A 71,056-nucleotide genomic window follows, 5' to 3' on the forward strand; every position below is an offset into this window, starting at 1 on the left:
GTGTGGAGAGAGGATGGGAGAAAAAATAGCAGTATAAAAATATCCTTATGACAGCACTGAGCCCAAGTGAGCAATATTACCCTTATTTTACGTTAAAGGATTCCTGATCCTTTTAATCTATAAGCAAAAAAGGTTTGAAACCTTTGCCACAAAACCACAATAAAAAAGGTGTGATCTGGGGCTTTGCTATCAGCTGTAGCTTTCAAACAGTCTCTGGAAACTTGATCTTGAATCTTACTTCATGACCCTTTCAAAGAAGTCTGAAGTTGAATTCTAGCTTTTTGTCAAAATCAGAAAAAGGTAATAACCCTGGCCTAAAGATCTGAATATGCACTGGTAGGTTTGGAGTTTGGAATGGTATGAATTTCCCAGGGTGTAAGTGTGACTGTTAACCTGCATTACCTGTATTGCAACAGTGCCTGGATCCTCCCAAACAAGAATAATGACATGTCCTATCCCAGATCTGTTTCTATGGACGGCAGATATTACGTAGAACAAGGAATCATTATTGTTATTTAATTCTTGCAATCACCAGAGCAGCTGAGCTACTCCCACAGCTGCATTAAATATCACGACTAAAATATGCAACCCTTTTGTTATTTCATCTTCTATGAGAAAAGTGGACTGTCATATTTCAACAGACAATTTTAAGCACATATTTCTGAGTAAGTATGTTGGGAAATACAGCTCACAAAATTTGTCCTGTTATTCCAGTTTTGCCTATATTCAGTAATACTACCTAAAGTAGCTCCAGACAAGATAGCTTGGGTCCTGGAGCTGTGAGGTAGCATGGAGCAAAATACAGACTAATCTGCCCTAAGAGTGGAGTAAATTAGTCTACACAGAGCTCTGCCTTAAAAGGTTACTTTAATGTTTGGATGGAATTGGGTTAGAGATGGCTTGAGTAGAGCTGATTCTAAGCACAAGCCAAGTAGGCAGATTTTCAAGGGCATTCACCACCAGGACATGAAAGCTGCTGAGATAAGAAACTTTCTGCCTGATTTTGCTGTGCCAGAACCCTGTGAAGGGAAGGAGAGAGAGGTGCAGGAGAAAGAGTAGTTCTTGCTGGAGCTGCAGGAGCAGCACTGGCCTCCTATCGCAGCTCCTTCACAGCCTGTGGCATAGCCAGGCTGCAACCACTCTTCCTCAGGATGGGGGAACTTCAGGTGTGCCCACCTTGGTGAGCTGGCATGAGCTGATGAGAGCAAGGACCTCCTTTCCCAGCAGCCATGAGTGCAGTGGTGCCTCATATGGCCTTGCAGAGAAAATGGGGAGATGACTGATGGCAACGGCTATGAGAGGTTGTGCCAGACGCTCTGGCCAGACCCTGCTCTCCAGAATAGGTTTGTTGCAGAGGAGCGTCATATGGTGGAGTGAAATCTGGTCTCCTAGGTATCCTGGATTCACCTTCTGGGGATAACAACTGAAGTATTGAACTTGATCCAAGTGTTGTAGCCAATAGTGCTAAGAAGCTCTGCAGCACTTTGAGCAGACAGGAGTCTCCTTAGCACTAAAGACTTTTTGTCCAGCCATATAATTTTGCTGTCAGCCTGACAAGAGGTGATAAAAGTACCAATAAGGGCAGGTCACTCACTGCCAGGATGGAAGAGACTCCAAGCCAGCTTGAGAGGAGAACGAGCTTTCCTCATGGACCAGAGCAAGGGCACTCCTGCACTAAGAATCTCCAGGCACATTCTTCAGAAGCAGGTGCTAGCCCAGATCTATGCAGATTCTCATTCTGCTCCCAAGACTCACTGACATTGCCCTTGCAGCCTGTTTCAGGTGCTCACTCCTCATCCATCAACAATTTCAGCCTCAGCTGGGCTGCATCTGTGGCAGGGATACGGCAAAAATAGGTGTCACTTCTCTGAAATGAGGTGGCATCAAAGCGCCCAGGTTGCCAGCTCTCTCCAGCGAGCCCAGGCAGGAAATTCCTGTAAGGGAATCCCAGCACATCAGAGGGGAGAAGGAGAAACTTTTATTTTCCCGGGGGAGCAGGTAGCCCGCAGAGCGCGCAGGGGCTGCGGCATGGGCACCATCCACACGGCCAGCCCCTGGCTCCCGGCTGCAGGCAGCTCCCGCCGGCAGGACGGCTCCGGCCAGGAGAGGGAGCCGTGGCCCCGCACACCCCGCCTCGCACCCGCCTCCTCCGGCCGGACCCCGCTAACTGCGAAGGGACAGCGCGGCCGCTTCCCTCTCTCACAGCGCCCTCCGGCTCCGATCCCGCTTCCCCGGAGCGACCCGCCGGGGGCGGGGGGACCCTCCCCGTGCGCGTACGGAGCGCGGCCGCGGGGAAAGGGGCGGGCAGGGCGGAGCGGAGCCGCGGGGCGCCGATCGGGGACGACGAAGAGGTAGAAGAAGAAGAAGAGGAGGAGGAAGAAGAAGAGGAGAGCGCGGCGCAGGGCACAGCTGTGCACTCCCCGCGTCCCCAGGTGAGCCGCGGAGCGTGGGGATGGGCGGGGACATCCCGTTCCTGTAGGCGTGGGCAGGGACAGGGGATCGGGCCCGGACACGCCCCGCCCTGGCCGTGAACTTCCCCGCACGCGAAGGGAAAGTTTGTGTCGGAGCAGGAGGTTTCCAGCCCCGGCGCGGGGTGAGGCGGGCGGTGGCGGCGGCGGCCGCAGCAGCCCCCACTCCTCGGCTGGCACGGGGGAGAAAATAAGAAAGAAAGAAGAGGAAGCTCTCAGGAGAGCCCGAGGAGCAGTGCTCGGGGGCCTGGGCAAGGACGGGTCGGCACGGTGAGAGCGAGGTGCGGGGATGGGGGAAGCGGGGCGGAGGAGGCGGCGGGCGCGGCGGTGCCGGTGCCACCGCGGGGCCGGGGACCCCCGCGCACCCTCGGGGGACCCTCCGCGATCCCTCGGGAAGGAGCTTGTGTGTGTGCGGGAGGCGAGCCGAGCTGCGGGACCGCGGATTGTGTATCCGGCGCTCCTGCTGACCATACCCCCGGTCTCCGAAATACGGAGTGGTTTCCTTAAATTCGCTCCTTTGAGCCAGGGAAATCTAGATATTCCTGGCTGGAGCTCTTACACGCACTGATGAATTCAACTTTCATTTTTTATCATATGTATTGCAAATGTGGGAGCCTCTGATACCTGCTCTCCTCTACTGTCAAACACATATCTGAAAAGGAAGCGGGGAGAGGAAGGGATCAGGCTTAAGCCACAGCAGGGAAATAAAGTGGAAGAGACATGTCCAAGAAAACCGACTGGAAGCGATTAAATACTGCCAGCAAGATGGCCTTTGCTGTGTGTTTGTTGGGAACAGATGCCCCCTTATTAGAAGCATTTTTGGGAGGTTACCTGGAGGGAAACTGGATGGTGGGAATTATTTCCTGAAAAAGAAGGTGGGGAAAAAGGAGCCTGTCAGGGCTTCACTGTTTCAGGTGTCCCCTTTCTGTGCCAGTGTTGCTTTCCCCCTGGCACAGTGCTTGTTCCTCAGCCTGGGCTGATTTCTTGGGGTTTCTACTGTGCTTGGCACAACAGAATCCCGATCTCGGGGCCTTAGAATGTTACAGTAAAATGGATTATAAATGCACTCTCACATGCACACTCTCTCTTTCCATCTTAACCTCTTCTTTGTGAATAGCTGATTATAATGCTTGGATAAAATTCTGGTTTGCTTTACTGATTTTTTTTTCTTATAAAATGATGGCTTTTGTTCCATGCATTCAGTTTTGTTGTCCTAGCAGAGGCTTTTTACTTCTGGATTTGAGAGATTGCAGCAAGCTCCTTATATTTTTCAAAAAGATACCTCCTTTGTGATTAAAAAGTATTATTTTCCTGACACTCTGTTTTTAACAGTGCCTCTTTTGGGTAAGAAGAACTTACACTTCCATACCTAGAAGGATTGTGGGGTATTATTTATTAACTGTACCGTGGAGGGTCCATATCTCATAACTTAGAGGGTCATTTATAACAGGTTGCTTTTGGCAGCTCTGGAAGATGTGTTCCTGTGTTCCTTGCAGGAAAGGCATCCCTTGTTTGCATGGAGAGCATCACTCCAGCCCCAGGGCTCTCTGGTGGGCAGGCTTGGTGCTGGAAAGGGTCCTGCTTTCTGCCTCCATTACCTGCCTCTGGTGAGCAGGAGAGGGCAAGCAGAGAGGATTAAGCTCTAATACCTAGATATTCTCCTTCCCTGGAAATAGGTGTGGTGTTGTTGGTGTCCCTGGGAACACTTTCTCTGTAAGAGCAGTTAAGGATGCAGGATAATGAGGGACATGGAGAGTAAGACCCTGAGGACTTGGGGTGGTGGAAGCATGCAGGGCACTGAAATGACAGGAAACATTAAGCTGGTAAGTCGGGAGCTGCTGCATGGGGGCTGTGGGGTGAGAGGTTATGTTTCTTGTGCAGTGCCTCTGTGCAAGGCAGAGGGCAGGTCTGCACTCTCACAGCCCTGTGACTTGCTTTCCATGTCTCTGGTTGTAGCTTGAGTTCAAAGTGTCTACGTATTATATAGGAATAGCAGTGCTTGCTTATGTCTGTCCATGCCTCCCCAGAGTCCAGAAGGTCCTCTGGTCCCTCCAGAGTCTGGAAGGAAAGCTTGTGTCTGAACACATCTAGGCTCTCTCCTTCCAGACTCTGTGGCTCTGTGCAGGTATTCTGCATCTAAAACATTAGTGAGTGTGCAGTGGGGATAAGTACTGTGTTGGTCTTGGCTCCAGCAGACTCATACCCTTGGTCAGGTAGTGCTACCCCAAAGTATCTGGCAGGAACATATAGGTAAGAGAGACTTCAGAGGGTAGGGAGAGTGATGTGGCAGCAGTTTGGATGGTGCCTGGTTACACAAAGGTATGGAAAGTGCCTCATTGCTGGCCTCAGTGCTGTGACTTTAAGCTCTGAAATATGCATATAGGAAGAACAAGGCAGAGAGAATTTGTCCCAGCTTTATTCCTTCAAGACCTGTATGAACCAGATGCCAGCTCTAAGGAGGAACCGTGATGCTTTTTCAGAATAAGAGGCCAGAACTTGTGTTTTTATTCCTTCTTCTCACTTATTGTTATGTTTTGGATTTCTATGTTGGTTATTCTGGCAGGCACATGATTCATATTCCTTTCCCCATCTGTCCTGGGTCCCCTACTCTTGTCAAGTGACCTCTCATTTCAGCAAGACTGACTTGCAAAAACTTGTGATGGAGGTAACCCTTGTGGCTAGTGGTGTGGGAGAGATGCCCCAGCTTGATTCTGAGAGGACAGGTTGCATTAACCAGGTGGACAGTCAGGAAGAAGATATCAGCATGTGAGTGCACTCGTGTCTTTTTTTTTTCATCATACAGTAATGGGGAATGCTTCAGGAATAAAAATAGATATATGGAAAAGCCTGTATAAGCTGAAATCTGTGAACAGCGCCACGTTATCTGGGAACTGAAACACGTTCTACAGTGGATCTCACAATTCAGACATTGCCTGCTCTCCTCCTTCCTCCCCAGCCTTTCTCTTGACACAGCTCATGGATTTCACTGCCCCCAGAAGCAGGGCCAAGAGCTGTCTCCTCTGATGCAGCCTGGGCTGGTAGCATCTCTGTACCTGGTGCGTGAGAGCTGGTGCTCCTCCGGCTGTGCAAAGTGGGACAGATGCAAAGGCAGAAGGAAGGCAAAGCTGGCTGTCAGGTTTGCCACGCTGATCCCTTCTCCACACCAATTCTGCACCCTGTGTGTAGCTTGGGGGCCCACGTGCAGGTGGGGTTTTCTCCCTCCGTGGTTTGTAACTGCTTTGTTCTGCTTTGCCGTCACCAAAACGTGTGGCTGAGCTTCAGTCAGTGCTAAACTGGAATAAAACAGCTTCTCCTTTTGGGAGGTATTTTAGGATTTCTCCCCCCACCCCAAAGTTTTTGCAAAGCAGAAGGCTAATCTTCCATTCCTCAGCCACAGTGTTGGTATGTGTAGGGCTTTGGCACGCGACTGAGCCAGATGTATGTTTGGCGAGAGTGTAGGAAGGGAACTGATTTGGGGAAATTACTTCAAATGGTGCCTACACTACTGGGAATTGCGATCTTGGCCAGTGTGTTTGCTATGTTCAGCCTCAGAGGTCCCAATAAGACACATGCACAGAACATGATACTCATAAATTCAGAGTCTTATTTGACAGAAAATAAAATACAGGAACATGAACATACAAGTGTATGTATTTTGTTATAGGGTTCCCTAAAAATAGTTGCTTGTAAAACAGAATTTCTACTGCAAGTGAAGAATTGTATCTTTAGTCAGTCCTTTGTTAATTTAACAACTCTCAGTTTCATCAAACGGGGATATATCCCCAGGAATTCCTCTGACACAGGTGTCCCCTGAGTCTGGATGATTATCCAATTACAATTTAAAGAAAACTACATCAAGGATAATTGGCTCAAGATAGAAGTATCTGAGAGCGTTAGGGAAAGAGAAGAAAAGAGTGTGAGAGCTTCCCTTTCTCATATGAGTAAATGAGAATTATTCCAGTCCTTACCTTTTGCAGTGAGTGGAGTCAAGGTTAGGTTCTTGGTGTTTGGATCCTTCTTGCTGTCTTTCCCTCTTTCCTTCTACGCCCTCACTTGTTATGTGTTGACTCTATATTTATATGAAAAGGTTACATTGATTCTTATGGAGTTGTTTTACATTTACATGTGTTAACAAAAAGGGACTGTTAACTTAAATGCTCTGTTTGCAGCAGAGAAGAGATTGCCATGAATCCTGGGCTGAACAGGGGAAGTGGTAGGTGGTTCCTTCTGGGAACACCAGGGAGGTGCTAGGGAGCCATTACCTTGGAAATTCCACTCAGAGTAGGGCCATCCAGCTCTTCCCAGCTCTCTCTTGGTGTCCCCAGAAAGAGACCTATTATCATTCCTGGAAGGAAAACTGAGTGGTCTAGCACTCCCATCCCATGTCTGTCAGGGGTATTGGGATCCTTGAGCTGGCATGGCAGAGTTTCCAATTGGTTCAGAAGCATTTGAGACTGCCCTTAAGCCTGCTCACTCTTTTTTTTTTTTTTTTTTTTTTGTTGCTAGCAGCTTGCTTAAGCATGGCTGGGCAAGCTTTGCTCTTTAACCCTTACAGCTTTGGATCTGGCCTTCATCTTGAGCCAGCATGGCCACGGGTCAGTGTGTTGTCTGGGTGCAAGTGGGGAGCTCTCTGGTGCAGCCTGGCAGTACCATGGTAAGAGGCTGGTTGTGGGCTCCACATGCAGCTCCAGCTTTGTTGTGCAACTGAAAGGCAAAGATACGGCATGAATCATGCACTTACACAAATTCTTAAGAGGCCTCTTCAGCTTTACTAATCCAAAGTGTTATGAGAATTAGAAGAGGACTTAAAAAAAAAAAAGGTAAAAAGAAAAAAAAAAAGTAAGTTTTAATACCTCTCCCTTTATCTGGAAAAGCTGCTGGGTTTGATTATTTGGTTGTGTGTTTGTTTGTTTTCCTCACTGTTTTGCTTAATCCCTTCTGTGACTGAAATAAAAGTGACATGGAGTGTCTTGCCTCCCTTAGGCCTGATGCTGTCCGTTTCTAGGGATGTGAGATTTTTTAGATATTCAGAGGATGATTCTTAGATATTTGATCAACTTGTGTGTAAAAGCTTGCAAAACAGTGACCTAAATGTTTATACTGAGTAGTGACAGAATGCTGTGGAGCTGTTTAACTATATATTTATAACAATTATCCTACTTGGCGAGAAAGATATGTTTTCTTCTCAGAGGAAATTTTTGCCTTTTTTTTTCCTTTTTCTGCCCATGATTTGTGGTTATAGTTGCCTTTCTCTGTCATTTTACCTTTTGTGTTAGATGTAAATAAAGAGCTAATTACAGTTAATCTCAGTGCAAAGGAATGAAATTTTAAAGAGTGAAAAATAACTCCCATCTGTTGGATTTGCAGTAACATTTTGGGGTTTGCTGTCTACTTGGAAGGATGCCAACAGTTATCTTACTCAATTTAAAGTTTTCTTTGCACTATTTAAACTGGATTTTTAATAATTTAAAAAACAAACAGAAGTGGAAAAAGCTTTTCAAATTATGTTTGGCCACATTCTTAATGTGGTGGTTGCTAAAATGTGAACAGCTCTAACTGAAATGAGTTGAAATCCCACTACCAAATTCTATAGGAACATGATTAAGACCTTGTGGAAAAGCATCTATTTTTCATAGTACTGTACTGCATTTCTGTGTTTTCCCTCTGCTGAGGCTCCATGTGCCCGACTAACCAACCTCAAAATGACTTGTTCCAAGGGAACTATTGCTTAAGTAGTTACTATTTAAGACAGGCTCAGAACCTCAGTTTTATATGATGGGTAGGTGAGACATTTAGCCCCATCAGCTCCACTGACTGTTGAGCTCAGGGAATTAATCTATACTTTGCACTCATATGTTATCTTTCATCTCAGCATCTCTAAGCACTTTAGAGACATTAAGATGCACAGCTGTGGTGTGAGGTGGCAAGAGACTGTTATAAATGTGGCTGGGGAAACAGAGGCACAGATTGCAGAAGCCTCTACTAATGCACTCAGTTCAGGGAACAGCCATTTATTTATAAGTTCTCTAATGCTTGATTATCAGGGAGGCACTATAATTTTTCCTGCACTGCTTTTGGTGACTGATGCCTACATGTAGGTTTCATGTACATTAACAGAAATTTGTATTTCTACCCTTAACTAGCAGACTGCTTTAAAATCTTCAACCTTGGAGACTTACAGAAGTATAGTAAATGGCAGAGTAAATAGTCCAAATTTCTAGTTATTTTTTCTGAGTTTAGTTTGCAATAAGTACGACGATCTCACCTCCCTCCCACCGTAGTACCATCCAGGGCCCCACCTACATAAGTTTGTTAGCAATCTGTTGAGTCAAAACTCAGATCATTAGAAAATACTGATTTTGACAGTAAGAGCCATGCAAATTCACTCTAATACAAATAATTGGATTTGTTCTGTTTGGAAATAGCTGCCTCCCCCCTCTTCCTTCAAGACACAGACAGTTTCCAGCCCTTGTTTCTAAGAAGGGGTCTTGGTAATGGGACAGGAATGTATGTGTTGCTGCCCAGCTGGCAGGCTGTGGAGATCTTGAGGCCACCCAACCTCTTTGAATGAACAGAGATGTGCTGCTGGATCCCAAAATGTGTTGCTGTAATAAATTGTGCTGGTTTCATTTGAGCCAGACAGGATTGATGTGTTGGGGTGACTGAACGACGTGACAAATCTAAGACTCCACTGGAGTAACATCCCCACAGACTGGGTTTCCCCATATCCAGTCTCCTGAAAAAATAACTGCAGTCTCAGTGCAATTTACCTTTCTCCACCTTCCTTGTTCTCTCTCATGTTGCTATGTGGAATTTAGGGAGGCTGTTTAATTCTGTCTTCCTGGGAGGTTGCACAAACATAGACACCCTGACTCAAGGTCATGGAGAGATGGAAATGTTTTTCTCCAGGCTTACTTTGTTTTTCTTTTCTCCCATTGCACAGGGGAGCTGCATCTTGCATTGCAGCGGTGCTGAATAGCCCTAGGTTGTGACTACCCAGGAAGGTAATGTTTCCCCCTTTATAAGCATTTTTTCCCCCCTTGTCCGACAGGTGCAATGACTGTAGTTGCTGACACAAAGTGTCAAAGAGCAGGAGGGAAACTCAACCGAGCTTTCTAAAGACACTCAGTGATTACTTCCTCTCAATGCAGAGAAGTGAGCCAGCCCAGGGCCAGGGACAGCACAGATTTCAGGATATTGAGACATCCACTTCCTGGCGTTGAAAGTGCTCAGAAATTAAAATTGTGGAGGCTTTTCAGGTTTTTGGCCCTCTGCAGCAGGGTTTTAGTGCACAGCAGTATTTCCTTGTGTCGCTGCTCCTTGTAGCCTTTGGAAATGTCAGCAGTGAATGTATTGCCTTTTGTTTGTCATTCAGCTAGGGAAATGAATTCGTTGCCCTCATGAGATCAATCATATTCTCCCCAAATAATTAATATTGATGACAATCACAGCATACTGCTGCCTGCAGCTCCATCTCAGCCTTCGCACTGTGTACATGCTGTGGGTCAGAGAGCAGACTTTCTCAAAGAAGGCTCCAGGACTTAAAAATCAGGGTGGTGTTGTTTGAAGGTTGAATTTTGAGCTGCACTGCTGGAGTCAGTGCAGGCAGAGCCTGAACAAGTTCCTTGTGATGGTGCAACTGAGTATTTGCAGAAGGAAATGTTAGAGACATGGGGAGCAAATCCAGTACACATCACAGGGGAAGGATTATCTCATTCTGTCTCTCTTTACCTCCTCTTTTTTTTGTGTGTACCCGGCTTTTTCTAGTCCCCTTTGCAGAGTGCAGCTGTACTATGCTTACCAGGAAGGGGCAGTATGCAAAAGAAAGCTGCTCGAATAGTCACCAGGAGGACCAAGTGGGTAGGCTGGGAATGTGGAGGGCTGGAAGGACCTCTGGAGATCTGTTTGTAAGTGGGATGCTGTCCTGGGAGAGGCCAGTAGCTCCTGGGCTTTCTGTTTTAGTATTGCTTTAAATTGTGCCATGGATTGATGTGTAAAGTACACTTAGAACAGCCTGTCTGAGCTGCAGACAGGGATAGAAGCATCTTGATGTCTTATTCTTGTTTGCTTTTACGTATAAGGCTAAATGGGATTAAATTAACATGATTAATATAAGTATCAGTGTGGAAATGCTGTGTGGCCCAAACTTGAAAAATTCATCTGACTTGCTTTTACCCTTGAATATGTTGCTTATCCCAGCATACCAAGAGTCACTTAAGGAGATCCTTCTCTTATGCTGTGGGGAAAGCTGGGTCTTCCCCACTGGCAACAGCATGGGCAAACCTGCTGCGGTGCTGGAGACATTGCAGGCTGCCTGAGGAATTTGTGGCACTTCTGGAAAGGGAAGTGAAAGAGTGATGATGTGCTCTGGAGCATGGTGGTGCTTGGAGGATTTTTGCCTGCTGTGTCCCTCTCTGGAGGAACAAGAAGGGGAAGATGATGGCTGAATATAGAGCAGCCACCGTGGGAATCTGGTCTGCAAGCACTGAGGGCTATAAGGGGAGGAGATGAAATGAAGGAGCAGGTATATAGCTGGCAGCAAGGGCTTGAATTTAGGAAAATAAACTCTTGGAGTGTTTTTTGAGACTGAGACCCTCTTGCAGGTAGCGCTGGGCAGGGCTGGGTGTAGCCCTGGTGTGATGGTGGGGATATGGAGTGAGCAGAGCACTGGCTGTGCCAGGCTGGACTTATGAGGAGATACCTCTCCTGGGAAAGCTGCTCTGGGGTTCAAGAGTCACAGGCTGGTGGTGTGAAAGGCAGTAAACCCAGCTGATAAACCTGCTCGAATCTGCACTGTGTTCTCTGGATTTAAAGACTTGGTCAGAGCTAACTTGGGGTTGCTGCTGTGCAATCTGTTGCACAATGTGGATGTGCTGCTGTGTCCACCACAGCAGTGGAAGAACCTCTTAGGGAGGATATTGAAGCTGCTTACATTGAAAAACCATTAAAAAGGTCAGGAGGCAGAATGTGTAAATTAAATGTTCGTCAGATGTCTCCAGGTGCTCTGTGAGAACTAATTGGAATTTTTCCAGCAAGGGAGGAATCTCACTCTGGATTCCTTAAGTCTTCTCAAGTCTTTGAGCTATGTTGATTACAACTTTCTTTTTTTCTGTGTGAAGATTAGTTTATCAGTTTATTTTGTGGTAGTGCAATATGTGGGTATTTCTCAGAACTCTCTTTTCACTATAACATTGCTGTCCAAAATAGAAGCATTGTGTCTGGCTTTATGGAAGATCTGGGCTCTCTTTGAAGCTCTGTTGGAAACTTTTCATTCCCTGGCTATTCAGACTTAAAAAATAGACTATCTTGGCTGGATACCTTTTGCTTGAGCACAGAAGTGCTCTTGTAGCTTGGTGTTTGAACTGCTTGGTGGCCAGCATGTATGCATTTGTAGTCTGTGCTGTTTGATTTTATAGCTGTGGCTCTACCTGCCCCTCTTCAGCCCACTCCACATATCTCTAGGTGGTAGCCCCAGCTGTTTATTTGTCTTGTCCAGGTGTGCGTATTTTGTAGAGATGACAGATTACTGTGCTAGTTTATTTTTGATGTATGAAATGCAGTGTGCTCTGCCTCCTAAATAGCTGCCAGAGTATAATCAGTGGCACCCTGGCTTCCAGCAGAGCAGTGTGTAAGATCTGTAGCATTTCTGCTTTGCCAAGTCCTGAGAGGACCCCAGGAGAACTGCAAAGAGAAGCAGGGTGTACTGAGTTTCTTTAGACATATTTTCAAACCACCCCTGCCTTTCCACGTTTTTCCTTTTGAGAGGGAGAAAAATAGTTTCTTCATCTGAATTCTGATTATTAGTATTAAATCTGTTGAGCCAAAAGGACACCAGGAGATGGTATCTAAATGTCAATAGCAAATCACAAATTCCTTGCCTGGCAATTGCTTCCATGTCCCAAACATTGGCACTGGCAGAGGCAAATCTTGCACTACCAAGGAAGCTCCCAGAAATGACTCACTGTGAATGAAAATCTCTGCAATTTTTCCCGAGCCTCTGAGCCTGAGGTGAGGCTGCTGCCTGCTCTGTCCTCAGGAGCTCTTGGTGCTTTTGGAGCATTGCTCACGCGATTTGTGCTGCTCTGTTGAGGGAGAAATAGCTTGGGACCACCTCCTGTGGTGACTGGGGTGGCACACTGCTGGGTTCATTCCTCCCCATGTTGGGGATTTAGTGAAAATTAGTTATTAAAAAGACATCAGACTGCAGCCCTTGGCCTGGATGGGCAGGCAGGAGGCCAGGTAGGGGCTGTGGTGGGTGACAAGCAAATGGAACCACCTCAGATGCCTGATGTCATGTCCTTGGCTGGCAATGAGCTGGCTGAGCCACTGACTGAGAAGACTGTTTCCAGATTTTTTTGTTGTGTGTTTGGTTTTATTTTTAATTTTTTTCCCCCCTTCTCTTCAGGGTACTTGGTAGACCTTGGTGTAAAGGTGTGTGTGTGGGCACTGTATCTCCCCAGTGCTGGGAGCCAGTGCTTCCAGGTCCTGTGTTCAAGTGGCCAGCTCTGGCCAAGCAAGACAGAAGATGCTCTGTGCTAGTGACAGGGGACACCTCTCACCAGGGCAACTTTGCATCTGACTCCCAGTAATTTATTTTTTTTTTCCCCTCTACAAAAGTAGGTGTGTGATATCTGCTGTAATTCTAGTTGGTGAAAAACTTTCAGGCTGCTCAAATTGAAATGTTTCCTTTGGTTCTGATGACATAAATTACTTTTATAATAGAAACATTTCAGAACAAATTCCTTTCAGCCCGCTCTGCTGTCAGGCATGTGATAGCCTGGTGAGTGCAGCTACCCTGGCAGAAGTGGGACTTCAGTGTTGATCTTGCAGGTCCCTGCACATGCCTTGGATGTGTCACCATTAGATGTGCTGATTGGGTCACACTTATGGCTCCTGCGATATCCCTGATTGCCGGGCAGGCTTCAGCCCTGGTTGATTCCTGCTGAAATGTGCTGGCTGTTAGGGAGCTCCTGCCAAGATAAACTGGACTCCCTGCCCTTAGGGGAGATGCAAATGTTTTTCTGAGTACAGCACTGGGGGCCCTTTGGTCAGTGTGCCTGTGTTTGAAGTGATGAGTGTGGCGTAGCATGCACTAGAGCAGGGAAAGTGCTCCGAGCTGCTTATGGCTTTCATCACCAAATTGCTGCTTGATTCCTCCCCGTTCTGTTCCTGGAAGATGTCTGGGAATGAAAATTGTAATGAACGTGTTTATTCCTCCTGAGGAGTAATGGCTGGACTTCTGAACCCCGTCACCTGTCTTTCTACCCCCATTCCCAGAGACTGCGGTGTAACATTCCGTTCCTCTGGGGGGCTGCCCATGGGACTGGCCAGCTCTCTGCAGGAGCAGCTCCGCTTTGGGCAGAGTGGAACTGCTGACACCACAGCAAAGGGTGGTGCCATGTAGTGCCCAAATGGCCTCCAGAGGAGGGGCAGGGCCAGGGAGACACTGCGCAAATCCCGGGTAAGTGGCACCGAGATGGTTTATGCTACAGTAATTCCCCCTTTTGTCTGACTTACTCCTGCACGTACTGAAAAGCAAAAGTGTTTCCTGGAGGGCAGAAGGGCCTTTTCCCATTTTCCATTAGTGTTTTTGCTGTTACTTTTCTGCAGTTGCTTTTGCAGGCTGCCCTTTGTCTGCCTTTTGGATTCTTTGAATTTACTTGAAGTGTACATTTATTTTTCCCCATAAGAAAACACAGCAGACTCCTCGAGCAGCCTTCTCCAATGCTGCTGCATGGGGATGCAGGGACCCAGGGCTTGTGAGCACACTGTGATGTGGGAGCAGAGGAGCTGTGCCTCTCTCTTGAGCACCAGCCTGGCTCTGCAGCCCATCACTCAGCCTTCATCCTCAAGTCCATGTGGCTTAGAAACAAAGCATTTCCTAAGCCATCCCACTCTGGATTTTGCTAGCCTTCCTCTGTCTACATCCCATTTTTTGGGGCCAGTCCTATGCTCTCAAATGCTTCTGACTTTGGACAGAATTATAGAAAGAAAATAGTATGTAAAAGCTACTCTGGCTGAAGTTATTTTTTTCCTCTTTCTGAAAGTGCTTTATTATAAATGCCCTTTCAGCCAGAGCACTTAGTGGCAAGGTTTTGAAGGGTGCTTTTGTTCTGCAGGCCATAGTGTGACTTCTCAGTGAAAAGCAGAAAACCTACCAGCCCTCCCTAGATGCCTGTGGTTAGGAGGGACAAAGGTACTTTTCTTGGAAAATGCAGCATTGTTCTGTAGAATTGGTACAGTGTCTTTGAGAATAGGTGTGCAGTAGTTACTTAGAGTGCAGCTCTCTTTGTTAATTATTTGACATCTATCTTGGGTTTTATAATTGTTTAGAAAGTGCATAGGCTTTATGGGGTCTGTGCTGCTAAAGGCATAAGTGAATGATTCTTTGCTGAGGTCTGTTTGGAGAGGGTGTTTTATTAAAAGGTGTTTGATATGGAAATATTCATGTTTTTTTCTGACATAAATGCCACTTGTGACCAGTACTAAACGAAAAAAAACCCCACAAACCTTTCCACCCTCTTTGCTGTTAAGGAGACACTTCTGTGACTGTGTTTCTCCTCACCCCACTTTTCTTTGCTCCTCAGTAGAAAGAAGGTGAAAGTTTGAAGAAGAAAGTGCTCAGGGAACAATTTCTGATTTGAAACAAAGTGAACATATCAAGTAAGTTCCTTAAAAAAAATTCTAACAGTGGCTGTGATGGATCATTTTCCCCAACCACTCTATGAATTATTATTATTGAAATGTTAATTTATGGAGATATTAAGAACACCTCAGAGTATATTGCTCTCATGAGAAGTTCCTGAAGTGCTGAGGATGTATCAGAGCTCTCCAGCTGTCTTCTGGCTGCTCTGATTACCTGCTTCCTAGCTGTAATGTGATTTCTGAGCTGGTAAGCTCTTCTGCTCACTGATTTTATTCCTGGCTCCCTTTAGTGTTTGCTTTTATTTTTATTTGCTTTGGGTGGATGCAGTTGGGTGAACCCCTCTGCTGCCACCTGGGTTTGCACTCCCTGGCCTCTGGCTCCTTCGCTTGCAACCAGAGATGCTGGTGTTTCAGCACAGTGCTACGGAATTGCATAAGAAGTTCATCAGACACCACTGGAATTGCACCATTTACAGGCAAAATGGCAACATGCTTTCTGATGTCACGAAACAAAAAAGGTTGAGAAAACTCTTCCCTTCCTGGCAAGACTGGGGTGGGTTGTAGTCCTGTGGTGTCAGGTTCTTAAGGGCATTGCAAAACCCACCCCCTCTCTCTGCAACTGGATGCAATGCCCTTCTGTGTGACAACAGGACTGCTGTGGGGAGACCTTTCTGTTTGGGGTAGATCACAGATTTGGGGCTATTTAAAGCAAAGCATCCCAGTGCTAGCAGCACTAGTACACAGAACCTGTGTTAGTACAAACCATCAGATCCTGTGACTTTGTTTTTTTGGGGGTTTTAGGGGTTTTTTGAGTAATCGTGTGCCACAGGAATGGAGCTGGACTGCAGAAGCCATCCTGCCCTGCTGTCCCCTTTATCTTCTTCACTGAGTATGTGAGTTTTCCATTTCTTTACCAAACAGAGAGTATCCTCTTCCTTTATCTCAGCTGGCAAATGCTGGCCCAGCCAGGGCATCCAGGAGGCTGCGACAGCTCCTCTTGACCAGCCCTTGACTCTGTATGTGTATCTTCCATGGACCCTTGCATTTTGTACACTGTGAGAGCAGCCAGGGCTGTGGTCAAGTGCATCCCTTTCCTGTAATGGAGAAATTGCTGCAATCTGACAGGCTCTGTGTCTGTCTGCCTTCACTGATAAGATCTCTGGAGAGCCTGGAACAAACCAGAAGTAAATCACTCTGTGTAAGGCTTCTGATTTTATAGCTCGGTAGAGCAAGAAGGAAGGATTTTCTTACTAGCAGGAGGAGTATGGAAATCTTGGACACCTTGCTCGTGGGAACAGAGACTTGGTGGCTCTTTGAGACAGTTGAAAGGAGCATGTTCCTGTGAACATAGCTAATGGATGTAAATATTAGCTCGCTGCAGAGTTCATGTATCACTGAGTGAAATGTAGTAGTTTATTTTGGCCTCGGGCCACATAAATGGCCTTGCTCTATACAAGATAAACTCATCCAAAGTCAGTAGTTGTTCCTGCATGCTTCAGGGCTGAATTCAGTCCGATTTGTGCAAAATGCAGGAGAGAATTGTTGGAAAATAAGGGTGAGTTAGGACACGCCGTGCATTTAGGTAATGACAAATGGAGAGGGAATCACGAGGGATTTTTATTATAGGAATGATTCCCCGTTGCTGTTTACACCCCCCTCTCTTCGAGCATCTAAATTACCAAAATATCCTCAGTTCCTACCAGAAGTGCAGCATGTTGGTTCTCTCTGTCCGATCTGATGGTGTAAAGATGTTTTATTTTTCTTCAACATCTCTGGGGGATGGGAGTACTGAATGCTGTTTCTTCTCTATGAATATTCTTAAGTAACATTGGGAACTGGTTGTAGGTGGCATTGGAGAAGGGTTTGATTAGCAGCTGGTATTTCAGTTTGGAGGAAGGCAGTAGGGGATGACCAGCCCTCAACTAAACCTCAGGGAAGAAGATTCACTTTCTTCTCTGCTTCTTGCCCGTTTTTTAAAGCCTGATGGCTTCAGAGGCAATCTGCAGCCCTTCACATGGACTGTGCAGGGAAGAGCAGGCTCGCTCCGGATTTCCTTTGTCTCTTTGAGATGAGCCCAGCAGAAGGAAAGCATTGCACAAAGGCTTTTCAGATGTAAGCATTGAAAAGGAAGGATTCAATATCCGCTGCTGGGTTTTGAGAAGTACAGTTCACGTGTCCCATTCCTGTTAATCTCTGCAATCTGTGCAATCATAGGTGCTCTCTGCTTATGCTCAAAGCCCTTCTGTGTACTGCATATATTCTGGACAGGTTTATGAGGGACGTGTTTAAGGGAACTCTGTGGCTTCTCTCCCCACACTTTTAACCCACTGTGATAGAACAGGTTTCCCTGTCATCTCGTAAGCACGCTCCTGACAGTATCACCATGCTCGTTACTGCATCTGCCTGGTGGAGCTGAGATGCTTTGATGAAGTTCAGCCTTTTAACCATCTCTTCTCCCTTTGTGATCTGACAGCACCTAGGAGTATCAAATGCGACCTTCACCCCGTTAATGAGAGCATCTAGTAGATGTCAGTTTTCATGACTACCAGCTTATAAATTGCATCCTGAAAAACCTAGAAACAGAGGGAGATTTAATTCCAGTGAGCGAGCAGCTCTGAGAGCTGAATGCCAGATACCAGAGCGGTCAGCCAGTGAAACTCTGGCAATGTACATTTATCTCAAATTACAGGAAATTGTGCTCTGTAGCAGGAATGGAAAAGTCTGGGATTGTTTTTTGCTTATCAGAGCTGCTTAGAAAGTATAAGCCTTTGTTCAAATCATTTCTGAAAAGCCTACAAACCTGATGCTTGTTTACTCCTGTGATGTGGCTGTTCAAAGAAGAGTTTGACTGGAAAGGGCTGGTGAAGCCTTGTGTTGCCTCCACTGCCTGTAGGAGCGGAGTGAAGCAGTCAGGACCCTGGCAACCAGCCTCTTTGCAGGTCACCAACAGCAGACCTTGCCAGTTTGGACTGCACTGGTGTGGTTGTCCTGTTGAACCGTCAAACACATATTCAGTGCAATTGTGCTTCAGCTGCTGCTCACCATCACAAGTGCTTTCTGCACTTGTTCTTAGAAATGAGCCAAATGAGGTCTTGGCAAAGGACCTCGGTGTTTGGGGAGTCAAAGGTCAGGATTTCTAGCCTGCAAGCACCTATTTTACTCCTTGTGCTTCCAGATACAGACTATTCCAGTGACTTGAATCAATGATCTGGGCTGTCCTCTTCAGAGCCATCACCTCCCAGGCTTGGCAAGCTGCCACAGGCAGAGCAATGCTGCCACGCAGATACTGTTCTCAAGGCATCTTCATGAAATAAAAAAACCTACCAGAATTAAAGGATCATTGGGTGGATGGAGGGATAAACACACACACTCAGAGTTAAAAAATTGCCTGCAGTGATGAAACAGTGTCAAATAACCAGAAACTCTGTGTGCTTTGTCTCGCAGGATGAAGATGGTCAGTGTCCTGCTGGTTACACTCTGGCTGTCCATGGTCACCCTCAGCAGAGGCTCGGGTAAGGACATGGCATGCAGTGGGTCTGCCTACTTACTGTGGGAAGAGATGGCCTGAGGCCAGAGAACAAAACTGTCTGCAGCGAGTTTTAAGAATTTACAGCATTTCTGGATTAAAGGGTTGTGTGTAAAATGCTTCAGCAAAGTATTGAACACAACGCTAGTTCTGTAGAGTGTTGTACAATGCTCATGTGTGGAGGCTACAAGTGTGGTGTAAATGGGTGCATTAGCAAATAGCAGAAAGCACCACCTCGACCTAAAAGTGCTTTGTAAATTCAAGCTGCCCACTTGGTCAGTATCTTTATTCCCCTTCTGTGAGGGATGAAACCAGGGCTTGGCACGTGGTGTTGACTTGTCACTGAGTTGAAAGGACTGACTTGAACCTGAACTCTGCTATTCCTGGTTGGATCTGGAGGGGGTTGAGATTCTGCTCTCCAATTCTGACTCATGCCTCAGCAATGCAAGGGGAGAGGGGAACTTGTGGAGTAAGAGGAGCTCTGATACCCGTCTCACTGAGTCACTTTCCTGACAGGAAATATGTTGTCATGCTCGCAGCTCCTCTGGCACACGTTCAGCCCAGCTCTTCTGAAGAGGCAGATTGTGCATGTCTCGGCTCCGGACTTCCTATTTGGGGGCGGAAGGAGACAGCATGATTTACAGGAGGGGAGTGGAAAGGGGGAGGGAGGAAAGAACAGGCACTGGTTTTGTGGGGGGAAATGCTCAGAAATTAGGGCTGACAAGCCCCCCCCATGAACCTTTGTCCCTCTGCAGCAAGGGACAAACAAGAAGTTATAATATCCTGAGCAGATGAACAGCTCTTGTGTCATTCCCTCTTGGACTATACTGAATTATCATGGCCGAATTCACATCATGCACTTCAGCAAGGTTCATTTCAGTGCAGTGTTCATCACAGAGGTTGGGAGGCTTTTCTCTTCCTTGGGCTGCCCAAGGGCTGCAGGCATTCACAGTAGGCTGTGGTCTTTGGTAGGGGATGTCCCATCCTGGCTGAGAGGGACTGGGTGGAAGTGGTGAGCAATGAGGAAACAGCAAGGGAGAAAGAATATGCGGCCTGGGTCTCCTCTGCTAAACCCCAAGTAGCAGGAGCACCAGGATAAGGAGGGATCCAGTGACATGGATCTTTGCTGCTCGCTGGGAAAATCCCTGCTTTGCATGTGATTCTGGACATGCTGTTCTACTCTCCACCAACGCAGTATCTTCCTCCTGCTGAGGCAGCATTATGACACCCCACGTGCAGTCATCTTGGGCTTTTTCAGAAATGGGAGGTATGTGCAACTGAACCAGGATCGCCCAGGAAATGTTAGAGCTACCCTAAAAGCTGATACAGTCATCTGGGAGCCGTGAAAATGAGCACCCTGGCATTTGGGAAACACAGGCTCATGCCAATGGATCTGGCAGAACCAGAACCCTCCATGCAGAGGTTTTCTGTACAGGATGCTCAGAGCCCTTGTAGAGCGCTGCAAGAACATAAGTGTCAAAGGGTGATGCATGAGGCACGTGATCAGTTAAAATATTTCTCTCCTGCAAATCCAATGCAGTATATGCATTTAATTATCTGGAGGTCTGTGGTGTCAGACACACTCTTCAGTTCAGAGCTTGCTTTTTATGCCATGGACATCATAAACCAGTTTGGGCTGTCAAAATGTCTTCTGTTATTCACGATGGGCCTGGATGGCTGTTTGTAGATGGATGGAGGGGCAGCTGTTTGCGCAGCCCTCTGTTACACTGTGGGGTTTTCCTGAGGCTGGCACCAAAAGGCGACTGGAGCTCATTTCACCCTTGCAAAGTTGTAAATACAGAGCAGTATGGGAAACCAGACTTGCTCTGGTAATGTTGCAGCATTTGGGCTTGCTTTTTCTTTCAGGAACAGGAAGCATGGGTGAGGGGACCAGAGCTGAGGTTATCTGGAGTGAATGCAGAAGGGCTGTGCCCAGTCTACAGCTGCCCTGGTGGTCACCTAACACCAAGCAAGGCCATGGAGATGGCTAGCTCTCAATGAGGAACCTGGCTCCTGGGATATTTAACATGTGTAACTTGGTAGGGATTTGTCATTTCAGATTAATATCTTTCTGTGCTTTGACTATTAAATCATGTAATCCTGTACTGTCAGGACCAGCTCTCTCTCCAGCCAAGGCTGGACTGAGGAAGGCTGGAGGCAGGGACCGGAGTCCTTCTGTGGTTTGTTGCCACTTTTCTGCCTCTACCATCCTTCCTGGTGGAGCAGTGTGGTCAACAACACTGACCAGAGACTGCCCAAGCCAGGGGTACCGGTTCTGCTGAGTCCCAGGCTCTGTGAGCTTGCAGGGGAGATGAGGAGCCAACACTTGCTAAATTTCAACTTTAAAATACCAGCACTGCTCTGGCTGTGATGCAAGCAGCCTTTCCATCCAGTTCAGCCAGTACAGCTGACAGTCTCCCTGGCAATGTGTCAGAAAGCTTCAGCACTGTGCTTTACCCTGCTTCTTACTGGAGAGATAAATCCATAAACTTTATTTCCCCCCCAGATTTCGCCTACAGCACTGTGGCTCTAAACATCTGTTCTTTGGGCTCTGCTGTTTCTGCTGCGTATGGAGGCTGGTGCTGCAACAAAATCACTTGCCGGAAGGGAGGTGCAAACTGTACGAGGAAAGAAATGTGATCTCAGTAGCATAGAGTAAAAGATGTGGAGTCTGAGACTGAATTGGTGCCTGAGTCTTCTATTCACTCATTCTGTATGCGAGGGTAGATCTTTTCTGGTCTTGAGAGTGTACATGATCTGCAGTGCATGGGTTTGAATTCCTTACTTGTGACCTTTGGCATAGTGTTTGCAATGGTGTTTGGGGTCTTTTGCTTTAATTGCCTAGCTAAACCATCCCTAAGTTGGAAATGAGGCTCTTCACTTGTGTTGTAGGATGCTTAGTGAACCCAATGTTCTGATATCCAGAGAAGGATTGCAAAAACCAATGGACCCAGTTCTGGTCTTAAAATTATTTCTTTGGCACTACTGAAGTCATATAAATATACACTGGCTTAAAAGAGATGAAAAAGCAGTTGGACAAAGAACAGTGTGAATACAGAATAATGTTATGTTCTTATTTCTGAACAAAGCTAACTGATGTTAGATACCGGCTTATGTAGAAGATATAGCTGTAGTTGTTCCATTTTCCTCTCTCTGCTAACCAGGCTGCTCTCTTACTCTCCAAGAATTCTCAGCTTTTGCAGGGAGAGGGTTGGGGAGGGGATGGTGGTTAGGAGTATTGTCTTAGGGAATTGCAAAAGCAGAAGAATATTGCTGCCATGAGAGGAGGAGCAGCCTCGTGCTGATTATCTGAAGGACAGTAAAAAGTGTTAGCAGGTATCTGCTGTGCATAAATAGTGCTTTGGTGGGAGGAATCATCGTGTTTGCATAGGAATGCCTCTGATAGCTCCCTTGGGGAACTATCAGACTCTCAGACAGGCTGTGTGGTAGGATGAGCCCAGAACTGGGGCTAGCTTCTACCCAGAATGACACCCCAGCATGGCAGGCAGTGGCTGTAAGGCAGCCAGGAGCTTCTGTCCTGGGAGCTTTATTTCAGGCTCTGCTGTTATTTGCTGGATTGTGAGCGTGTCTTTTACACTCCCTGATATCAGGGGCTTTCAGGCACTGGTTTTGTCCACTCTGAAGCTGGCTCCAAGGTGCCAGATGTCACCAGTGCTTCTCGATTCAGGTGGTGACTGGAGCAGAGAACTTGCAGCTTCAGAGAGAAAGAAACAGAGGTCAGGCTCCAGAGGTCAGAGCTGCCGCCTGAGCCGTCTCTCCCAAGGGCTGATCTGCGCTCTGTGTCTGTCACACTGAGCAGAGAGGCAGAGCAGTTGCTGATGGCCGGGGGAAATTTGCAGATTAATAAATTACTGTCTGTAAAACACTTTGAAGATGGAAAGCCCTGTGCAGCTCCTCAGGATTATTACTATATAACTCTTATTCTACTGATGGGGTTCCAGTGGCCTTATTTTCCGTATGATTTGTGACAGCCCCAGAAGCTGAGAAGCTTATTTTGGTGTGTAAAGTCAGAAGAAAAATAGATTAAACTGCATTATTGTTTTCTAAAGAGACTAAATCCCTCCCCCATCATCTTCTCTTGGGATTTCCTGACTTCCTCCTACTCTTCCAATCTCAGCCTCTTGCTGTCCTAATTTAGGACATGATTTTATAACCATCCATACCCATCTGTGAGTTACTGTCATTGTAGAAGTTTATGGCACTTGGGGGCATGAAGTTATTCGACACCGAGGGTGTTGAAAGGTGCCCAGTCCTGAAGTGGATGAAGATAAAGCCTGCAGAGCAGAGCTGACCTGGGTGCAGACGTGTAAGTGCAGCTGCCAGCCTCCCTCTGCACCAGCCACAGTTGTGCCCGCTGAGGAGATAAGACCTCAGTCTGCTTCTTGTCAGCTGAGGAAATAGGTTGTGAGGGGTGAGTTTTGTGCAGGCGTCAACATGATGTGACCTATCTGCATTGAAGTGCAGAAATGTGTGGAGGAAGGCAGCCCTTTTTGAGTGTGTTGCTGATTTGGTATTGAATAATCACTTTTGCTCCTTTGTGTGTATCAAATAGAGCATCAGGAGACATTGGGGTCCTGTCTCCTACCCACCTTATCCATCATGTCCCTCTCCCACAGCTGCACATTTGTGTTTTATTGCACACAAGTGACTCTGCTGGGCTTGTAGACCCTTGCAGTGCATTTTACTGCCTGCTGTGTTTTTTCAGTTTCCATCCTTGCCAGAGGACAGTTGCTGCAGCACCTTTGTAATGCAGACATCCCTGTGGATGGACAGTACAGAATCGTTGACTCTGTTTTAAAGCAGGCAGCAGAGCACCTGGCTAAACACAGTAACTAGCCTACATGGGTTGGCAGAGCCAGGAATTTAGCCTGGACTTTGTCAAGCCCCAGCTTGGTGTCTCTGGCACACAAAAGAGCCCCTGCCAGCTTGAGCACAGCTCAGTGGTGATGCTAATCGGGTAAACCCCCTTTTTATGCTGCCTCTCCTACAGATGAGTTTGCAATGGGGTGTTCTGTTTCCTGTATTTCTCCTCCTCCCATGCTGCTCTTCTTTGCTTCACACAAAAATTTTCTCAATGAAGTGGAATGGAAAGTAGCTATTTGCTCCTCTTGTCCTTCAGGGAAGCAGTTCATACCCCTACCTTTATCGTTGTGACCTCAAATTTAAAGAAAGCCTTCAGGAAAATGTATCAAGCTTGCTAGAGGAATCTGAATATAATTTTTTTTTTTTTTTGGCCCAGTTGCTGGAGGTAACCAAAATACTCTGTGCCACATACAGTAAACAGCTTTATGCACAGATAGAGAGTGAAGGCATAAAGCTCACTGTGGAGGAGTTTTAAAAGACACAAATAACTACCCCATGTTACAGGCTGTGCTTGATGAGATAAGGCGATTCAGAGTCAGAAGCTCTGGGCTCCATACAGTTTTTTGAATGTCATGCCTTGGCTGCTTTCTCTGAAGTCAACAGAAGTTTATGCAGTCAGCTTGTTTTTCATTAATTTGGCAGAGAGACAGGCTGTCACACCTGTTTAAACTAGACTTTCAGGGTCTAAAGTTAATCAACCACAATGTACAGGTGCTTTTTGAAACGATGAGCCGTTCTGCATCAGAAAGTACTTTTTCTTCTCCCTTTCTCAGCTGTCCTGCCTATTTAAATGATTAAAGCACTTGGGCAGGTAGAGACTCCATCCTTGTGTGCAGCATCTGGAGGAGCTACTTTCATGGGGTCGTCACAGCTCAGTGGCAAAACAGGATGGATATGGTGAGACCTGGGAGAAGTGCAAGACCATGTCGCCAGTGCCGTCACAGCAGAACCACATGGATGGGGCTGGGCTGTGATAGGAGGTATCTGCCAGGACCACTTCCACTTACTTGTTCTGCTAGAGAGGCAATGGGAGAAAGGCAGTGAGGTTATGACAAGTCTTTTTTGATGTGTTTCCACTGGATGTCAGATTATGAATTTCTGCAGAGTTCACACAGCTGCTAGGCTGAGCATCCAAGGCAGCTATGGCCTCAAGGCAGTTGAGCTGTGACCAGCTTTTAGTCAATCTCTGACCACTGTCACTGCTGCAGAAATAGTGTGAGCAAATGGTGAGAGCTAGCTGATCTTGGCTATGTCTAACCTAGTTTTGTGTCATTCCCACCAATTTCAGTGTGCTCTGTGCCTCTTCTCCCAGTTAAGGGCAGATCTCATTTGTTTTGTTCCATGCTTCTCTTCCTCCACCGTGTTGGATGGTCAGATAGGATACAGGCAGCATGGGGAGCACTGCTCTACTCAGCTGCTGAGCAGAGAACACAGCCAGGGAGCATGGTGTGGTTTTGTGCAGGGTGGGTGTGTGAAAGGAAAACTGTGGTAGAAGAGAGGGTGCTCCTGGCACTGGCATAAATGGAAGGCGCACCCACGTGTGATGGTGGCCACAGCTGGCACCTCCTGTGCCCACAGTGCAGCTCCTCCGTTCAGCCTGGCTTCCTCTGCTTCCTTCTCACTGACTGAGCTTGAAAGATGATGGGGAGGAAAATTTTTTTTTTAAGGTAGTAGTGATTAATTCTTGCTTAATCGCTTTGCGTGATCAGCTGTTTCTGCCTTATTGATGCTGATTCGTGCATTGAGCTAACCACTGGCCTTGCTCTACTCCCCAGGTGGAGGCTGACTCATACCAGCTTTGCTTTAAGATAATGCAGCAGGGGCAGACAAAGAAAGTAGGAAGCTGTTGAGATAGGGCCCAGCAGTGTGGGCTTGTAGCCCAAAAAGCCAGTTGTGCCCTGGGTCACATCAGAAGCAGTGTGGCCAGCAGGTCAAGGGAGGTGATTCTTCCTCTCTACTTGGCTCTTGAGGGACCCCACCTGCAGTGCTGTGTCCAGCTCTGGGGTCCCCAACACAAGAATGTTGGAGCAGGTCCAAAGGAGGGCACAAAGATGATCCGAGAGCTGGACCACCTCTCCTGTGAAGACCAGCTGAGAGAGTTGGGGCTGTTCAGCCTGGAGAAGAAAAGGCTCTGAGGAGACCATAGAGTCCCTTCCAGTACATAAAGGAACTACAAGAAAGCTGGAGAGGGACTTTTCATGAGGCCATGTAGCGATAGGACAAGGAGTAATGGCTTTAAGCTGAAGGAGGGTAGGTTTAGATTAGATATTAGGAAGAAATTCTTCGCTGTAAGGGTGGTGAGGCACTGGAACAGGATGCCCTTAAAAGCTGTGGATACCCCATCCGTGGAAATATTCAAAACCAGGTAGGATGGGGCTTTGACCAGCCTGGTCTAGTGGATGGTGTTCCTGGCAGCGAGGTTGGAAGTGGATGATTTTTAAGGTCCTTTTGAACCCAAACCATGCTGTGATAGTGCAGCCCCATCTGATGCTGCAGCTGAAGTGGTGTGGAGGACAGGGGTCATTCAGTTGGCAGCATTGATGGCTTCGTGTCCTGCACAGTCCCAGTCTGCGTACAAGGCAGGCCCCCTCCCAAAATTAGAGATGATTATGAAGGGCACATCAGTTTGGCAAATGACAGGGTAATTTGTGCCAGCATGATAGATGACCTCTCATAAGGATGGCTCTTTACTATTTCTTCATAGAAATTTTAACTAAGAGAAGCCTTTGCTTGTAGCCCTATGGGAGGGAAGGGATGGAGGTGGTGTGGAGCTGGTAGAGTTTTGATGATTGAGATTTTTCTTTTAAATAGAAGTACTTAAAACGTCTGCACAAAAGTGCCAAACTGTGGACAAAATTTAACAGCATTTCTTGATGTGGCTTTACTCTCTTTTTTTTTTTTGGTTTGGTTTTTTTTTTTAATCCAGTTTGTCTTTTCTTGAAAAATCTAAACAGCTGAACCAATTTCATCTCTGTTTTGAGAGTGTGAATTCTTGTAATAGGTGCATCTCAGGTGTTTGTATTCACACAGGAGCTCTGTTCCGAAGCTTGGAGAAGAGGAGGCTCAGGGATGACCTTATCACTCTCTACAACTCCCTGACAGGAGACTGTAGCCAGGCGAGCATTGGCCTCTTCTCCCAGGCAACCAGTGACCAGAAGAGAGGACAGTTTCTGTAAGAGAAGCAGTTTCTATCCCTTGTATCAGGAGTAGACACCCCTATGAACACAGCTTACAGCGTACAGTCCAAGCAAGGAAGACGCTTGGAGTTAGCTTTGCCAGTTCACCTTGTTCCCAGTGTGCATTAAGGAGGAGTGCAACAGCCTGCTCGTATCTTTATGTCAGGGCACATGATTTCAAGATAGGCATCCTTACCCTCAGCCTTCCGCCTGCACTTTGTCTTTTAATGCTGGAGAGGCAGGAGTGTTCCTTCTACCATTTAGCCTCCCTCCACCCTGTATAATCCTCATCCCTTTTCCAAAGCAGGGCTGTGCAAGCAGAAACATTTCTTGCCTTTTTCCTGCATTGTCTGTCACAGGTAGGTATTATGGGTCATAGGCTGCCCTGCTGTGTGATTGCAGAGCATTCAGCAGTAAGAGGGGTCAGTTGAGGCATCTGCAGTGCACCTCATTGGTAATGAGAACAAGGTGGTTTCTTTCAAAAGTGTTTTACAGAGGTGTTTCTAGGAAGATGCATCTGTGGGATGGTGTATTTTTAGAGAATTTTACTGTGTCCCTCAGGTATGTGTGTAGTGCTCCATTTGCTGCAGCATGGAAGGGACCATGGAGTTACCTATAGTTCCATCTCCGTGCTGGTTTCTGTTTGTTAGCAAACCTCTGAAGTCACAGCATGAATGCTGATCCCACTTGATTTAATCAGGAGCTGCTCTTAACTCCAGCAGCTGTGTTGTGCAGGAAATGTTTCGAGAGAGAAGAAATTGGCTTCCTAGGCTTAGCCAGTGAAAACAAGTGTGAGTTGCTGCAAATGGGCACAGCACCGTAGAAGTTAGTGCTGTTTCTCACAATGAGAACTGGATCCTTGGATCTTCTTTCTGCAGTGCTCCCTCAAATATCCTTACTGGAGTCAGGATATATCAATGTGTGTGTATATGTATTTTTTTTCATAGTGGTAGCCGCTTTATGCCAGTGAAGGGTCACTGTGAAGTCATACCATTTTTTTCAGGCTATCTCCAGTTCAGTCTGACATCCAAGTAGCTGCATGCTGATGTTAGCAGCAAATAGGCTCTGAATATCCAATAGAGCTTAAAATAGTGGAAGGGACACAAAATGTTGCAGGGAGCTGTTGAATACAATAAAATTATAGCAATAATAATGTGAGTATCCCCTCTATGCATGTGTGTGGAGTGCAGCCAGCTGTCTGGGTTTGGTCTCTGCTGGGGTCTGCTGTAGAAGTGCCCCCACAGCAGAGGTTGCTGTTTGGCACGGGGAGAAGAGCACCCTCACAGCTGGGGAGCAAGAGGCTCACAAAGGTGTGTGTGAGGGATGCCCTGCAGTCCTCACACGTTATGTCAGGCAGAGCCCAGCTATCTTGGTCATAAAACACCCCAAAAAGTAGAAATAGCAGTACTGCTGTCAGTACAGCACAGGGAGAAGGGAAGCTTTGCAAAGGACCACCACTTCTGTCCTTGGTGTTTTGTGTCTGAAGGAGCTCTTGCTGCAGCCTGGGGTGTTTCTTCCATCTCTGCTGTAAGTGATGGGTCATGGCATTGCTCCCTGAGCCCTCAGAGCCATGCTTGGTGTCTTTGCCCTGGCAGCCAGGAGGAATCCTTGCCAGCCAGGTGGCATACACAGCCTGTGATCTCACACTGCACGGCTGCTCCTGTGGTCTGGGTGTAGCTGTTCAGTACCAGCACAGTTATATTCTGGTTTTGGGGTTCAGCTCAGAGCTTGCAGCACTCCAGGTAAGGGCACGTGGGGAGCCTTAACACTGGCTCTTTGCTGTGACAGTGTTCCTGAAGCCAGGCTAATTAACCAGCTCTGAGGCAAAATCTCCAGGTATAGCTCTTATAGTAAAACAATAACAGTCACTTCTTCCTGAGCCAAGAAGAAAAGGCCTGTGCATTGCTTTTGAGAAATGTAGGAAGAAAAAAAATAAAATAGTTGTATTTATTTTCAATAACTCATTCAGGTAGAATGGGTAAGTAGTTTTACAGTGCTGATTTATGGTCTGTTGCAAAATGCAAGAGCTGCTCATGATTGCAAATTTCATTGATCCTGACTCTAAGAATTTCAGTACTGTAATGTTTTATATAGTTTTCTCCCTCCCCAGTCCTGCCATTTGAAATAATAAGGACAGTTTGCCTTTATGCAGCCCAAGAGAAGATAGCAAAGTCAGGTGCCAGGAAGAGAACCCAGGTATCCTGATTTACAGGATTTGCTCCTTCCAGAGGGAGAGCCTTTCTTTACAAACAAAAAAGCCCCCTCTCCATGAGTAGCAATCCATGCTTTATCATGCAGTTAGCAGAGTCTCTGCAGGCTCATTTGTCTCATTACCACTGTATGGACACTTGCCCATACCTAATTCAGTAGCTTGACCCCTCCAGCATAAAGCAGCATACTGGTTCCAGTTGGCCTTGATCATGGTGGTGACTGGTGACCATACACCTTCCCATGGTATAAGGCTTCCAACAATGGTTTCATCTGTCAGAATGAGCCTTGGCTCTGGCTGTGATAGCAGCCATAATGTGTGATGCTGTCTTGGTTTAACTACAAGATGTTCAGGAGGTGAGACCTCTAATGAGTGGTCGGTCCCTGGGGAAGAGGCTCCAAAGGTCAGCAGTGCTCCAGTGAGCAAAATCCCAGGTACCAAGAGAGGGTGAGTTCTGGGGCACACCTGTTTTTATCTTGTCTATCAAGTTCCTAGAATGCTTCACTTCAGGGACCCACCTTTTCAGCAGGTCCCAAGATACTGGGGACAGTCTTTCCATGATTCAGCTTGGATGGGGGGGTGGGCAGTCCCTCATGCTCTAAATTACATGATGGTATGAAAAAAAATCACTAAAAATCTTTCCCATTTAACTAAAACTACAACAGATGCTGTGTGGTTGTGAAAGACGTTTTTTAGATAATAAGCTATGGTACTCTCCAACCACTTGGGTTTGGGGTTTCTACAGGCAAATATTTGTGTTCTGGGTAGCTTCACTGCCTCTTCCTAGCCCAATTCGTTCTCTTCCTCCAGAAGTAGCACTCTGTCATATGGGTGTTCAGAATACCACAGGAGGAGCAGTGCAGCTTGCATTTACATTTATGTGCAAACTCGCCAGAAAACATTTCTATTCTTACTGGCCCAGATTCCTCCTCCCCATGACTAACCATTGCTGAGCCACAGGAGTTAGCATCGCTGCCTTTAAGTGCTGCGGGCCTATCTTCTCAAAGGTTTATCACTTTGCTTTTTTAAATTAAGTATGAATTTGGGGCCAAGCTACATCCCACTGTCTACTTAAGGAAGAATAAATGCCAGAAATCCTGATTTGGGCCTGTGAAGTCAGTTCAGAAGAATTCAGAAGAATTTGGCTCAAAGAGCATATTATATTCTGTTTTTCCTTTTGGTCTGAGTTCTTCTAATATCTGCAAGTGGGAGAGGCTTTGCAGTGTCGTCTCTGGTAAGCCTGTGATGTGCTGAGACACTGCTCCCAGGGACCGCTGCAGGCAGCACACCCCTCTCCTGTTTGACTCATTTTGGGTTCTCAGACGTCAGGCTGCCCTAGCAAATGCCTCTCAGCAGCTACAAGAGATGCACTGGGAAGCGTGCCATGCTGTGCTCTACCTCGTCAGCGTGGGGAGACAGGAGATGCACTGACAGCAGCTTCTCCATGTGTCTCAGTTGGTGCCGACAGTGCAGGTTGCTCTCAGGTTTGCTGACACCCTGGTACCGTGCTTTGCTTGCACTGACTCCCTTCCTGACTGGAGATCCTGATGGGTAGGAGGAACTGAATGGAAAGGACTACCCAGAAGGAAGTTGGGTTTGAACTGTGCTTTTGTCCTGAAACTATTTGCTAATGAGAAGAATAAATTCTTTAAAGAAATAATTAAAAAAAAGGCACTGTACAGCTTTTTCTCATGTTGACCAATTTCTGTGTCAATCCAAGTCTGCTGTGAGCCACACTGAGCCTGTTGAACTGTGATTGGGGAATTGCACCTGGACACTGCCTGGGAATTCTCAAGAGAACCTGCTGCTGCATCCTCCATACTGTCTCTTCTGCCCCTCAACCTCCCTTCTTAAACTTCACTATAAACAGTTGCTCTGTGTCACTTATTAGTGCTTGTACTCTTTATGTTACCATAGTGTGCACAGGGGTCACATGAATCCATCACAGAAAAGACAGTTCTTGCTCTTGGCACCCACAGTCCAGCTTCTTCTGTCAGGGGCAGTGACCCATAGCTCTAGGGGAGGGTTGATGTTTGTGTTGGGTTTTTTACTTTTTTTTTCCCCCCCTCTTATTTTAACACATCTATTTCCATCTTCCCTACCATTGTGTATGGATGCACACACACCTCTGGCATTGTTTTCATCTAAACTTTATCTTCCCACATAAGATTTTTGTGTTACATTTTCTTGGAGCTCTCTAGGAAGCCTGGTTTTGTGCAGGAATATCCTATTCTGTTGTCCTGATGAGAGATAAGTAGCTTGGAAGAAGTGTAGGAGTTGTACAAATGAAAGCAGAGGTTTGCAGGTTCTCCAGAAATGAACACAGTGTTCTTGCTCTGCTCTATAAATCCCAGTTTGCTTTCACTGAAAACACTATGTTTTTACCTCTGACTTTAATGGAGACAGGACCAAGGGCTATGGGGAGCATGGGCAGAACAGTTTTTGTCCTGCAGACTCGCAAGCTAAGGTACCTTGTTCTTCCTGGCTGCAGAACGCTGCGATGACTGGGGTGTGGATACCATGAAGCAGATCCAGATTTATGATGGGGAACCTGCCAAGATCAAATGCCCACTTTTTGAGACCTTCTTGAAGTACAACTATAGCACAGCCCATTCTGCTGGCTTAACCCTGATCTGGTACAGGATTGCGCAGGACCGGGATCTGGAGGAACCCATTAATTATCGTCTCCCGGACAATCACATCAGTAAGGATAAAGACACCCTTTGGTTCTGGCCTGCTCTCCTCAATGACACTGGGAATTATACCTGCATGCTCAGGTAAGTTGTGTGGTGCAGCTCCTGTCTTCAGTGCAATCGAAGGACTTCTGTGGAGGTGGGGAAATTAGGCTGTTAGCACCAGATCTTTCTGTAGGGAGACAGTCATTTGTATAAGCATTAATGGGAAAAGAATGTTACAATTATAAGACCGCTCAGTGCTGAGCCAATTTACATTGCAATAATGCTTGGAGCCTTGCAAGCGTTAATGAGTGTGCCCCTCCTTGCTTGCTGCAAGTGTCCGTGAAAATATTATTGCTGAGCCCATGGCAAAATCCACAGGCGCTCACCATTAAGAAGTGATCTGGATGTCTAGAGTAAAAATAGCTTCAGATGCAGGGGTAATGTTTTGACTGCACACTAATTTGGCAAAGATTCATGAGATTCAGACTTCTAGGAAATTAAAAGTGTCTCTGAGTATGGTACAAAATGAACATAGCATCTGCTATGCACAAGAGCTCTTTTTGATCTTACGTTGTCTCTTGTCTGTGTCTTTGACCCTATGATCTGCTTTACCAGCGGGGGAGTGGATGTTGCTTGTTAGTCATCTTTATAGGCTTTTCTGAGCTTGTGTGGCCACCTTTGATGGGGCTTTCTTTCCCATTTGTAAATGAGTCAGCTAAGGCTGTATCTACCACACCAGTGCTATGATGCTCCTTATTGCAGATGTAATTTTTATATCATTCCACTGCTATAGGAGTAAAGAAGTTTCAACTAATCTGTCTTATTCTTATCTGTCCTTAGAAATACAACCTACTGCAGCAAAGTTGCGTTTCCCTTGGAGGTTGTTCCGAAAGACCAGCACTCTTGTGTGAGCCGTTCGATAAAACCCACTGAGGAGATGTTCTACTTGGAGCATGCCAATCAGAAGATCATATGTCCAGATATTGATGGGTTTTACCCTGCCAGTGTAACACCAACTGTCAAGTGGTACTTGGTAAGAAAGACTTACGTGGGCAGTGGTGGAATGCAGTGGTGTATGTGAAAAAGCAGTGGTCGACATGAGAGTCATGGAGCTGTGTTTGAGAGTCTCCCCAGTGATGATGCTGCAAATGAAACTTTACTAATTTTAAGAGCTCTGTTTCCATTGAGTTCGAGGGTAAAAGTGCTCTTGGAAGGGAATTGAGAGCTAATGCTGAAGCTCTTTTGACTGGAGTGCACAAGTGGAGAATACTGTAGCGGGGATTTAGGAGCCTCAGTTCAGTTATGGGCAGTATGCCTTACCTGCTGTTTGAGCCTCTTACTATGTCTGTAAAGGAAATTATCATTCATATTCACTCTTTAAAAAACCCCCGCCTGTTAATTAAAATCACACCCTTTCTAAAATCCTCTGAGATCAGAAAATGAGGCCTCTGCAAAGCCCGTGGGTGACCCTGTTTGACACAACTCAGCAAACTTCTGAAGATCAAGACATCTCTACTCCACCCTCCATACTGCTCTGATGAGTAGACTTCTCTAGCCATCCTCAAGCTCTTGCCTACAGAATTACTGCTCAGTTTTATTAAATTTGACCTCACTGTTTTTCTCTAGGTCTTAGGTAGGACTAAATTCTCTGTTTAGTCTCAGGGGATGTACAGCCAGAGAGTTATGGGAGTGAATTCTTTAATAACTGCTTAGAAAGTGCTTTTGGCTTTCTAGATAGAAGGTTCTGTATAAGTGAAATTAATAATAAAAGAATTTGTCAACAAATATATCTGCTAATTTAAAAAAAAAAAAGACCCAAAAGAAAACCCTTTAGAAAAAAATACTTTTGTATCCAAGAGGAGCAGTTTCACTCCAGTAGTTTAAATACTTTACTTGTATCATTCATTGAAATTCACATCTCAGCAATCAATTAGCAGAATGAAACAAAAAGCCCCTTGGAAGTGATTTTTCAGACAGCGAGTCATCTCATGCCTAATAAAAATCATTAAAAATGGTATGTGACCCCTGTCTTAAACTGCCCTATTAGGATGTATCTGATTTGGAAATGTCCCATTCAGAAATAATGTCTTAGAAAATGTGCACATCTTTGGGTTTTATGACAATCAAGATGTTATCTGCATAACCCCTTTCTGAAAAGGGATCTCTAGCTTGGTATTTGGCAGAGTTTTCCTGCCTTGCCTGGCAGAAAGAGAGGAGTTATTAAGATTTCTGTACTGCAGATTCTCATTTGCCATTTGCCAATTTTGGGGCCTCATCCTCAGCTGAAGTCAGTCAGGGCAGCTTGATTAGTCCCAAAAGATGGATATCAATGGGGGACACGTCCCTTAGTCTTAATATCCATTTGTGAATATGTCATCATTTTCTTCCTGTCTGTTTTTACTTTTCACTCTGCTGAGGTGCTCACTTTCATTGCAAAAGTACTTCTGGATTAGAGATCTCTCTTTTATAAAACTGCCTGTGTTTAAGGTGAGATAAAACTATTAGGATCATTTGCTTCATCACTTCATTTTCAAGGTGAACATAGCAGTCTGTATTCCAGCATGCTCAAAGTTCATGGTATATAGGTCTGATCTGCATCACAATCCCAAGTACCATATTCATAGTTGAAGATCAGATCTCTGTTGTAGCATTTAAACCAATGTCTTTTACTTTGGAATCCCAAACTCAAGTGTTTTTCTGCCTGACTCCAGAACTGCAACTCAGTGGATGGCTTCTCTGAGCGATATCCCCAAGGGCCCAGGCTTGTCATCGTCCTTGTCCGCAGTGCATATAAAGGGAACTACACTTGTATTGTGACATTCAAGGACCATGGAAGAACATATAATCTCACCAGAACCATAACGATGAAGGTGGTGGGTAAGAATGACTTTAAAATATGTAAAATGCATGTGGATAACTGCAGGAGTGGTAAAAACAGCTAGAAGAGTCTGTCGCAGGATCCATTTATGGTTGTGTTCAATCTGCATTACTCAACTGACCCGGTGTATTTTTTCTTGCTGGTATCAGCTTTGTGTGACTTCCCAGAACATGTTGCACTAGAGGTCTTACCCCCCACCATATCAAATGCCCCCAAACACAGAGAGTGGCCAGGCATAGGCTGGTGAGGTTCAGCCCATGAGATGGCCAGGGGTACCCTCTGCTGGCATGTGAGTGCATAGCCCTGGCACTCCTGCTCATTGTTGTCTCCAGTGCCCTTTGCTCATCTTTCTTTGTAGGATTGTCCCTTTATAGCCAACTTGTCTTGGTCTTCTTGGAATCTCAAAACCTTGTGTGCTGAGGTTGGGACTGTTAATCACCCAGGCAGAGCTCCAGGTACCCACTGCTTGGACAGGTCTGTCCCAGGCACAAGGGCTCAGCCTACCTGCCAGGGAATTGTAGACAGAGCTTAAAAACCTAGTGATCTGTAGGATGCATTCTGAGTCTCGTGGCAACAGCTGCTTTAAGAACTGAATTAAATATTTGCAATAGGAAACTACGTTTGTATTTTGGTTCTTAAAAGCAGCAGTAAAAAGAAAGTGGTACAGGTTATGCCTTGTGGGAGAGGAGAGGGATATGGACGATTTCGGATGTGAGAGGCCCAAACTAGCTTACCTAAACTTCGGAGAAGCCTCAAAATCTGTATCTGGCCCTCAGTTTGGGGACTAGAATTAGATTTCTCTGTGCGTGGAACTCTGCAGCAGGACTGTATCACAAGTTAGTTTGGGGAATGCACAGTGGGGTGCGAGGGCATCATGAATGAAGCTGCAAGGATTCCAGGTTCTCATGAAGTTTGGGTCCCTACGGGGGGCTCTCTGTTGTTTCCTGCAGGATCTCCAAACAAGGCCTTGCCACCGCAGTTCATCTCTCCAAATGAGAAAGTTGTGTACGAACTGGAAGCAGGTAAATTCCAACACTCGCTGCCTGAAATTGCTGACACCCTGACTGTGGGTCAGGGAGACCCAACCAGGCACAGGAGCTCTCCCCTTCTACCGCATCCCCAGTGCTTTCCCTCGCAGAGCACACGAGCTGCCACAAATTGCCTGGCAGACAGTGTGGGATGCCAGTTCCCGATGCCAGAATAGGAAAGCACAGCTTTAAAAGTTGATTTTTTGCAAGCATAAATAAAGACAGATATTCAGGCATGGAGATGCAGGATTGCAGCTGCAGAAGCAGATGAAATGGGAACACTGAGCTTCTTAGGAAAATTCCTGTAGGACCTTCTCTTGGCCCTGGCCCTGGCTGTGGTTTGCTCCCACCCTCCCTCATTTACCCCCATAGTGGCTTCAGCCTTCTATCCACTTCTTGCTTCCTAATTAGTGACAGCTCTCCTTCTGCTGGCCTCTGAGTGTTGGGTAATGGAGTACCACGCCCCTTCCCCAAACCCTTCCCCCACTCCATCGGTTTCAACTCATAGCTCTTTGGAGCAATTCCCTATATTGAATGGATTGTGTGCCATTATGCTGCTTAATAAATGTCGTGCCAATGATGATGATTAGCCTCAGAATCTTCACTTTAAAGTACAGCTTTTAAGGCTCAGAAGGTCAGACTTCTTCAGTAATGGCTTTGTAAGAAAAAATCACTAATGTGCTGATCACAAAGATATTCACACTCCCAAGTCTGATCTTGAGCAGAAGTCAAATTCCTGAAGAAGTGTTTCCACATCAAAATGCTTTTGTGGAGCTCAATCCTTCGCTTTTTGGCATCTTCCCCCTGTGCAGTGGGGATGATTAACACTGCCTGGCTTTCCAAGGAAGTGGTTGACATGGAGCTTCTCCCTTTGGGTGGGTCACTTTGTGAAGTCAAAGAATTTGTAACACATTTGAGAAGGCAGGATATTTTTTTCTGTTTATGCGTCTGTCACAAATCATCATGTCCGAGACATTAAAGTGTTACTAGATGTCAGAAAGTGGATGCCTCATTCCCTCCTGAAGGGAGGCAGAGCTCAGGCTGGTAGGATCCCTGGATAGCACAAAATAAGGGTGGCGCTGTTCCTGTTTTGCAATACCTCACAGTTGGTCCTTTCTTTTCAGGAGATGACCTTATCCTGCCCTGTGAGGTTTTCTTCACCTTCCTGAAGGACTCCCGGACTGAGGTGTGGTGGACCATAGATGGAAAAAACACAGATGACATCACAGACCCCAAGATAAAAGTCACACAAAGGTAACGGAAAATGTGAATCTTCATTTGAATCTAATCCTCTATTGGGTCCTGCAGAGGGGTGCAGCTATAGGCATGTGACAGTCCCAGGGGAGCGTGGAGTCTCCTGCTTCCCTGTTAATCAGAAACCCCCGTGTCTACACCATGCTGTGATGAGCACCAGGAGCTCTAAGGAGAAGGCCTCCAGACCCAGACAGTTTCATATATTACAGAAGGATTTGAGGGAGCTTTGTTATCCAGTTCACATCATCATGGGTGATGATCTTATGTTGTCTCTTGTCTGTGTCTTTGACCCTGTGGTCTGCTTTACCAGCGGGGGAGTGGATGTTGCTTGTTAGTCATCTTTATAGGCTTTTCTGAGCTTCTGTGGCCACCTTTGATGGGGCTTTCTTTCCCATTTATAAATGAGTCAGCTAAGACTGTATCTACCACATCAGCGCTATGATGCTCCTTATTGCAGATGTAATTTTTATATCATTCCACTGCTATAGGAGTAAAGAAGTTTCAACTAATCAGTCTTATTCTTATCTGTCTTTAGATAAGAAGATTTTGTTCAGGACCTGGTAGTGCTGCCAGTAGCTGGTGCCATTGTGGGACTTCTGAAACAGGGGCAGACAATTATATTTAGAGGAATGTTCCAAAATAGCATAAATGATAAAAATGTTTCAAGAAAACAGAGGCTGAAAACAAAAATGTAGTATTATATGTAGTTTTGATTAGGAGGAATAAGGATTCAGTTACATGAAGGACCCAAACAAGGATCAAAGTCCCATTTGCTGGATACTGAATTACAAGTGGAAGGAAGTCACTGCCCCAGTTGATTTGCAAACCAGTGTAGAAAAAGGAAAGGCAAAAGGAAATACTGTATCCCCAATTTTGCAGATGGTCAATTCAGGCAGAGAGAGACAAAGTGACTCATCCAGGATTGCATGGGGAATGTGATGTGAGCTCTGAATCTTGAGTTCCTGAGATGATCTTGTTTTATAGGCAAGAACTTCCATTTTCTCTAAAAGGCAATGTGACACAGCTGCAATGAGAAAATTCTGAGTGGTAAAATAATTATTAAGGGAAATCAGATAAAGGAATGGCTGCAGCTGTATTAAAATCTGAAGTGTGTATTGATTTATAAATATCAGTTTATGTGTTTTGGTCTTTTTAAAGAAAGAGAGTATATCAGGGAAAGGAATATCTTCCACTAAGAACTTGCTGCAGTTTCACATATGTAATGCTCTAGTTTTTCTTTTACAGTGAAATTACTAGAGATTTTGAAGACAAAACTGTCATAAGGACTCTAACAGTTGCAAAGGCCACACCAGAGGAGTTAAAACGGAATTATACTTGCTATGCCAGGAATGCCAAAGGCGAGGACCAGAGCCAGGCCATAGTGCACATGAAAGGTAAAGTACTTGCAGAGCCTGGGTGTGAAGTGAGGTGTTCTCAGTGGGGGCTGTTGGTCCTGCCTTGAGCCTTGCCCTGCAAAACAGTAAGGGGACAAAGAATTCCATCAGGACTTTTTGCCTAACACAGTCTGTTCTGTACACACTGCTGCATCACTGCTGTCATACTGCAGTACTTCTTCCAGACGGGGTACCGTGGTCAAGTGCCTGGGAGGAAAGAGGGGTGGATAGGTCTTCATTCTCTCCATGTAACACAACTGAAGCAGACCTGGGGGGAGACAGGCTGCTTGAAATGATTTCAGGTTACTTTGACTGGGTGAGGGTTTTGCGTGACACAACAGCTACCAGTTGCATCCTCGAGAAGGCACGGGGCACCCGCTGGCATGGCTCAGGGAACGAGATGGTCAAACCATGGTGCTCTGTGGTTTACTCCCTGCTATGATGATGCTTCAGTCTAGATACAGCCACCTCAGCCTGGATGGTGTGGACTGATTTAGCTCTGTTCAGTGTGGGTTTTTCCTACATCTTTTTTTCATCAAAGATTTTGTTCCTGTTTCCCAGACCCACCTCTCAGCAATAAAGGCTATGTGAGGTTTCCTGGTTAAGGTGGATCTTTCTGCCTCCTTATCAACCTCATCTAGAGCTTCAACATCTGCTTTTACTGTAAGTCAGACCTCCCCTCTCCCATAAGGAATGCTGCCCTGCCTTGTGTGGGTCATGTCAGACACCTTCTTCCCCCTACTCTGCCCTACGAGCATGGGAAGGCTCACACAAGTTTTTACTGGAAGATCTTTTTCTCTTTCTTCTTGATACTTGTCCTCCCTCTTTTTTAGTCCCATTCCTTTGAGACAAACCTCTCCTGAATTGTTGGAAAGGAACAATAGATCAAACACATAAGTGAGAAAGGCCAAAACTATCTGCCAGTGTGTTCATACTCCATACATAATTCTTTTGGGGTGATAATGTTTGTACATGTAGCAGAAGTGAATCTAAAATACTCAGATTCTTTCTCTATATAAGAATGCCTAAATGCTGTTCTCTAGTGGACTCATGTGTACCATCCTCTCTCTTCCTTCCCCATCTTGCTTCTGAATAGTTGACTGGGTTTTCTCTGAGCAGACGTGGTTACCCACAACCCCTTCTTCATGCTCTGTTCCACAGAAAAATCCAAGAACAATCCCTGGCTGCTGCTGGCAGAGCTACCTTAAACTAAGCTCACTGCAGCCCATCCTACTGTGCATAGGAACATTAAGAATGCCTGAACCTGACCCCTCAGCACTTATCTTCGAGTTTTTAGCAAGTGGCTATATATGTTGGCTCCAACTCTTTCATTACATTAAGTTACATACATTTCTTGCTTTTTCTGGATTATTTCCCTCTCCTTCTCATGTACTTCAGCTGCTCATCACTTAATGAAAGTTGATAAATTCTTTCCATTTTATTTTTTGTATTTCACTTTTATTAGAAACTTATTAAATATTGGAATTTGGTGGTGTTTCCACTCCCTGCTGTTCTTCCATTGTGCAGTTTGCCACTGTGCACGTCAACTGCCACCTGGAGAGTTGCCCAGGGATACAGTGAGAAGAGTTATTTTCTGTCCTTAATACAAAAAAGCAGCAGTGGTGTGACAGACAGTATATGAGTTGGAGGGGGCCTGTGATGTTCTGGCTTGATGTCCACAGGTTGTCCTATTTGTTTGTAAGCATTTCAACTTTTCTTTAATGAACTCTGATTCTTCTTTCCTGGTAGAAAACGATCAGGCCATGGCTAGTTATATCCTTGCTGTCAGTCTGGTACAAGCCACAAGACCTTTGTCTGTTTGATGGGGAGCAAAAATAGTAGCCATTGCGTTTATTTTGCTGCAGATGAACTTTATCTGGCTGTCCTAGAAGTAAGTGTAGTTGTGTTGCCCCAAGAGTGTGTATACTGCTGAGAAGGTCATGTTCATGAGCTGGTTTTGGACTATGAAGGTTTTTTTCCATCAACAGGTCATTCTACCATCTGGCTGCTCCCAGGATCTTGCTTAGAGACAGAAATCCAGCCTGTGCTATGACTTGCTCTGCCAGCTCAACTAGACCTAATAACTGAGAATGGGCTCTCCAGGGTGGGCAGCTATCGTGTGTCCTGCTAGAGAGCCTTGCCTTAGCCACCTTACTCTGAAGGGCCAACTTGGCTCCTGGCTGCTCCTTTGTGGTGTTTGGCTGCATGTGACACAAACTTGTTCCTGCCTAGCTGAAGGCCCAATCTGTTTTTAAACCTGACCCTCTCTTTCTTTTTGGACCCAGCTGTAGCACCGAAGTACACCGTGGAGCTGGCCTGTGGACTGGGGGCAACCATCCTGCTCGTTGTGGTGCTGATTGTCGTCTATCACGTGTATTGGCTTGAAATGGTCCTCTTCTATCGGGCTCATTTTGGAACAGATGAAACCATTCTAGGTAAGATATTAAAGAGTTTTCGTTTATTTTATCCTGCTGCAGACCAGGCCCTTCATTTTCATACAGGAATTTTCCTATAAGCTATTTTTAACCCTCTTCAGAGCATAATGACATTTTGACCTTCCATTTCTATACCTACATTCAATTGTGTGAGTCATTGTAGAGTAAGAGGAGTCAGGCTTGGGTCAAGGGAAAGGAGAGAGAAGTCCTCTATATTCTCTGCTGAGGTGAAGCTTGGACATGTCGGGCTCCCTGGGGCACTGCCCTGCTGATGGCTGGCTGTTTCATCCAATCTAGACAGTAAAGACAAGTCACCAGGTTTCTCTGGTGACTCTGTGTGAGAATACATGATCTGATCCAGAGTGATCCGCTTTAAAATGCAGGAAGGCATCCAAAAGGATGCATCTGGAAATCACCCTTCTCTCCTCAGCTTTTCCACAGCTTCCCTGTGTTACTGGGAGTTCATCGCTAGGGACTCTGAGGTGAGATTTCTTCCTCTGGAGGAGGAGGGTGTTCGAGCCCTTGCAGCTTGGGGTGTGAACCTGCCATGGGGGTGCGGCAGCTCTCGTAGGGTGTAGGCAGGGTGCAAGTCTCTGTCTGGTGGGACTGCTCATGTGGATAGACTGCAATGACAGGGAGCAATGTCAAAGATGTCAAAAGACAAAAGGAGCCTGGACAGAACAGACTGATCATCTTGCTTTGCTTTTCTAACTTCAGCGGCCCAGCAGTATCTGAGTATGTGCATGTTCAGGCTGGGTAGTCAAACAGGCAGTGCTGCTCTCTGGTAACTATGGAAATAGATTTGTTTTAACCTGCAGTGCCTGGGCTCAAAGTGAGCCTTCATACCTGCTTTTCCCATGAAGCAAGTCAAAGGCCCAGCATGTGCAGTATCACAGGTGTCTCTTCTGCCATTTGTGTCTCTCTGTGCTCCCAATGCTCAGACGGGAAGGAGTATGACGTGTACGTGTCCTACGCCCGCAACGCGGAGGAGGAGGAATTTGTGCTGCTGACACTGCGGGGAGTCTTGGAGAATGAGTTTGGGTACAAGCTGTGTATCTTCGACAGAGACAGCCTCCCTGGGGGAAGTGAGTATTTCACAGGGGACTGTGCTCCATGCACCTCCTCTCTTTATTGTTCTTTGAGGTATTGGTAGTTTGGAACAGGCCTATTCAGGTTACCTTTTGTTTTTTTCCCCTCATCACTATTAATGAACTCTTTTTGGTATCTTCTTATGTTTTTGCTTCACATGACAGTGTTGCAGATGCTCCTGGCCTCCAAAAAAGCTGTGGTGGGCAAGTGATGGTGGTTGGTTGTTTCAGTTGCTCTCTCCAGGACTGATGTGCAGGAGTGGTTGTTCTATCAACATGGGGAACCAGACAACTGACCTTCATGCAAGCCCTCTGAGCTGCCTTAAAAAAGGGGATAAAGTCAAGGCTAGAAGAAAAGAAGCAGGGCAAGTGTTACACTGGACCAGACTGGTAGCTCACAGAGGGTAATGGTGAATGCCTGTAAAAAGCAGGAGTGTCTGCTTCAGGAAGGTGTGGAGAGCACCATGCCAAAATCAGTGAGAAGATAACATGCCTCCCACTCACCCTCATTAATTAAGGAGTTTGTGTCTAATATGACATACAATTAAGCTACTATAATTAAAAGTACTTTGTTGCAGGTAGTGGGACTATCTCTTCAGTAAGATGTAGTCTTTTTTCCCTGTTTTGAGCTAAATCATATAAAGTTCTGGACATAGTGTCTGCTTCAGGGATGCAGGGAATCAAGAATAGAAGTCTCTGAAACTCCCCAGATAAGTATACCTTCACACAGGTGCCACAGCAAGGGCACAAATCTAGCCAACACTCTCTATTTTCAGTGTCCTGGGGGCTCAGTAGGCTGTGTGACCCCTGATGCCTATTAAAAGTTCAGTCTGAACTTCTGCCAGTGCAGACCACCCTACTTTGAATTCATGGCCTTTGGGTCAGGACCCCACTGATGACAGAACCCATACTGAGAAAGTCCATTGGGGTCCCTTTTGGAAAGGACAGGAGGGACTGCTGGAGTCTCAGCCCAACTGTGTGGCAAAGGGAGCAGAATCAGTCGGGAGACTGTTATCTTTATCTCCTAGATGCTTGCTAGGATCTAGAAGCACCTCAAAGTTTGGAGATAAATGAGTAAGTTTGCCTTGGGGGACCTGGAGACAGATGCAATCCTGGTGCTGTTCCTTCTAGAGAGAGCCTGGATGACATGGCAGGGAACCTTCCAGGCTCAATTTGCTTGATGCAGTGTCAGACTCAGAACAGGTTTGCTCTGAGCTGTTCTCACCAGATGTCCTTCTTCCTCCTGTTCCCTCTGCCGCTTCTTGCCATCCTTCCCCTTTCGCTTTGGAGGGTGTCATTTTCCTCCCACCACAGCTCTCCTGGGCTCTCTCTCCCTCACCCTTACCCCCGAACACTCCCATCTCTGCCCCTCGTGCCAGTCACTGTCAACCTCAAGCCAGTGCCAGCCCTCTGGAGCACTGCTGGAGTGGCTTGTCACCACGCTGCCGTTCGCGATGCTGCTGGGGCTTCCCGGTTGCTTCTTAGCCAGGATTTGACTAATCTTCTTGGGAAAGCACGGCAGGCCAGGAAATAGCTTTTGGCAGCTGATGTCATGCCTCCAGAGTGTGCATCTGTGTCATGGTTAGAGTTATGTTGTCCTTGATGAAGAAACAGTGGGGGATGGATTATCCTGCGAGTTAGCTGACAGGAACTAATCAAACGTGCTTGACAGCTAAATGAAGTTGCCTGTCAGCATTACTTTATTCTCCATTGTAATTTCTGACCAGTCAAGAGCGTTCCCTTGTAAATGAAGTGTGGGAGATCCTGCAGCAGAGAGTACAAGCGCTGGGATTCACACTTACAAGGGATTTTCACATTAATTACAGGAGGGTGCCTAAGGACAGTCTACCTGCAGATATTAGAATATTAAAGAGGATCCACAGTTACCATGACATGTTCCTTCCTTGGGGGATGTTATTTTTGGGACATTTCACTAAAAGGCCTCAGAATAGTTTACTTTTATGTTCTAAAAATGCTCTAATCTGCTTTCATAGATGACAGCAATGGGAACAGATGGATGAGTAACAGGAGTTAGGATGGTAGTACTACCAAAGCAGGAGGACACTCAGAGAGGGTGTAGACGTGTAGATACATATTGTGTGTGTTTGGTGTGGAGAAACTGAGGCAAGAGGAGTGAAAGGAATATCCAGAGTCATTCTGGACATCTGCCAGAGGAGGATGTAAACATAGGCATTCAAGCTTCCTGATACCTCTTCAAGCTGAGTTTTTCCCTTGAGGTCATGTGTCATTCAGCTGCCAATTTCCCTGCTTTGCTCCAGAAAGCCTCTTTTCACCTCTCTCTATGAGATCAGCAGCCCTCTTGGCCACAAGGCATCCTCATAGCATTGTCTGGTGTCACAGACATGTGGTACCATGCCTTTTAGATGTAGCTCTCTTGGGCATCTCCACATAGCACAGGGAGGAGGAAATGCATCTCCAGGCAGTCTGAGGCTGGGAGTACAAGATGTCACTGTGTGGGGAAGTGGGTACAAGCCATGGTGTAGGAGATCCTACCTGGAGTCACTTGCAGGGTTGGGAAGCACCAGCGTAGTCTCTAGAGAGGGCCTCCAGAGTGTTTTACTGTCCCCTTCAAGAGACACCTGGTGTCACACTAGCAGCTCAGCAGCATGTTCTTGGGCATCACTAACGACCTCAATGTTTCTTTCTCCCAGTTGTCACAGACGAAACCCTGAGCTTCATCCAGAAAAGCCGACGTCTGCTTGTTGTCCTGAGTCCCAACTACGTCTTGCAGGGGACACAGGCCCTGCTGGAGCTCAAAGCTGGTCTAGAGAATATGGCCTCCAAGGGCAACATCAAAGTCATTCTAGTGCAGTACAAAGCCATCAAGAAGAGCAAAGTGAAGGAGCTGAAGCGGGCCCAGGCGGCCTTGACTGTCATTAAATGGAAAGGCGAGAAATCCAAGTACCCAAAGGGCAGGTTCTGGAAGCAGCTGCAGGTGGAAATTCCAGTGAAAAAAATTAGCAGGAGTTTGAGTCTTGATGGGTTGACGCATATCCCTGAAAAATGTTTGACACCATCAGAAAACAAACCAAAACAAACCCACAAGTTATACCAGGGAGTGGGAAGGAGCTCAGGGTTTTTTCCATGAAGGACCATGTCCCAACCTTTTTGGAAGATTGTCATGTTTTCCATGCAGTTTTGTATTGCTCTGGCAGTAGAGGGACCAAAGATGTAAACATATCCTCTCTGCAAATGTATGTTTTTGTTATCAACCACACAAGCCCTGGGCTTAAGGTCTAAATTTGAGCTGTACAGATGTGATGCATCCAGCACCTTGTGATGGTGTGGTATTTGTATAGGCCAGTACTCCTAGATCCAGTTCCTATGGGACCTTCATTAGCATCCAGGACAGAGCTCCTTTCCTCTCCTAAGTGACTTCACTCCTTTGTGTTCCTTGGTCCCTCTTACAGGGGCCAAGGAACAGTTTGAAAAGTGGCTCCAGCTCTATAATCTGAATCACTGTGGGATCACAGACTTCTGCTTCAGTGGGGGGAGCATAGACTCTTGAGGCTCCTCATCTTTGCTCCCCACATTTCTGTTGAAGGTGCATTCAAATAGTTTGGCAATGGGGAATGGCTTTTACAAAACATTAACCCCCCCTCCCGCAACACTCTGCTGGGTGATATTTGTATTGTAGCACTTCTAGTAACAAGTGGTCAATCTCTGGGACTCTGTGGTCTCATGAGTACACCAGATCATTCAGAGCTGTAATGCTTGTAATCCAGGGGAAATCTCTCATTAGTACAGGCCATGGAGCATATCTGAGAGATGTTTCTTGTAGAGTAAACTCAGGGACTTCACAAGCACTACAAGGAACCCCAGTGTACTACTGAACCTGCCTACTGCCTCTGCCACTGGCTGGGGGACAGCATCATGCAAGGTACTGCCGAGGCCTCTGGGATGACACTGGATATATATCCGACTCACCAGGAGGCCCTACAAACTTATTTGAACTTACTAAAAGCTACTTGCTCTGTCCAGCTGGATAAGACTATGAGGACAGGCTTAGAGAGCTGGGATTGTTCAGCCTGGAGAAGAGAAGGCTTCAGGGAGACCTTATTGTGGCCTTTCAATACTTAAAGGGGGCTGATAAGAAAAGTAGGGACAGACTTTTTAGTAGGGCCCGGTGCAACAGGACAAGGGGTAACAGTTTTAAATTAAAAGGGGGTGGATTCGGACCATATTGAAGGAGGACATTTTTTACAACGAGGGTGGTAAAATGCTGGCACAGGTTGGCCAGGGAGGTGCTGGATGCCCCGTTCCTGGAAAGAGTCACAATCAGGTTGACAGGCCTATAAGCAACCTGATTGAGTTGAAGATGTCTCTGCTTATTGCAGGGGGATTGGACTAGATGGCCTTCACAGGTCCTTTCCAACCCAAACTATTCTATGATTCTGTGAAGAATCTGTCTTCTGTGCCTGTTTGTGAACACCATCACCATTTCTAATTCAGGACTCAGGTTTAAACTTGCTTTACAAAGCAAGTCTCCCCCTATCTTGTTTCCAGCCCAGAGTTGCAGAACAGAGGATGTGTCTCAGGTTCTGTAACCTTTGCACAAAATGGAAACACAAAAAACCACTGTGTACCAGTCCTTGCTTCAGTGGCAGGCAGCAGGAAAGGATCTGGTGAGCTAACCCCCAGCAACAGGCTTTTAAGACAGAAGAGGGGTGTGTCCCTTTCCTTGTAGGAGAGACCAAAGCACAGTGGGACCCCAGCATTGACTGGTGCTATGGCTCACAATGTTTTCAAATAAAACTGCAAACTGGGGGTGTCTCCATACTCCTGTAGCTCCCAGTGCAAGGACCTGCCCACTTTCAGTATTATACACACCAAGTGCATGCTTATTTTTTATTGATAATGGTTGATGCTGAGTCACCTTTGACTCATGTATTCACTCTGGTGTTCAGGGGGTGAAGCATATGCATTCATAATGGCATTAAAAACCACTACAATTTGGTGTCTACGCACTACTCACCCAGCTGAGAAGGTTTAAGGGCATCCCAATAAAAAGCCCAGCCTTAAAGATTCAGGACTGAATCCTGGCATCAGGGAAACCCCTTGCCCTTAGCATTTTATGATTAATAATGTTATTCCAGGGCTGTGGGGAGCTCTGCCCTTGGTCAGGTACTGTATGCCATAGTTTAGGAATGGTATTTCCCAATTTAATGCTCCCACTGAAACCATGTGCCACTTACTCCTCTCCCCTTCCCCTCCTCCTCCCCCTGCAGCAGGCTGGAGAGAATTGGAGGCACAGAAGGTAAAGATCACAGGCTGAAATAAGAGCATTTTACTGGAAACAGCACGGAGATAAGAAAGCAAACAGTAGCAGCAACAATACTAATGACAGAGGGTACAAGAAATAAATGATTCACATGGAACACCCCTGACAATAGACAATACCTGACCGTTCCCTCCCACCAACCCAGAAGGGACCCCTTCTCCATGAAAGAGGCTCCCTTCCCCTGGCAGTGATGGGAGGTGATACAGAATAACCTCCAGATCCTGGCCATGCCCCTTCCTGGCTACTGCAGAAATTAACCCTGTCCTGGCTGGAACCAGGATGCTACAAATGTGAAACAAATAGAGCTGGTTTTTTACCTTCCTCTTCATCCTCCCCACCCCAAGTAAACTTTGCTTTAAGCAGATAAAATTGCAGTCAGCTTCACTGGAGGCAGTGGAACTTCTCATCTGCTCATAGGTGCTTAAAAGCTTTATTATGAGCTTTTCTACTGTAGTTGTCTGAGGAGGGACATTTATAAGAGATAGTACCCAAAACCATGCTCAGCTTTGTGAACCCATTGCAACTGTGTCATTTTGCCCAGCTTCACCTTTTTTTTGTGTTTTAAGCATCTCTGTAACCAGCTGCCAGATCTGCAGGCAGAGGGAAAGCCCTGAGGCCAATGCAGAGCTGTGTTAAGATTCCTAGATGATTTTTAAAAAATTGATTCCAAAATATGCATAAATTAAATTGACATCCCAGACCTCACAACACCACATCTCACTTTGGCTGAGTTACCAAGAGAACTTCTGCTGATGTTTCAGTAAGTCTGATTATTTTAGAAAGTTAAATTCACCTCATATATTTTGCTGATTTTATTCAAAGAGTTTTCCAAATAATTAATAGACCTGAACTTTCTCTGGCACCATTGCACTGGCCTTTGGATACATCTCCGGCACCACTGCAGTGGCCTTTGGTGCCATTGCAACCTGAGAACAGGATTACTGAGAGACATCAGCAGAGCACCCACAAGGTGAAAGGTGTGATGGTCTGGAAGGGACCTGAGAGGTCCAGAGGGAGCAGTGTGGAAGGAATAGCACTGGAGCAGGCTCCACTCCCCCAGGAGCTTTACCACTGGCTTTGCTGGGATCTGTCAGGCCAGGGGTAAAGCCCAGTCTCAGCTATAATGCAGATCTGCAAGCACCTCAGATCCACCTGCCATTTCATTCTAAGCCCCTTGTGGTTTACATTGTGGGATTCTGTCACAGCACATGTCTGAATCAGTTGATTCATTTGAGTTTCTGTGCTCTAACCTAATATTTATGCAATATGCACCTCATGCAAAGTTCCTCATTGTTATTTCGTGGGGAAACAGCGTGGCACAAATTGGAAAAAATATCTTCCCTCCCTGTGCTGTTTGATGTTGTACAGCTGTTCCAGAGTTGTTTTCCCTTCTCTTTTCTGCATGTTTTTGCCTTTGTGTGATTTGGTCTGTGAAGTGTCAGTATTATTTTATTTTGCTTTTCAATAAAACATTTTCACTTTTGCATTTCAGTCCTTGTGCATTTCTCATAAGTACCATCTTCCTCCCCATTATGTCTGCAAAATGCCGTTTAAGAAAGATAATTGTGTGTAGTCCAAGCATCAAGATCACTTGGGACACCTCCTCAGAGGGGGGCATTTTCCTGGCTGTTTCATGTTGTGCCTGCAGAGGCACCTGAGCTACCAGGGCCATGCAAGCAAAAACAGAATGACACACAGCACTGAGGTGTCTCACAGCAGTGAACACACACACAGAAAATCCCTGATCTGAAGAGTGCCTGGCAATCACAAGAAAGAAAGATGGAAAGGAAACATCATCTCTTTGCTTTAGAGATCAAGTCAGAATGTTGAACAGAAATCTTGGAAATCTGCCCAAACCACAGAAATGAAACTCACTCTTAGGCTACTTTGCCCATCGCCTTCCAGGCAGTTGGGTAGAAAAGTTTCAGTCAGCTTCATATTTTCTCATCCAAGCCACTTTCTTGTCTGTTTCCCTTGTTTGCCTGTTAGCAGGTAAGTTGAGAGAGAGCCTAGCACTTCCAGACCACTAGCAAAATGAATACTGGTGACAATCTATGGATTTGGGGTCTATGGGTATGGGACCGAGGACGTATAGGACCTAGTTATACTCCTCTGTTATAATCCTCTGGGGTGCATTAGGGAAGACACAAGTAAACCAATGAAAATATTCTGTAACCATTTAGTAAAGGTGGAAGTTTTTGTAGTGTAAAGCAGATAACTAAGTGTATCAAATCCCCAAACTCCTGCAGTGTTATTGCTGCCTGTCCTATCCCGTGCTGTTGGTGTCACTGCAACCTGCACACTGTGAAGTGGCCACTCAGGATTTTTCATGAGCTAGGTAAACATTGTAAACTGAACATCCCAGGGTATCCTGGTCAGAGAAGTCTAAATGCATCCCATTCTCAGAAATAAAATCTATCTTTGGGAATTTGAGCGTCTTCCCTGCCAAAAAGTGTCGAGTCTCAAAAAGTGTTGCAAATTCAAAATTGATAAAACCAGCACTGTCACCTCAATCAAAACATTTCAATTCAACAGCATCAGAGTCATTCATGTTAATTGAGCCTGGACTTTTTGAGCAGGCAGGTAGAATAGGTGACCTCCCAGGGACTGCTCCTGCCTAAATTTCATCATGGTTCTGTGATTCCAGTTTCAAAAAGAAAGACCTTTCAAACCGGCAAAAGATCTTTTTCTTTCACAAAATTTGAAGCCTGGCTGTTTTCAAAATAGATCTCAATCAGTTGCAGAAAGGTTTGAATGAGGTCTGGACTCATTCATTGGACATTGCTACCAATTCTTTGTGCCTTTGAAATAGGGTGTTAAGAACATGTCACAGCGTTAGGTGACAATTCTGACAGAACTGACTTTATCATCTACTTTTGGCTTCAATGAATCGGTGTTTTCCTGGGTGTGTTGGGGGGAAAGTCCCCCTTAGACCTTGTATACCAGAAAAAAAACCCCTCAAAATAATTTTATTTTAATTCCAGTGTTATGTTAAAGAACCAAATAGTACTTTACTTGCTCCGTTAGGATATTACTGTGTCATCATTTTTTCTGTCCCATGTTCTTGGTCTCCAAATAATCTAGTGATAATGAGTTTTACAGCTACTCATACATATTTGAAAAGTATTTCTCTGTACAATATTAAAATAAGGTTCATCCAGAGGCAACATGGTGGACTTTCTGCTGTGAGATTAGAGACAGCCAAGTGCTGGAAGAATAAGAGGCATTGCCATTGCAGGGATTTTTATTTATATAAAAGACCAGTGTTCTACTGGCAGGGAGAGAGGGAAGTTTCCAGACTGAGGAATGAAGGTTTTAGCATTGTGACAGGGAAGGGAAGCAGCAAGTACCTCCTCTTCCCAGAACAGATCTTTGCAAGACATTCTTACAGGCAGGTTTTTCTCTCTGAATGTGCGAGAGCTCTTACTCAAATGTTCCCTGTCCTGCCTGAACACCAGCTTGTCCTTGGGTCCCCCCTCATCTCAGGCACCAGCATACACCAGCCAGTGTATGGTTTTTTTAGAGTTTTTACAGTTCTCTTAATCAGCTTGGGTTAATTTGCTGAGTGCCTGAGCCCTATAATTCCCATTGTTTCCACTGCTCACCCGTTAGCCATGACACCTTCAATATGCTTACTGCATCCCAAGCCACAAGTAGAAGTCCAAGGACATCCTTCAGGCTTACTGCTTTTCAACATTCATAATAAAAGAGATGCTGCCCTTGCCTGGCACCATTCCAGCTAAGCATCTTGCTGAGCTTAACAACTTGCAATGAATCGCAAGAAACGTTTTGAAGGATGGTATTTCCACCCCACATGATGGCTAGAGGAACTGATGGAAAGGTTTAAGGCTGACTTTTTTGCTTTCTAAATTTGGAGGTTTCCACTTCTAGGTGAGAGAGCATGACAGAGAAGGAGGTGGGTCTTGGCCTTGGTAGTGTGAGCTGTGGCAAGGTGATGTGATTGCTTCGCTTTGTTCCCCTGATGCAAAGGGCTACTCAAGCTGTGGTCAGGTGGTTCCCAAACAGGACCTGCCCTTTATCAAATGGGAAGGAGTGATGCTGTGTAGACGTCAGAATACAGCAGTGGCATATCCTGGCTTCTCGTTTACCACTTCTCAAAAACACCCTGCACAGCAAAAATGCTGCCAGCAGGAGAGTGGGCAACTAGAAAGTCACAGGGCTTGTGCCAGGTTTCCTTCTGTGGGAAGGGGGTTCTGTGCAGGTATGCCACCAAACAGCTTCATTCAGTTTTTATCTCCCCGCTCCCTTCTCCTTGTGCACCCCAATTCCTCTGTCCTTGTACTCTTAGATACCACCGAAGCCGTGTTCGACTTCATCCAGAGGAGCCGCAGGATGATCGTGGTCCTGAGTCCTGATTACTTGACGGAGAAGAGCATCAGTCTCCTGGAGTTCAAGCTGGGCATCATGTGCCAGAACGCCATAGCAACCAAACTTATCGTGGTGGAGTACAGGCCACTGCAGTGCACCCACCCCAGCATCCTCCAGCTGAAGGAGTCTGTCTCCTTCGTCACCTGGAAGGGGGAGAAGTCCAAGCGCTCCGGCTCCCAGTTCTGGAAGGCATTGCGGCTCGCCCTGCCCCTGCGCAGCCTGAGCGCCAGTGCTGGCTGGAATGAGAGCTGTTCCTCCCAGTCAGACATCAGCCTGGATCCCGTCCAGAGGAGAAGGAGCCGGTTGAAAGGGCAGCCTGACCCACGGGGCGCTGCAGCAGTGACTCTCACTCACGGAGCGATGGCCCTGACCCCCGAGTCAAAGGCCAAACACCGAGCTAAGCGCTTTCTGACATGCCGGTGTTGTGGGACCTATTGCAATGACAACAGCAGACTCAAGCACAAGCATCAGGCTGTGGCTGAGCCCAGGTGGGACACTCATCTCTGCAAGCCAGGCTTGGGCAGGCCTGTGGCACAGGGGCTTCAGGGCAGGGGTCGAGCCGAGCCCCCACCAGCACAGGCTCCCGCTCTTGCCCTCTGCCATTACAGCGACCTGTCAAACAACAATGACTTCTATGTACTCTAACCCATGGGCTGACAGCACTGCTGGTGCTGGGCCAGCAAAAGAAACTCACTGCAGCCGCAGGAAATTTTTATCATATCACAGGCTGGCGTGGTGCCATTCAGTGTCAGTCCAGTGCCAGCGTGGAGGACTGCAGCACGATTGCTGCTGCTGACCCGAGCCACGGACCCGCAGCCATGCACAGAGCGGTGGCTTGGGGCTTCCTGCCCGGGTCCTTCTGCTGAATTTAAATTGCAAAGTGGAGCTGATAATGTATTTCTCTGGCATTGTTTTTCCCCAGCCGCGGTCGTGTTTGCAGCAGGTTTCCTGCTGGGGTCGGGCGTGGGAGGGAAGGTCCCCAGCTGGAGCCTGGGAGGGAGGGAGCGGGGAGGAACCATCCTCCTGGCAAGTAACCTCTGGAGAAGGGGAGCAAGCCTGCATTTTGCAAAGAATAAAACTTTGCTAATGAGGGTGACAGGAACCCTGCCAGTCCAGTTATCCACTGTGGTTTAAAAGAATTTGGTCAAAAGTTTTAAGACAAGCCCTTTCTCTTCAAATAAAACTGATTTCTTTAACCTGCTGTTGTTAAAAGTGCCATGGGAACTGGTAAATGCTGGAGCCTTGATTACCAGGTGCTTCCTGGAGAAATGGTTTACCCAAGCTGGCTCAGGTCCCCTCCTGTTCCCAGAGCTTCAGTGGAGCCCTAGGCTTGGTCCCTCTCCCAGCTTCACCACATGATGAATTTGTTCTGTTAGTTGAGTGGCCTTTCACACAGCAGGAAAGAAAGCCATTAAAAATCTAGGGAAATCTGATTTTAGAAAAGTTCTTTGAGTAGTCAATGAGCTCAGGGATAGGGCAAGACCTCAAATGCTCACAGAAAACCTCCAGTGCTGAAGCTGAGGGGTCAAAACTCAACCACGCTTCATTAAATAACCAAAAGAGCCTTGAACAGTATCCCTGGGGCTACTATTTCATCAATCTGTTGAGCTGGCTGTCAGCAGTGTTTCCCACTCTTCTTCTGCAATGAAAATTTCATTTCCCTCAATCCACTTTGTATAACAGCTTCTCTCCCCATAGAGGAAGGGTGTTAATCCTGGGAGTCGGCTGCTTCCCTTCAGCTGATGCTCTAGGATGACAGACCTGGTAATATCCTGCATTTGTTTTCTTTCCCTGAGACAAAAAAAAGGTCTCCTTCACCACTCTGGTCAGTCTAATAATTGCCTGCCAAGTTGGCAAGTAATTATATTTCTTCTGCCTTGGAAATATGAACTGAGTCCTTGGGGTACAGGATCTGGTGGCCCCCAGGACAGACCTTTATCTGATGGCCTCAGGTGAAGCCCTAGTGAAATTGCTGGAGCTGTGAGGAAGGAAGGGGCCATGTCTCACTTAGTAGTGCTGAAGTCCAGTTATAATTCACATATCGCTTTCCTTCCCTCAGCAGGCCCTCTTCCCTCTTCCTCACTATTGCCCTGACTTTTTTGATCTTTTCCTTCTGAGATCAAGCACAGCTGACAGCTCTCCTGGTACAAGTCTCTGTGAGCTGAATCCTAACAGCCTGCAACAGACTGAGAAATAGAAACCAAAAAACCTGGTGCTGAGTCAGTCTAAATAAAGCAAGGGCAATAAACCCCTACCAGCTCCTAGGAGCTAGAAATTCAGACTCTAGAGAACTCTCCAGGTGTGGATTTCTCTCTAATTTTAAGTAGACAAACTGTAAATTGCTTGGAAAAGCTTTGTCTCTATGTGGCCATTTACCAGTGATCAAAGAGAAGAAGCAGGAATGAGATATTTGGAAAGCAAGCTGTTACATTGCAAGATGCTTTGTAAGAAGTAATCAAAATACCATTAAATGGTTAAATGGCTCTAGTTGCTTACAATTAGATGTGGGATGGTACTGTCAGTGAGTCTGGTAGCGCTGAAAAATGCAGCTACAAAATATAAAGAATTTGAAATCAGTCAGCCTCCAGAGTCAACATATTTTGTTATTTGTTGGCATTTAAACAGCTTTCATTTACAGACTCTGCCCTTACTTCAGTGTGGTATTGTCTCGGTTGACTACAACAATGCAAAGGTACAGGAAACAACAGCTGGAGCTCCTCACAGAAGTACAGAATGGCCAAATGCAGCCTTTTGGGGCAAACTGTCATCTCTTCATGAAAGAACAAAAGCAAACTGGTAATGGCCATTGCCCCTAGTGCAATTTCCTACCCGCCAAATGGACCCAGGGTCTTGGTTGCTCTTGTAACAAATACTGAGACAAGGTGGATTTCAGTGTGTGCAGAGAATTTTCCCCTCAAGGCCGAGATCCTGGAGCCCAAGGACTCATCATGTTAAAGGGGATGTCTGAGCAGGGACACAGGGACCAACCCACAAAACCAATTTCCATTGTGTTTGTCCCTCATCCTAAGCAAGATGCTTAGAAAAACCCCCAAGGACCAGCCTGATGTCCTGCTTTAGGACCAGAACAAACTCTTTGCAGAACTGAATTCTGCTCTCTGAAAATCTGTTAACATCTGTTCATGTCCCATCTGACACTGACTGGTGCAGATGGATGTACTCACTGCTCTCTTCTTTGCTACATGTGAATTTGCCAGTTGTATACAAAAATGTATCTCCAAAGTTAACAGCACAGTGTTATAACCCCCTTCACCCCATAGAGTTTTCCCCAAAGAACAGTTCAGTGGGAGCAGAGTCAGTAGACATGTAGAATTTCTACTATATCCTAATACAAAAACATTCATACGATGCTGAATATCCTACCTGTGGCATGCAACTGCAGAAGACTAGCAGGTCATGACATGCAGAGCCATTTCTACAATAATTCCACTGCTCTCTAGGTGGTTTTAATCTGTGGAGGGTTGGTGCTGTCCTGAAGACACTGAACAGGCATAACTAAACAGGGAACACAGGCAAGTCACTTAGTCCATCTCAACATCAACCCGCTTTCACTTTAGTGATTGCAAAGGTCTGGTATCTAGGAGGTCTCTCCCTAGCAAGTTTCACTGGACATGCCAGTAAATGGGCTGCTCCTCACATCTGAAATGTTGGATGAATCACTAACCTGCAAGAACTAAAAGAAATTCTCTTTCTAACATCAAACAGATTTTTATTCTCATCTGTTACACTAGATGCTGATCTCAGAGCATCTGATCTAAGTGTATTTATAGCAGACGTTTTCCCAAACAATGACAAGATTGTGAAGGAACCAATAGATGCCAGAAATAAGGAAAAAGTGCTTCAAACCTTTAATCCTTCCTCCACAATTATATTTTTTTTCCCGTGGTTGATTCACTATCAATATCTGTGAAGGGTGGAACCACCTCCAGGATGGTGTTTTCCCTGTGTGGCACACACAGCCTAAGAGTATAATCCAGAGCCAGGTCAAGCAGATGAGGGGAGACCATATGGAGGGAGGGAGCACCCATAGCATGGAGCTGCACCTTGGGGCATATAGTGCTCCCTGCTCACCACCCAGGCATTTGGCCTCACCTGGGATCTGGGAAAACGTGGTGATGTTCTGGAAATGTATGAGTCAAAACACTGTGGTCCAAGTAGGGAGAAACACGAATGACCCTGCAGCTGCCTGCTCAAATCCTTGTGAAAGAGGCACCATGATTTGACTCTTGCTTACATGGTTGTTCACTCTATGTACCACCACTGGCCATGCTGGGGAAAGGCTGTGGCTCTGAAATGACATAATAAATACACTGCAGAGGCTCCTTTTGCAAAGACTTTAATTAAACACGTGAATGCTGCAGAATGGTTTACAGAAGAATATGGCTTGAATTCTTCAAAGTCCCAGGCACAGTAATGGCCAGACATCAGGGGACACAGCATTTACACTGATATGCCTTTAATCAGGCTAATGATTTGTACTTCACTAATAGGTATTTGCCACAAAGTCATTTGGCTTGAAAACATCGAAGATTTTTCCAACTCATCAGTATTTGTTCAAGTGAATAATCAGCCTCCCCTTTAATATCATACCTGATTACTGTGTAGCCTGGGTTTTACTTCCAGACAAGGTACTGGTTCTACTCCTCTGCTTCGGCAGAGACTTCTCAGGTATTTTTTCTGTCTATGGGGATATTTGCATGGTATTGCCAAATCATCTGACAATCCATTGCCTGTGAAAGGGTTGTTCACAAGTTTTCCAAAAGGTTTTCTTCCTTTTCTTTGCTATTTAATAATTTTCAGTCCCTGGGTGGCAGAGACATCTCTCCTTTTACCTGGGCTGCACGAGGAGGTGTAATCACTGACCTGCAGCTATTCACTGCTTCCCACTGACATTTCCTTTGTGCCACTACATCTCAGTCGGAAACCGGACTTCATTGCTTGTCCACTCTAACACCCTTTCCAAGGAGGTGTTATGGCTGAGGTGTCTCCTGGCACTCCACAGGCATGATCTTAGATGAACTTTTTTATTACACTACACTGTATCTGCCTGGGGCCAGTTCATCAGGCAAGGCAGATCACGTTGCATGCTTGGTGAAGCGGGAAATAGCGATGACACACAATCTTTGTTCCATCTGCCATGGTTATTAGCAAATGATGTTTTATTTATCTCTGGATCAGCCAGAAGACACTGACTCCCATTAGAGGCATGTTCAATAAAAAGTTCTTACCTTTTGAGATTTATAGGTTAATGGATAAAGAACCAAAAACCTGCTATCAGTGTGTGCAAGGTGATGCTTACAAAACACTACCATGTCTATGTACCCACAGTTACCAGCCAAGCTGGAAGTTCTATTTGTAGAAAAAGGTAATTTAGGAATATCTGGTCCCATTGAGCCATTTTCACTGGCTACTAATGATTTCAGTAACACCTTGAAATTCCGTATGTGGGCAGTTCCATATTGACCTGTCTGGGAATGAGCCTGCAACGAGCTATACAGATTCACAAAGAACTTGAATTTTCCATTCACAGGAAATCCCATTTACTTTGATTTTTTTTTTCCTCATCTCCTGTCATTAAGTAGAAAAAAAAAAACAGCACAAGATGACAACAAAATTTTCCATGAAAATGGAAAACATGTGATTCCCATTTAAAATTATGTTTTCTTTAACATAAACATGTTTTGAAAAGTTTTTTAAATGTAGCTCAAAATGTGCTATACCAAGAGTGTCAAAATCAGTCTGGTATTTCACTTCTGTTTTGCTTACAGCATGTTTTGTTAAGACTAGTGCCTTTTAAAACATTTCAACTTAGATGAAAACAGCATTTTCCTTCGAAAAGCAGCTATCATAATAAACACATCAGGTCTGCATTTGTTATCAAACTTGCCCTTTTCTGCATATTGGCCCCCCATTCTCAGTTTTCAGTATTTGCAGTTTCCCAGTCTGCTAAGATTTATTAAAGAATTAGGTCAGTGATGCCACGAGCTCCCTAACCAGCCCTCTAGCAATTGAAAAGCCTCCAACTGTATTCTTACGGCTTGCTGGAAAAAATCAACATGTTTGCCTATCAGATTGTATCAGCTCCTCAAATCTCACTCATGTTTGTGTATCAAGTCCAAGAACTTGGCTGTGAATAATGCCTTACTACCTCTTTCCTCCTGTACATTGCCAACACAAATGGAGATGTCTCTGCAGACAGCAATCCATGCCTTCTGCTTTGCTCTCAGTTTTTCAGTGCACTCTGTTGCCAGTGAAAGAAAATTCTGCTCCATTCATGCTTACATTTTAATTGCATGCTCCTTTCTGGAGGCAGGCAAGAGTAACATCTATAATTTTGTTTCACATCTCTGCCTCGAAAGCATCTGCTCCATTCGGGGATGCCTGAGAGAGCAGCTGCTGGCTCCTGTTCAGTATCAGCCTCACTTGCACATGTTCATTTACCTGCATTTAACATCAGACAGCATTTCAAACTCACTCACTATATCCTTCAGATTTGCATATGGGAAAAAATACACCACAAACCAAACCAACTAGGATAAACCTGGCATTTTCCCTTGATATCCACATCTATTTTGGCTGGTTTCATCCTCTCCAGCAGCACACTCCTGCCAGAGTCCTATTTCACCCGAACAATAGCAAACGTCCAGTTGATCTACTTTTAGTAGATCTACTTTTAGTAGATCAGCAGCTTTGGAACAAAGTTGGACCTGAATGAAGACAAGTGAGGGCATCTGAGCTATGTCAACACCTTGCTACTACCCAGCTCCTCAGATAGCCATCAGACCCCACATAGGGCTGCTCTATTAATGCTGAGTCCTAGTTTTGTGCTTGCTTGGCCTCGTGGTTCCTTTTCCCTGGATGTCTTCAAGATATGGCTTAATAAATGCAAGCAGTGTCAGCAGGATCCATTCATATCGTTCTAATTTTAAATATTTATTACTGCTTCTTTGGGGATTTAGGGAAAAAGACCCAAGTAACTGGGCTAAATTACCCTTTTCCCTGGGGACACCTTGCACTTCTGTTTAGTTTTGTTGTTACAAGTGAGCTAGACCTCTTACACACACTGCCTCTCACTCCTGCCAAGTTCCCACACACAGACATAACTGGGAAGATGCCCAGAGTTCACTCTAAACTTAGTGCTTTGCTCAGTCCAGCTCAACTGCTTGCAATTCCTTTTACGTTAATTTTATGCCAAGGGGGGACCCAAGGTCACCACTTTGTAAACTAGATCAAAATGACTTAGCTTCATATCTTCATTTCTAATTTAGCTACCCCTCTGTCTTGCCTGTCTGAATCTGAAGCTTCCTGACAACCATTGCTATCCACACAAGCAGTATCCAAATATTTCCAGCTGCTCTGCACACCAGCCTGACTATTAGAGGGAGAGAGACTTAGCAGGTGGCTGGGACTCACCATCTGGCTGTACTCCATCCTACCTGCTTGCTTGCTTTCTCTCGCTTATTCTTACTGAAGTACAGCAGCTTACCTCCTGCCCTTATACCCCTCTGCTCTAACAGTATCTGGACAGTTCAGTCTCCAATGTATCCTTTTATCCCATCCTCCATGGGTAGGGAATTGTGTGCCAGATGCTACACAGATGTCAGGAGACTCTTCTCTAAAGGGGCTCTACTCTTATTTTGTGTAATGCATAACCTGACAGTAAACTTCCACAAGGTACACTAAGTTTCTTCAGTCTGACCCTGTGTATAGTGAAGAGGTCAACACAACAGATGCTTTGAGCAGTGACTTCATCAGCAAGTGTGGTCCAAAACTGTGTACAGACGTCTGTCTGCCAGTTACCAGCGGAATGCTGGAGCATCCAGGTCAGAGCAGCCTGCAGGGTATCACCTCCTGTCACTGGCTGTTTCAGTTTGGTGAGTGGCTTACATTTAGTCTCTAGTAGGTGATCTTATGAAAGGAGAAGGAACAAGGAAAGATGTGGCAGTGAAAATAGATCGTATCATTCCAATTAAAAAAAAAAGTATTCACCCTGGCATTATCAGTTGTACTTTTATTTATAATAAGGTTGTTTCTTTTTTTTTTTTTTTTTGAAAATACAGTACTTGGCAGGCAAATAGCAGCTCTCCATTGTACTACTACAAAGTGAAACTGTGACCACTCATTTCACAGACTGAAGGTAACCCTTTATTATTCTCTGTTTAGCCAGTGCTTTTACAGAAACACTAGAATAAGGAGAGCAATTGCCCAAAAGCAAGCTCTAGGACTATTGTTGAGAATTCCTGGCTGCCTGGCTGACACCTTAGCAGCATTCCCCATTGTCACCTTTATCACTCAGTTTGAGTTAATACATTATTTGATTTTTCTTACTTTCCTCTCAGGTTGGCATTTGGCCTTTCTTTTTAAATTCCATGTGCTGCAATCTCCCTCCCCTTATAACTAGGGAAAGTTTGAAGCTCCCTCTTATCCCTGGCTGCAAAAGCAGAGCATACAGGATTAGTATTAGACTAGCTACATTAATGTTTTCCTTCAATTTTTAAAGATAGAAAGCACCAAATAATTTGGTAACATTGCTAGCAGGTGGCAGGGAAAATTCTTGCAACAAGTTCCACCTGCAGCAACTCCTTTACTGCCTCAGGCAACTCCCTTAAGGTCACCCCATTAAATAATCAGTCAATGCTTATTAATCACACCAACTGTGTCTGAAGAATACAGCTAGGCAAGCAAACCCTCACAGAAATGACTGAGAAGTGGGGCTGGGTTGAGATATATCACCAGATGCCTGCTTTGGACGCAGGTGCTGGAAGTGAATGTCACCAGGGATCACTTTTCCTATGGATCACTATGGTAAAGTATGACTTATTATCTCCCTCAAGAAAAAGCACTGAAAGGTGGATATCTGAGTGCTTCCAGATACCTTAATCTAGGTAATTGCTCCTGGTTACATACAGACTTTATAGCAGAGACAGAAATTTTTGTATCTGTGAAGCTTAGTTTGTTCAGTTGAAATACACCTTCTGTGTTGCCTATATGGAATAACAGAAAGCAAATGTGCTGGTTCTTCCCTGCTGCTTTCAGAACAAGCTCCTTTTACTTTTGGGGTCCAGATTCCCAGGAGTTGCAGACAGAATTGCTCTCTCCTGTGTATTCTCATGTCCTACTGCATGCCAAATTGATATTTTAATTAGTGAGCTTAATAGTCTTTAGTGTTCTTTCTCCATCTCCATATTTTTTTGTGGAGTTAACCCTTTTTATGAAGTTCCCTTGGCCTAGCAGTTGAAATGCACAGGCTATCCTGGATGATTCCAGTCTGGATCAATCCAGACCATTTTTTTTCCTCTTGATCCTCTCCTCCCAACTCTTTACTACTGCTTCTCTCCTAGCCCATTTGGTTTGAAGAGACACACACAGAATCTTGAGAAATCCTGCCACTGTGTTCATTACTTCTGCACAGAAGTAATCAGAAAATCAGTAATGATAAATACATGGAATCCATACCCAGTGTGCACCTTCCCCACTGTGCCATCAGCTGTAGCTAGCACAGGCTGTTTGACACATTGGGAGTGTATCACACCTTCTGAAGTGCCCCTGGAGTGGGGGTGGGAGGAAAATGTGAGTAGCTTATTTTGTCCTGTTCTGTATTTTCAGGGGTGCTTGGGCTTCTAATTATGGATTCATATATGAGAGTGAAGGGTTCACTTTTTTCCCCCCACTTGTAGCCTGGAGTCTTCTAGCCACTGTACTTCTCTGTTAACCCTTGCTATGTTTGCTGTCATCTGTAAAGATTAGCAGTGTTTTCTATAGATGGAGTCAGATAGTGCCCTTCAGGTGCAAATTAAAAGACAGGCTAACCCCACAGGGCATGCAACCAACAGTTCTCTCTGCATTAAGCACATGCCAGAAAGGTCAGTAGATACCTGGGAGGGGGCCCTTCAGAGAGGACAGCAACTGGGACTTGCCTGGGGATCATCCTGTTCAGAGCACTTCTGCTGGCATCCACCTCTTGTGGGCACTGGGTTCATTCATATTTCTGCCACAGGACAACATGCCTTGCCACTCTGATAAGGCAGCTCTTTTGAGACATCTTGCTTGCTCTGGACACTCTCGCATGGAGGCGTCAGCTTCTGCCGCGTTATTGTATCAGGAGCGCTGTGATATTTGCTCTGTGCTCCTGATGGGAGCTCTTCCAGCTTCCCCCACCTACTTCACACACAGATACACACACTTCAAGCTGTCCAGTGGATCTCAAAAGAGCAGAAAGTATTTGCTAAAAATATTTATGCAGGAGTTATTTATGGCCTGGCCCACATCAACCCCGTGGCAGCCGTTACGCAACACCGCACAAAGGAGCCCTTATCTGGAGGAGCACACAGCCAGTTTTGCAGCCCACCAGTTACCAAGAGGCAGTTCTACTGACTTTTCAATCAAATCAGGAACTTGAGGCTTGGATGTTCAATTTAGATGTCAAATCTTGTCAAGCAGGCTCCGCCAAACTGCTTTCTCATGCCTTCCAATTTGGAGGGAAAGAGAAGATGAGAAAACACTGTACTGCTCCAAGGTATGGCACCTTTCTCTCAAAAAGCCAGAGGTAGGCAAAGCAGGTCTCTTTAGCTGGAACTTAGATCAAGATTAGAATTATTTTCTGTGTCCAGTTGTTGTAGAAAACATCTCAGTAGCCTATGTAAGGGGAAGGAGACTTATCCCTTGGCTGACGCTGGGCACATACCCACAAGGCTGGGCACAGAAATGGGATCTGGGTCACAAATGCATTTCACTGCCAGAGTGTGCATCTAGCCTAGGTGGCTTTTGCTCTAAACCCTAACAAAGGTATGGGGAGTTTACAAAGCCCTTAATTTTTAAAAAATTACTCAAAATTCAGTGCAAGGGAGATCCAGCCTTTTGTTCTGGACTATCTCCACCTGCATATAGGTTTTTTTTTTTTACTCTATTTATGATCTGCAATGGCCTCACGGGTGCTGATCTTTAAAGGTCTGTAATAAAACCTCCAGCCTCATCTATTATGGTGGGGACGTGAGACATGAGCTTATGCAGGTAAGAAAGCAGAAGATACTCTCAATATAATGAAACTGGTGGGATGCAAATGTACTAGAAGAATGACGGGAACATCAGCACCTCCCTGCCCAGCTACTCAGTACCAGTGCCCACAAGTCAGAAGTAATTACAGCATAATTCCTTAGTTAACTTAGGAGATGGCAGAAGGGAAAAAGTATTGAAAGATAAGGATCTCCAGTTAGGATCACATATGTTGGTTCTTCCTTCTCCATCAGGTCACTCACCTTCTGAAGGAATTCAGGGTGGTTCTATACACTTGTTTTCATCAAATCTCTGGCAGCAGGTCCTTATGGTTTCATTATCCATTCAGTACTAATGATGGAATGCTCTGTAACCACCTACATGTCCTAGATCTTGGAAAGGCTAATCTCCAGACCTCCTCTCTTCCCTCTTTTTAAGGTAATTATTATACTTGCCCTTTTTCATTCCTTTGAGACCTTTGCTGTCATCTTTGCCTCCTTCAATGAAATCACTAATAGTTCAGAGGTTTAATTAAGCTAATTCTTTCCATAAGCATTCTAGAGGGAATTTCAGCAGCCCTTGACATCTTGAATACACGGAGTTTTTTAAAGTCTGGATATTTCTTGGAATCATTCTTCCACTATGCTCCTTCAGAGTAAACTATTCCTTTAATACAATTAACCCTGTTAGAATTTACTTGTTTGTGAAAAATAGAACAGAATTAATTTTGAGTCCTTCAGCTTTTACATGCTTTTTTTACATGTTTACTCTTCTCCCCCACAAAGCAATAGACCAGTAGCATCTTTTGTCACAGCCTGTTGCTCTTTCCCTCACGCCTCCAACTCTCTCCTTTTGGATGACCAGGCAAAAGTGTTGCCTTCTCAGGACTCTCATAAAAAAAAGGGACACGAAGAAACCTTTAGGGCTGGAGAATGAGGTGGTACATACAGGCTGATAATACCTGTCTACTCTTGGGAAAACCTTCATGGGACTGTGTGATTTTATCACCAGCACTCGGGTACAGGTGAACAATTCTGAAGGAAGTTTGTGGCCTCCTCTGTATTTACTAATTTTAGTGTTGTTAGATCTGCCTTGAGCAGATTTCAGCAGAGTTTGGCTAAAGTTGTCTCTGTGTGTTGTCTGGGTTCCCCAGGATGAGGAGAATGGCATCCTTGCAGCTCACACCAAGGAGCCTCGTGCTGCCTCAGCTCTGTCCACGTCTACCCTGCAGCTCTGCAGAGCTGGAACTGCCCAGCTGTACCCATGTTTTTGCCACTGAGGACACATCTCTACAGGAAATGGGTATGAAACTGCCTCACTTGTGTACAAATATGGGAACTCAGAGGAGAACTGCTTCTGATTAACCCTTTCTATTGTTTCCTGGCATTCCTAAATTGGTCTGCAGGGTGGCTGTCAGCTCTCACTGTTCAGAAAAGAACTACAAATTTCTTTTCCTAATGCTTTTTCTACCTCTTGTCAAGAGGAGCTAAGGGCTATGATCTATGAAAAGCAAGTGATTCCATTCTAGTTTTCCCCATCTAAATCTGTTATGAGCTATTAAGATCAGTAGCAAACTAACATGCAATAACAAACTCATTGGCAAGAGACTATCAAACATCTGCTGCTGTGGTTTTCCTTCCTCTGAAGTACTTGGTTGTTATCAGAAGCAAGATCTTGAACACTTGGTTATGGAATAGTCACACCTATGTCTCTAAAGGGTCAAAAAACAGGAAGCAGTTTTTAAAAGCCTCAATCATTGTTTTAGCCTATCAGCATTTTCCAGCTGATCTGATTTTGAAGGACTGTCTGCATTAGTGTTTAGTCCTCTGGAATGGTAAAGCCAAGCATGGATAGACACCTGCATGTGCTGTAGGTGACCGTGAATGCAGGTTAACAGTTTGCCCATCGGAGAGCAGCCCATGTCTTACAGATGCCTTTTGGTATACCTAACCTGATTTTAAAACTTGTCAAGAGCAGGACGATGCTTGAACTGGTACCTCACCTCCCTCGATGCCACCTGGTGGCTGCTGGGCCAGGAGCTCTTCGACAGGAACACAGACTCTATACAAACAATCTTTTTGGATAAGGGAGTTACAAGTTATGGTTATTCTTGGAGTAATAAAATTAAAAATGAGATAAGACAACTCTTAATCATATACTGGTATGAATCAAGCCACTGAATCCACTGTAGAGCCCAGCACGGACAGGGGTCAGCAGAGCTTGGGCAGCTGTAGCCTAACAGAAAACCATTTGTGAAAGTGAATTTGGTGTAGAAAAACACAGAAAAAGAACATCCTTAAAAAACGCAGATGCTGATGTGAAGCTCTGGGTGTGCAGCATGGACATGGAGCTGACAGACAGGCAGCAGTTTCAAACATGATTACAGACTTCCTGTGAGTCTTTCCCAGTTTCTTCCAAATCCTGCAACACATCTAAGTGGTGTAAAAATACGTTTCCCCTGCCAACAATGTTCCAGCTGATGACACTTTGCAAAAAATCCTAATTAGGACTGAGTTCTTAGGTGCAACTGTAGGTATCATAATATCCTAATGATATATGTGTAGAAATCAGTGACTGAGCAAATCATCTAATGCAGCCTCTCCTCTTTCATTCACAAATTATTTGGGATGTACTTTGTCCTATTTTGTTGTTGTGTTTTGTGTGCTGGGTTTTTTAACTCACTCTGGTCAGTGGTATGAGAGAATGGCTTCCAACCTGCCTGAAGTATTCCTGTTAATCAACCTTGGCATAAAAGCTCAAGGCTATTTCTGGGTTTAACTTTTCTGTTAAACTAATTTGTGGTCCCCAGGTTATTTTTGTTTGAGTTTCTGTAAAATAATTTGTACGGAAAAACACTGAAAAGTATTTTTCAACCACATGATAATAACCCTATTTTCTGATCACAAAAGCTGGCTCTTTGAGAGTTTCCAAATAGAATTTTGATTTTTTTTTTTTTCATTTCTGTGATACTAAGGAATTTAACTCCATTTGCATTCTTGGATTATCTTGGGCTGTACCAAAAGTGTCTCTAATTTAGCAAAGACAGACTAGCATTTTCAAAATAAAAAATATTAGTATTTATTCTTAAGTTTAAAGCAAAACTTTTTTTATACAATAGTTTCCAAGAATTTGCTTTCCGTACAGCACAGTAATTGCAAAATCCTAGATGTCTACTTTAATCCTTCTCTTCCCCTGCTACTGTTTAAACAAAGATCGGTGTTGTTATTTTTCCAACTAAGAGCTCTTTTAATAGTCACTTACACAGACTGTAGCTCACAAAGTCTATAGCCCCATAGATCACAAAATATGAGCTCATGATCTGATGAATTGTCAATTGTTTGCAAAGAGTTTGTAGGCAACACAGCTTTGGAAAGGAATGTGGAGCGACTATTTTTGCTTCCATTATTCATCCATTCCTTTTTCCCCCAAATAGTCTCTTTTCAGTTCCAAGGCATGTGCAGACTAGAAATAGTATCAGCCCTGGGGGATTTTCCTTTACCAATCTCTTGGACATTCATTTCCCAATTTAGGGTGTCTGTTCTCAGCTTTTCAGAATAGCATCTCCTTCCCTTGCTCCATCCTGCATGGACAGTGGTGACAGGCTGCCCTGGGAGAGGGATATTCTTAACTGGGCCAAAGAAAGTCAGAACAACCTCACTGCTTGTCTAGCAGCCATCAGATGTAGCTGGACCTGATTTTTATTGATTGGAATAGAAAATTTCCTGGTTTATGCTTAATAGTCACTAGAGGGCAAAGCAGGTCTCCATAAGGCAAACCTGCAACCCACAACAGAGGTTCCCTGGCTCTCACCTTTGTCTCATGAGGCTCTGGTGTGGGTTCCTGCCTGCAGGGATAGAGCTGGACAGTCCCTGTCCAGGCCTGACTGCTGACTTAGCTGATTTGGGACATACTCAAGTTTGCCCAGAGACTGCAATTCCTGTGTGTTTCTGGTTTGGACAATGTTTGCATCTATGATATTGTTTTGCTTTTATAAAAGCATCTTATAAGATCAGGGTCCTTGTGGTCCAGCATCCATCCAGCATCCACTACTAGAAGATGCCAAAGGTAAAATATATTGAACTGTTTTCATAGAACGTCCTCCCAGTGAACTGTGGCTGAGATTCTGGATGCAGAGCTCAGACCTTTGTAGATAACATGTTGTTTTCTTCCTGAATTTTGAAATAATTTTTGCATCCCAGTAGCCCTGAGTTACTTGCAGTGTTCTTTCACAAAAGGCCACTTGGCACTGAGTGAAAAAACCCCTCTTGGTTGTGCTGCCTTATTATTTCATTGCATGTCCCCCTGTATTGGTATTAGAAAAACAGCAAGCTGCAGCCACCTTTTCATCCTCAGAAAGCTCATTGTGAGTTAAAGTAGCTCTGCCATGTTCTCATGTATTTTTTTTCTCTTCTGGGGTGAAAATTCCCAATGTATGCAGTGGTTTGGACATTCATTAAGTCATTTATCCTGCATGACAGATCAGAAACCACCCCTTGAAGTCAGTGTGAGGCTAACCAGGGAAAAGCTGATTGAGAAGGCATAGGAGAACACCTGGAGAGCAAAACCTGGAGATGACAACTCCAGGGCAACAGAACAATTTTCTTGGCCTAGCTGTGACCTCAAAAGCTTGTGAAAACCCATCTAAATCAGGATAAAAAGAGGTGCCAATGAAGCCTTAAGTACCTCATGTGTAGGGGTAAAATCTGTTGACATTGTTCCACAAGTAAACTGTTTTCATGATGGTGTGCACTAAAAGGCCTTTGGAGAGTGCTTATGCAGCAAGAAGCCCCGACTCTTTAAAGGTGAGACTTGTGCTGCTGATTCCTGATTCTCGGACTTCTGATTCTCGGCATCTTGGTGGATATTAAGGCTTCTGAAATTAAGAGCAGATATGTTTTGGTGTTCCTAAAATAAATATTGGGCTTCGAAATCTGCTGATTGAAAGATGCTTCAATCCAAATTGTTCCAAATTTGGGTGAAACCCTTAAAAACCTCTTCCATTGTTTTCACAGACCTGAAAGCCCATTTTTCAACCAATTTGTCTGGAAGTTTTTGAGCGCCAAGATTGAAATCAATGTCTGCAGTCAGCCTCCTTCATGCTGTGCTCTGCCACTTAGTAAGTCTTGTTCATGTGGAGGGTGGAGGTCGCCATGGGCCAGCTTACATGGCAGAAACAGTTTGGCTGTTGGCAGGTGTCCCTGGTGCCACAGCAGTGGATTGAGCTCCGGGTGGAAAGAGCCTGCACTGAGTTGACAAGGGATTCCATATGAGCAACAGGGTTTCCCTTTCCAGAGGGCCAGCATGGTTTTTTTTTTCCTGAGCAGGAAAGGCTTTTCAGTCCACAGATGAGACGGCAAGTGAGCTCACAAACATCACCTCAGATGAGTCAGTATTCTCAGCCTTGAGCCAGAATCAACAAAGCCTATGCTCAGGCCTGGCTGCTGAGAAATGATAGTTGCTTTTTGAATTGTGAACATGTCTAACATTGAGCCATTTAGCTGAGATCTTTTGTTACCCTGAAATCCCTGAAATGAGCAGAGAGGGTGTAATGGTCAGGGAAGTCTGTGACAACCCAAAGGAGGTTGGAAAGGCCAGGACTTTCCAGTCCACAGATTTGCACCAGTGTGTGCCAGCTCCAATTGGCACTCTCAGCAGACTGGTGAACAAGCTGTGAGCAGCACACATGGTGCAGAGTGAGGCCAGAGTATGCAGCAGCTGCTGAGCCACTGGCTAGAGCTACTGTGCTTTTGGGAAAGACCAACTCTTCCAGCTCACACGGAGAGTCCCAAGAAAGTCAATGGGAGGATGTATTTCATTTTGATGTATCTATGATTGGTGTTACTGCAGGAAGGAGAAGGATCTAATACTTAATTTTTTACTTTTGTCAACTTAAAATGAGGTTTAATGCCTTAATCTGGACTTTTTGTTTGCAAAGCAGCCACAACTCACACTGAGCACAGGGATAATTGTAAGTTCTCATCACTTCTGGAAAATGGGCCATTAAATAGGTCATTAAGTATAGCATTAGCTGTCTCATTTCAGCTACCCAGGCTGAAGAAATCTGGCAGTTGCAGGGAAAACAGAGGCTCAGATGAGTGCTGGGTGCAGGCTGGCTGGCCATGCTGTTGTCTCCTGCTGCACTGCAACAGCACAAGAAACCTGGGAGCCTTCAAACACATGCCGTGAGGTCTGCACTGGCATTTAATAACCCACTTTCTCAAGGGAAACCAAAACTTTCCTGAAACCACGTTCCCAAAACACAGCAAGATCCACAACCCTGCAGGACCTTTGGAAGTGGCAATCAGAGCTTTTCATTTTTAGATCATTGACTCATGCCTAGTTCAGGTCAGAAGGTCATTCAAACAGCGGCTCCTGGTATCCTGCTGCGGAATGAGCTGACTTCTGTCCCTTTAGGAACCTAATTGTCCATAGGAGAAAGACCTTGGTACCCCATATAAGTGGTCTCCTGTGAACATAGGAATGGTCACCTCAGCCCAAAGGTCCAGCTATCCCGATGTGCTGTGTTTGGCAGTGACAAAAGCAATCCACAGGAAAACGTGATAACTTGGCAAGGACATATATCTCTCCTTGTTTAGGGAGGGTCAGATCCAGGAGTTTCTCTGTCTTTAGTAACTCTATACATTTCTATTTCATGAAGTTTCTCTGTCTTCCTTGTTCTCACATAGACTTGTTGCATCCACAGTGTCCTTAGACAGGAATACATGAATCTAAGGAGTGAATTACAGAGAATGGATATGAGGAACAGTTGGAAGCAGCATGAGAAAGCAAGCCAGCTTTCTTCTGGCTCAATTCCTCCTTGATGCAGCTGTAAGGAGGCCTTTTCCCAACATGCCGAGTCTTTACCACAGCTTTGGATTTGCTGAACCAGTTTGTGAAAAATCAGGAACACACAGATAAAAAATATTAGAGATGTATTTAGCATGAATGTGAGCAAAATAAGCCAACTGTGTGACTATGGGGTGACCCCACCCAAACCTTCATGTGTTCTATAGGTCCCGGAAACAAACCTGAGGGCTCAAATAGCATCATTGTGCTACAGTGAGCTCTCCTTTTTGAAACATTTAATGATAAATGTTTAAACAGCTGCCCTTGTAGGATTCGGGGAAGGTGAGCAGTAAGGCATTGTCTTGTACTAAAGCCACAACTGGACCTTGGCCAGAGCTGAGGAATTTGTGGGTGACAGGAGTATATTTTTCATGCATTTTGCTGAATCTCCTGCATGGCGTAACTTTCTCTGTGGGAGATTTAGCCAAACAGTCCAAAGAAAAGAAAGAAATGTGGACAAACCAGCTTCTGTGATTTATTGCCTTAAAGCTATTCAGTAGAGATTGTCCCAGCTGGTCATAAACTACATATTTCCTACTTCAGTGGAGGGGAAGAAGGGTTCTGGATGCACATTTTGCCCAGATAGAGATCTCTATTCTTTAATTTATCTCACATACTTAAGACAAATGAATAGTAGTGTTGATCTTATCTTATGCTTAATTTCTTGTTTATTTATTTTTTTATTTTATCAGTCCTCTCTCCCTGCTTTTTCCCCTTTCCCTCCTAGATGGGAAGTTTCTTACATTAGCCTTATATGCAGCTGGAGGGTTGATAAAACTAATAAACCGACAACCTTAGTAACTGTAGTGCCTCATCTGGTGTGATCCTGGAGAATACAAATACTTGAGGAACGCTGAGTGCTTACTTTTTTTTCTTTTAGTACTACTAACTGTGTTTTGCTTCCTAAATATCAATTGAGATTACAGATCCATTAACTAAAATCGTTGTGAAGCCCCGAATGTGTGTCTGCATTAGTGTTTCAGTTCAGATCAGTTCCCTGTAGAAGTAGTTTGGTTTGCGTTGTGGTGCCATCTTAAGGATGCTTGAATTACTGTCCCTTTGAAGGGAATGTGTCTGCACTATGTGTTCCCCTTATCCATTCCAGGCACTACTGGGAAATCAGTCCCTAGAACCACGCTGTATATATGACATGAATTAAAAAAGAGGAAAAAAACCAAACAACTAAGCCCCAAACGATAGAACCATGAAATGTGTTTACTGAGAATGTCAAGTCCTCAGCAAAAATCTTCATGGTCCCTGGCTCTGTGCCTCTTAGTCCATCCTACTTGCTAATGCAGACATAGTCTCAGAAAATCCACAGATAATCCTCAATGGATTTGAAGGCTTCATGGCTAAGCACTTCCAGCATAATCACAAAGTAAATGTAAAAATTAAATGAGTCCAGGTGTGTTGTGTGTCACCTCTCTCCCTGTAAGGTATGTGAAATGCAACTTTTTCTGCTGTGATAAATAGCAATTGTTAAAAAAATCAGTCATCCTTTTTTATTTCCATGTGAATAAAATTCTTATTTCTACAATATATTGAATTGTTGGGACTGGGAAAATCTCACTGTAAAGGGAACAAACCTGTGTGTCCTCTGATGGACCTGTATGTGCCATGGGACTTCAAGGGCAGCTTTACATTGTACAAGATTCCACACCAAAACATTTTCCACGTGTCTAGAAATCCATTTATCATGAAGGTATCTGTCCTTTAGGGTGTGATCCTGGCACCTGCAGCACCAGCACCCAGCACTGCTGATGGCTTGTCCTTCAGCCTTGGGGACAATGACCCACTGAGCATCACACAAGTGCAAATCCCCACACCCCATCTCCTCCCACAACCT

General features: G+C 45.3%; 1 protein-coding gene across 3 annotated transcripts; it reads left to right on the forward strand.

The window, feature by feature from the left end:
• Positions 1-2,153: 2,153 nt before the first annotated feature.
• Positions 2,154-52,039, forward strand: IL1RAP (interleukin 1 receptor accessory protein). 3 transcript variants are annotated; one of them, XM_051782154.1, is made up of 11 exons: positions 2,154-2,432; positions 18,558-18,625; positions 31,400-31,685; positions 32,427-32,619; positions 34,298-34,463; positions 35,415-35,486; positions 36,617-36,746; positions 37,992-38,140; positions 40,426-40,575; positions 41,517-41,660; positions 51,275-52,039. In XM_051782154.1, the coding sequence occupies exons 2-11, from the start codon at positions 18,559-18,561 to the stop codon at positions 51,997-51,999; spliced, it is 2,082 nt and encodes a 693-aa protein (XP_051638114.1). In that variant the 5' UTR covers positions 2,154-2,432; position 18,558; the 3' UTR covers positions 52,000-52,039. The 3 variants fall into 3 exon arrangements, with proteins under 3 accessions (XP_051638114.1, XP_051638116.1, XP_051638115.1); XM_051782156.1 differs by lacking the exon at positions 51,275-52,039 and adding an exon at positions 44,336-48,456 and having other exon boundaries at positions 2,163-2,432; XM_051782155.1 differs by lacking the exon at positions 2,154-2,432 and adding an exon at positions 2,506-2,738.
• Positions 52,040-71,056: the final 19,017 nt, after the last annotated feature.

Source organism: Manacus candei, unplaced genomic scaffold (assembly GCF_025592945.1).
Source record: "Manacus candei isolate 608988 ecotype Guabito, Panama unplaced genomic scaffold, ASM2559294v1 h1tg000015l, whole genome shotgun sequence".
Lineage (NCBI taxonomy): Eukaryota > Metazoa > Chordata > Aves > Passeriformes > Pipridae > Manacus > Manacus candei.

What these genes read in the sequence shown, in the direction of transcription:
- IL1RAP (XM_051782154.1), top strand. Translation starts at nt 18,559, where the DNA reads ATGAAGATGGTCAGTGTCCTGCTGGTTACACTCTGGCTGTCCATGGTC. An exon ending in CACCCTCAGCAGAGGCTCGG is followed by an intron (nt 18,626 to 31,399) that starts GTAAGGACATGG and finishes TCCTGGCTGCAG; the next exon opens with AACGCTGCGATGACTGGGGT. An exon ending in AATTATACCTGCATGCTCAG is followed by an intron (nt 31,686 to 32,426) that starts GTAAGTTGTGTG and finishes ATCTGTCCTTAG; the next exon opens with AAATACAACCTACTGCAGCA.